Here is a 72,089-nt window from a genome sequence, read left to right on the forward strand (position 1 = left end):
TCCCTCATGGAAGGAGGAGACCTTCAGTGAATGTCATTATGTGTGCGTAAGCAACATGACTTTATTTAAAAACGTTAAGAGGCTGGTGATAAACATACGTGGCCATATAACCAATGTGATCCTGCAACCTGCACACGTGGAAAAATGAGAATTCATACCAGCTACCAGAAGGAACGTGCCAGTGCTGCATCTCACATGGGGACTTATGAGAAGAACTAAGGTGCAGCCGGGCATGCGCTGGACTTCTCAAAACAGAATGGGACCATGCCTAACCAAGACCACGAGGTACAGAGAACCAGAAGCAAATGTCCTCACTCTTCCAGGGCCCTGGAGAACTTGTCACAGCTTAGGGTCAAATTCACTGGGGTTCAGGGTCCTCTCCACGTACTTTCTTCTCCCAGGCCCCAATCTGAGTGGGGATTAGCTCCTGGTATTTAGCCCTCCTGGTTCCATGTACCGCTGACTCATGGGCCAGCCATCATCTCTGATTCTGTGAAGAAAGCAGACATACAATGGAATATCATGCAGCCCTGACAAGGAAGGGCGTCCTGATACACACAGCACCATGGATGAGCCCTGAAGACTCTATGCCAAGTGAACTGGGCCAGTCATTGGATAATGTGGTATGAGTCCACCAGATGAGGTTCCTTAGCAAATTCAGAGACGAGAAGTAGAATGGCAGCTTCCAGGTGAGGGGGCGCAGAGAGTAGTGGTTTAATGGGTGCAGAGATTCAGTTTAGGAACTTGAGAAGTGTTGTGGAGATGCCTGTGAAAGTACTTAATGCAACTAATGTGCGCACCTAGAAATGGTTAGGAGAGTAAATTTTGTTGTGTATATTTTATAAGAAAAAGTTTTGTTTAAATAAAGAAACACAATATCTAACTTGCAAGTTCCTTGAGTGCTCAATAATCGTGAGTAGGCCTGTACCCTCCCCTGGAATATCCTGTACCTGGCTTATCAGAAAGGGCCCAAGAAGTCTTATTTGTAATTACAGATGCTCCTCAACTTACAATGTGGTTGCTACCCAATAAACTCATCATAAGTTGAGATTGCCATAAATAAAAACTGTATTTACTACCTAAGACACTAAACACCATAGCTTAGCCTAAGTTCTCCTCAACTTATTCAGAACACTTCCATTACCCTGCATTTGTGCAAAACCATCAAAAACAAAGCCTATTTCTCATACAGTGTTGAAATCCTATTTCTCATAAAGTATTGAATAGCTCATGTAATTTATTGGATTCTATACCAAAGTGAAAAGCAGAATGTATGGTTGTGCTATACACTGTGAAGTCAAAAATTCCTTAAGTCTGACCACCCTAAGTCAGGGGTCATCTGGACACGTCACCTTCCCTCCCCTTATAAGACTTCACCATGGTGCCTCGGGCACCTTCTTTCCATACTTCCCCACCATCTACCCACCCATGCTTCACTGGGCACGGGCTACATGCCCAGTGCTGTTCTGGGCATAGGAGGGTCATCAGCCAATGACTTTCAGAACTTTTATTTCCATGAGGGAGACAGGGAAGAAAGTAAGTAAATGATGATGACTTGAGCACCAGGAGGGTGTCAGGAATGGATGTCTGAGCTCTAACCTGAAAGATGAGACATGCTCCCCTGTCTATGAGCCCCAAGCCACTCAGCCACTCCTCACAATATATCTTTGTCCCTAAAGCTAGGCGTCTTCATAAGACCTTGGAATACTTTTGTCCATGTTAAATTAAAATAGTAATAACAACTTGTCTCTCTTCCCAACCTGTTATCCACAGATAATTTGCCAAATAACATGGTTCACCCATTAAACATGAAAAAAATGAAAAGAAAAACACTCAAAAGTTCCCCCCATCCTTCCCTGTCCTGCCACACAGGAGCCTCAAACAGATAGGGATCATTTCACAGGCCACTCTTTCTATTTCTACCTTTGTGCTGTTTCACCAGGGTCCTTCCTCTGTTTTCTTACTTTGTCTGACCCAAATTCCTGGGCAGGGATCCTCTCTCAATGCTCAACACAATGAAATATGAACCATGATGAGTCAATAACACACAAGATGCCCAAGTAATGCCTGAAGAAGCCGAAGCATCTGAGTCAACACCACAGCCCCAGACCCACGTCTACCCCAACTCCCATCCTTACCTCAAGAAGAGCACCCTGAAAAGAACACTTCATTACTCAGGACCTTCAGTGGGCAAAGTGAGGGCAGAAGGTGAGGCACTGGCCAACCTGGCCTGTGTCAGACCCAAGGCAAAAATCCAGCCCAGGGCAAACTACAGGAAGCAGAACCTGGTTCAAACGAAAGAGGGAACTAAATCTGCCCGGAACTGCTGCCCTAGTGGGGCGTGGGCAACCAGGGAAGCTGAAGCAAACTTTCTGGCAGGCATTTTGCCAGTCTATGTCCGCCCCCTTTGGCAATATGTACACAACCTTCCATGCAGCCACTCCCCATTATGTGCTCTGTCCTCTGGTTGTCCTAGCCTGCTTCCCACCTGTCCTTGTCATTTCATGGCCCTGCAAAGCTGGATGGAGGAGACGGATGAATCCCCAACACCACACAGGTGTCTAGTGCTCAGCAGGTACCAGACATTTCAAATGAATTGTCATTGAGGATGGCAAGGGTCCTAGAAATTTGAATTGAACAGATGTTTGATTGTTTTTGTTTGTTTGTTTTTGTTTTTGTTTTTTGTAGTTGTAAATGGACAGAATGCCTTTATTTGTTTGTTTGTTTGTTCGTTTGTTAATGTGGTGCTGAGGATAGAACCCAGTGCTTCACACATGCTAGGCAAGTGCTCTGCCACTGAGCTACAGCCCCATTGATTGTTTTTAAAGTACTGAAAAATCAGAACCAATTAAGTTTCTAATAAAGGACTAGATGAGTGAATTAAGCTACAGCCACAGGGTTGAATGCTAGGCAGCCATTCAGAATAACACTGCATGGCTGTAGTTTGGAAGGGGCACATTCAGGAATAGAGCAAAGATGGAGATAACTCCCTACTCTGCCAACTCCCCCAGAGCCAGCCTAGCAAGGAGACAAAATTTTGAATATTTGTATCAAAAACTCCAAATTCAGAGCAAGATCCACTCTTTATCCCAGGTTAGAGTGGAGCTGGGAGAAACACCAGGAGAGGATCCCACTTCTTAAGCACACCCCATGCCTAGACAAGCAGCAGACCAGTTCTGTCTGCTCTGCCCCCAAGTTAAAAAGTCCCACCAGACTACTGCCTCTATAATGTCTCAGATAACAACGCCCAAGATGAGGAGAAACAGCACAGCAACCACACACACAATCAACAGCAAGAGAAAAGAAACACAGGAGGACAAAGGTTGCCAAGATGGAGATACAACCTAGAAGAAAGTGAACACTCCAAGAAAAGGAACTTCTCACATATGCTTTGTGCTCCAAAGCAATAAACTAAGAACATTAATTCAGCAAACAGGAACCCACAGATGAAATGAGAAAATAAAAAAAAAAGGAGATTAAAGGCATAGAGCAATGAACTGAGGATCAAACAACCTGACAAAACTAGTAACTAAGTTAATATTGAGGTACAGAAAACACTGCTGAAACTGTATTGACAACTCAATAAAGTTATGCATGGAATGCACAGTACAGATGAAAAGCACAGATAAAGAAAAACAAAAAATGAAATGCCAACAAAACTATCCAACATAAAATGTCTTTAAAGTGGAGAATAGAACAAACAGAATGCAAAATATAATACATATGCAGAATGACAAAGAAATTTCCCATAAGAAAATAATTACAGAAGTCCATCTGCAGGATGCAAGAGCCCAGTTACAGAAAATGTTAACACATGCATCCAGCGGTAACAGATTCTAATAAAGTTACTAAATAGCAATGACAAAGGAAGAGTTGTATGCACTGAAAGCACATCACCATGAGAAGCAGGCACTCAGGGGAGGGATTCAGACCAGACTGATAATTCTCATGTTGCTGCCTCACATACCGAAAGACCCTAGAGCCACAGCCAGGCAGCTGTAGCGTGTAGCCCATGACTATCATATCCAGTCAAGCTATCACTGGAGTCCAAAAGTTAGGAACACATATTTACTCATGCGGAAACATTCAGAGAACAGAACACTCTTGAGACCACTAGAAGAAAACAACAACAACAAACAATCAGAAAGTCAGCCAGTTAAAAGACAAACCAAAATAAATGATTCTGGAATGGGAGAGCCATACCCAAGTAGAAGCATTAAAGCAATGTAAATGCAAAGCCAAGACAAAGAATAACAGAAAACACAGTCACAGGACAGAATTAGGGTTATGATGTAATGTCAATTACTTTTTAAGATGAGAGGTTGCAGAAGCAGAGAGAGAATAAGAATGCTGTACCCTGGGGTGCAATGGTGCACACCTGTAATCCCATCAGCTTGGTAGGCTGAGGCAGAAGGGTCACAAGTTCCAAGCCAGCCTCAGGAAAAGTAAGGCACTAAGCAAATCCGTGAGACCCTGTCTCTAAATAAAATACAAAATAGGGCTGGGCATGGCTCAGTGGTCGAGTACCTCCAAGTTCAACCCAGGCACCCCTCAAAATAGAATGCTGTACCCTGGTCCTATAGGATGGGTTATCAATGTACATAGTCAGAACTGAAGCAGTGTTTCTCAAATACCATAGTTCTAACTTTACAAAGCTTCCAAAAATCTCTTCCCTTACCCTTATTGAACCTTTTAGAAAAATAATCTTCCTTATGTTAAAAAGATAAACTTCAAATAAGTGTTTATTTTACTTCCATTTCTTTCCTTTCAATGAAATAAATTAAACCTCATACTTTGTTAAAAAAATAGAATTGGCAGACAAGTTACATTAATAACAGTACTTCTACCCATCTTGGTAACTACCTTTGGGGTTACTTTGCATGATTAAAATTTGTGGCAATGGATATTTTCTTATCTATTTTGAGGAGGGGGTTGGGAAGTTACCAGGGATTGAACTCAGGGGTACTGGATCACTAAGCCACATCCCCAGCCCTATTGTGTATTTTACTTAGACACAGGGTCTCTAAGTTGCTTAGTGCCTTATTGTTGCTGAGGCTGACTGTGATCTTGTGATACTCCTGCCTCAAACTCTCAAGCTGCTGGGATTACAGGTGTGCACCACCACACCTGCCTGAATATTTTCTTCTTTGTAGTTTTCAATGTTGACTTCTTCAAATTGAGCATACATGATTTTTTCCATCACTTTATATAAAAATAGAATGATTTGTCTTAATTGCAAACAGGGAGGTACTGGGAAATGAAATTTACCAAAGTATTACGTACATGTATCAATACATCATGATGAATCCCATTATGTATAATTACAATGGAACACAAATGAAAAAATTAAACAGACTGTGAAAGAAACAATGAGATATGAATAGTGATTAGCACAGGATGGTGGAAGTGAATGAGAAATCTCTTCTTTGTACATTCTGTATTTTTCCAGGGGAAATTTTGCTAGTAGACAGGAAGTGATATTAGAAGTTTATGGTACCTAGTAAAGTGTTAAGAAAAAAATCCAAAAAAAACCTAAAACTTTTCTTCATGTATACATACGTGTAAACATAAGATTATCACTGGATAAGAGTTACAGATGATTATTTTCCCTATTTTTTTAATCTCTGAAAGGCTGATCACTTAATTCCTGTGAATAAAGACCTGGTTTGGGGTTTATTTATAATGGAAGGGGCTTCTCGGGTTGTAATAATGCCAAGAACATGAGCAGTTACAGAGCTAACACCCAGGAGGAACAGGACCGGCAGGTGGAGGAGGAGGGTATTTCTAAACTTCTTCAGCACCCAGTAGCCCAGTGATTCAATCTCTTGGTGCAAACATGGAACATGGGGTCAAGACTGAGCAGTCAGATGCATCCCTAGGACTTTGCCCCCAGGTCTTTACCACAGCTGCACACACCTGGAACTCACCTGTTAAGTTAGGAACAAGACTACGAAGGAAATGTCCATATCATATCCAATTATGTGTGAGTCCCTGGACCCCAGCACTCAGAAGCCTGGCATGGCTGTGCTCACAGAGTTGTGTGATTTTGATGGTTAGAGAGACCGACTTGTGGAGGGGGAGAGACAGGGAGCTCCTGGAATGCAGGTGAGGCTCTGGGGGTTACCTTCAGGCTCACCCACATGCAGATGCTCAGCATGCTCAGACCTTAGGGTGTGGAGCATTCCAACAGAATGAGACTCACCAGTGGCTATTGCTCAGGAAACATCCGATCAACTCAGTAACACACCACATGCTATGGGAGAAGGCACTTGAAGCAGAATTCAAAACAGAGTGACACGTTCATTGGAATGCAGCACAGCATGCAGAGCACCAACCCGGTGACCTTCAAGGGCAAAGAGAAGAAAGCACCCCGGTGAGCTCAGAGACTGGCCAGCCCAGCAGCTAGCCCAGCTGCCACTCCTGACGTGTTTGAGGCAGCAAGGTCACTGGTGAGTGCCTCCCTTGAGGCTCTGACACACCCCAAGGGAGTCTGAGCTCCATGGAGCCCAGGGATCCAGCTTCCTTGCACCTGTTTCCCCTGCATCTGGTATTCGAGTCTGACTGCCTGATTTAAACCCTGGCTCCATCACTTTCAAGCTTTGTGGCATTACACAAGTTACCTGACTTTTCTGTTCAATGGTTTCCTCACTTGTAAGATAAAGTAACCACAATATACTTCTAAGGGTAATTATAAAAAGTAAGTTATCATTCTAAATATTAGGCAACTTCCTGGCCCACAAGAAGTTCCAGGTAAGTGTTGCCCATTATTATCATCATCATGATCTATATATTACATGGAAGAACAATTTGCCTACTCCAGAAAGGTACCGTGAGAAATACAAAAACACATCCAAGTCCCTTGCAGACCATAAGGCACAGGTGGCAAATGAAGGACTGGAACTCTGCCATGATGAATGGCATCCTGAATGAATGGCAGGTGACAAGTGCACTTGCTCCTCCTAGAGGAGGTCCAGCCCTTCCCCTGATCTCACTCATGTGCCTTAATTAGCAGGCCCTGAGAAGGGCTTTAACTTGCCTACAGAGTGTGTTTATTTTTGTTGAACAACCTCCAGTGTTCAGAAAGTTGAATCATTAAGAAATAAGCCACTGGCATACACCCCCACCATCCGCAGAGTGTGTGGTGTATGTTTCACACAAACAGGGACATCCTCCTACACAGTAGTACAGCTGACCAATTCAGAAAATGAACCTGGCACACTCCTACCCTCTGAGCCTCAGACCCCTCATGTGTTTCCAAGTGTCCACACACATACGCCAGGACTCATGGTGGGATTATGTCCTTTTGTACCCATCAAAAGGCAAACACACTGCAACTCAGAAATGCATGGGATACACCCACTTGTTCCTCCCAGCTTGGCAGCAGGGCACATACACTGTCACTTGCCTACCCTCTTGATCACAGGCTGCAACTGCCTCACATCAGAGAGGACCAGGCCACATCCCCAGGAAATTCAAAACTGCATGTTCAGTTTCCACTGAGCACAGGCCACTTTTGCACCATTGTAGAGTCACAGAATCTAAGTGCAGCCATCAGGAGTGGAGAACTGCCTGTCCTGTGATTTTGCCACAATGGACCCATTGGAGTCACACACTGCATTTAGCCATCACATCTCTCTGGAGCCATCTTTGACTTTCATGACCTTGACAGTTTCAAAGATGATCGGCCAGTCCCTCGGCAGCAAGTGCCATGGTTTTGGCTTGTCTGATGCTTCATCATCATTAGATTCAGGTGTAGGTCTTTGGTCGGGATCACAGAAGTGATTTTTTTTTTTTTTGTCACATCCTCTCAGGTGGAAACAATTTTAACTTGTTGCATTCATTATGATGTGCAGGAGATCACCTAAGTTAGTGACTGCTAGGTCTATGCACCATGAAGTTGTTATTTTCCCCTGTTATCAACCCTTTTGTTGCTGCCAACGTCCATCCCAGGAGACGCCCTCCTCATGCTGTGCTCCAAGTGCTGAGATGGCCAGCACCTACTCTCCCTTCACATGCCCTTCTTCATGACTTTCCCCAGCAGAATGAAGGAAGGAAATGTGGATTTTATAGCATTCATTCCTTTGGCTACTCCCCTGTCCCCTTTCACATTAGTTACGGGATGTCAGATGACCAAGGGGGCAGGCAGGCTGTCTGCTGGACAGAGGAGCTGACAAGTGATGCAGAACCCACAGGCAGCTTAGGGGGGCTCAGTGCCAACATCACCAGACTGGGGGAAGGGGGCTAAAAGCTCTGTTTTCAAGAGACTGATGAACTGACACATTTGTCTAGCAAAGACTGAGGCATGGAGATGCTGATGAAGATAAGAAAGGAGCTCATTACATGGCGCATCTAAGACATCTGCTTAGAACCCATGTAGAGTTTGTAAGAAGCATCCAGGACTCTAGGTGACACCAAAAGAAGGGAGCAGGGAGTTTGTGCAACAACTCCACAGACATAGAGTGGGTAGGGACTTTTGGCTGCATAGTGCTTCCTCCAGGGAAGAATCACTGAGGGAGTCTTTGGTGGCACTATAGCTGTGTCGGAGGGCTCTCAAGTCTGTGGTGCAGGCCTGCCCTGGTGGAGAATCTCAGAGGTTGGAGGTGTCTTTTGGTATAATCCTTGAATGTCACCTAACAATCTTCCTCACCTCTCTGCAGAAGTAAATGTCCCTGACGATGGAATCATCTATTTTTCCATGTATTAGAAAATGAACCACCAACAAGTGGGCCCAGGTTAAGAAAAAGGATGTAAAACCCTACGTTATTCATGCTTCACTCCTGATGCCATTCCAGAATCACACAAGGAGACAAGAAGCCTCATCACCTGGACATATGTTCTAGAATGCCCATAGAGCAAACTGACAGGCTGGGGTGGCTTTCCATTTCTGGGATTTACTGATGTTTCATCCACAACAGTTCTCAGATTCAACTTCCAATTCCTCGAGGCCACTGTTCAACAAGAAGGTCGGTGAAGCCTGCTTTATGTGCACCTGGTTAGAGAAGCAGACCACAAAGGATGCCAAAACTGCCCTGGTAAGCCCCTGCAAGGGTGTCCTCTGGTTCTTACAATGGGCAGGGAACAAACACTAATCCAATACCATGGACTTCTCATGCTCTCTTCAATTGGAGCTTCTGGTGGGTCAGGAAGGATAGATGGGAATAAAGAAGGAAGAGGTCAGTGTTAAGGTCTTGTTGTGATGAGGGAAAGCAACAGTATGTCCACACCCATGTCTGAAGGAATCTGTGTGTCAGGTGGCAAGTATTGGTGGTAGATGAGAACAGGACAGGATCTTGGCTGCAGGTTCCCCCTCTATGGGATGGAGGATGCTGTTGTACATGGAGGAGGACAGCAGTATGAGGTTCTGCATGTTCCTTGAACAAGGAGCTGACAGGGTCTCTCTGCAGAATTGATATGGATGTAGAGCAAGCACACCAAATGTCCAGGTAGCCTGCAGGACAGGAGCCCTTTCCCGTGACCACCCTTGCCGGATGAGGTGCCCTCCTGTACCACAGTCATCACTGAGCCTCTGGAGGCCAGGAGCTCTCGTGGCTGTCTTTCAGCACTCCTGTGTGTGGTCATGTTCCTGAGTCTGTTTTGGGCCCTGGCAATCAAGACTGAAGCCTCTAGGTTTTGTGACTGGGCCACCCCAAATGCAGCCTGCATCCTTGAGCAGACCTGGGATCTTGGAGGCCACTGTCCCATTCACCTTATCTTGGTGGGACAAAATTCTTTCTATATACAAGTTGTGTGGTTTTTTCACCTTGAGTGGAATGTGGCCCCACAAAGAGCAATGGAAGGTCCAGGCAGTCCTTTGTCCAAGGATTGGGCTATTAGCCCATTGGAAGAGTTCACACGATTACCTGTAGGCCAACCTCAGGTCGTAGGTCATGGATGGTACCCTTATATGTAGAGCTGAGGTGCCTCCTGAGTGTCTCTCTCCACTGTTCTTGAGGAGTCACTGAAAGGCCCCTTTCCAGAAGCCCTGTCTCCATGATTCTCCAGGGAGCCTGCCAGGATAGGGCTCCGGCAGTCAAGCAAGGCCCTTGAGCTACACTTCCTAAATGAGGAAAAGCCAGAAGATTATGAGCAGGGCCACATCATCACCAACCACTAGAGTAGGTAGAACAATCAGATGGCAGGGACCAAGGATGAGGATTTGGACTCAGGTCAACTTATAACCACAAAGAGTCGTCTCTGACCCACAAGAACACCCCAACAGGGTGTGCTGCACTCATGCACAAAGAAAACTTCACTCATGCTGGGGCAAGGTCTCGAAGTTGTATGTTATGCCCCATTGGCTAATGCAACTCCCTACAAAGCGTCCTCCCCTGGACATGAACAGGAATCCAGAGCTGACATCAGTGAGGAGTGAGGAGGAAAGCCTCCTTCCAGGAGCAGTATGGTTTCATGGTCTCTGATAGGAGTGGTTTCAGAGGAACATGGGAATGCATGGGCTCAGGATGGAACTGAGAGTTTTGTGGACTGAAGCAGGGCTATTGAAAGCCTTCTGTGTGACCAGAAAGTCACTGCCTGTGCAGAGACTTGCCAGTATTCTAGAAAGCAATAACAGGATAAAATTGGAAAGAAAATACAGGCTGGGAGACAGCCTGAATCATCTGTGTTTGGACATATACACCATTTTCTGAACTTGAGTCCACTTGCAAAGGAGTGATCACAATAGCCAAGTTATGATCCCTAACTAAAGGAAGATGAGGGCTTCCTGAGCACATCTACCACAAAGCTGTTCTGTCAATAATTCTAGCGCTCTTTTTGTTTTGTTTTGTTTTGTTTTTGTTTTGTGAGCCAATCACCCACAGCAGCCATGATCCCAGCCTATCTACACTGAAAACCATGAACCCTATGAGTTCTAGGATAAATTTTCTCCTATCTTAACCTATGGTTAGGTTAGTAGAGTCTTATGGAACAGGAAGTCTGGGCCTTGGTAGGCTAAGAACTTTATAGCAGAGATCCACACATCCAACCCAGAAGGGATGGAGAAGAGGCTGTAGGTTAGAGGAGGGCTGCAGGAAACAAGTGTCAGAGGAAGGAGAAGCTGAATGTTTGAATCCCACTGGGGGATATGGAATCCTTAGACCATAACACTATGTTGAAGGGGATCAGTCCCTTTGCTGGTCTTTGAAACCATTGTTCTCAGTAGGGCAGCATTTGGGATGTGGCCTCCATTCTAGGAAGCCTGGTCCACAAGGAGGCAGGCACCAACAATGGAAGAAGCATGGCTCCAATGTGGTATCTGTGCTGGTCAGCCTGTCCTCACTGTGGCCATACTTGAGGAAAATAACATAGAAGTATAGTTCTATGTTTGTTTGTTTGTTTCAGGTTTCATAGCTTTCCATTTGGTTGTGCACTGAGTCTGTCAATAAAGCCATAGTGTGTGGAAGTGGAGCTCTCCTCAGCTGTTTCCAAATGGGGGATAGAATGGGAGAGAGAGAAGAGGATGGAGAAAGATCAGTAGGTGTTAGAGGATGAATACTACCAGAAGAATGAGTACTGAGAGGAGCCGACAAGGCCAACATATAGTTGCTAAAGGCAAAACCTAGTTAGGTCTTCCTCCAACCATGCCCAACCTTCTTCCAGTTCCTACCACCTCCTAGAAGTGTATCCATCTTGAATGAGAATTTTATGAGAACCTCAGAGCACTCAACATCAAATGCTTCCCCCCAAACCACCTGTGAACATTGTTGAAGTTGGACAGAATCTTCAGCACATGAGCCTTTTGTGGGAGATTTCAGATGCCAACCCTAGCGATGTGCTTTGGCAGATCCAAGATGAACTGAAATGTACTGCAGTCTAAAGCCTTTGGAAGCAACAGACATCAGTTCAGTTACAGTTCTCTGCATAGGTTTTCCTCAGGGAAGTCTACTGTGGATGTCTTTGTTGGTATTGGAGCTGAACTGGAGAGCTTTCGGGTCTGTGGTTCAGGTCTTTCCTGGCATAGGTCCTCCGATATTGGGCGTTCTTGTGGTGCACCTCTTGAGTGCCACCTTCCATCATTATACCCCTCTCTCCAGAGCTGAAGATTCCTCATGACACAAATGTTTTCTATGTCGTGAACCCTCACATTGAATACAACTTTGTGCTGAGGAAGAGGACCATCCCAAAAAACAAGGATGAGTGGATCCAGGCCAAACCTCCTCCTGATGATGCAACGGAGGCTTGAGCTCTCCACAGGATCCTTCGAAGAACAACTTGCTGCTGTCTAGATGGGCAGTGCTGAAGCATCACATGATCACTGACATCAATTTCTTTACCTATATTCTTCAAAATTTTCAAGCTGCTAATCTATAATTTGACATTAGTTCTTTGTTATTTATCCCCTTTAGTAACACATTCATCACTATGTCATATATTTGTCATTTAAAGCAAGTACTGTTTAAAATATGATCTTTTGTTTTCTGACCTACTTTGGTAGATCTGAGGATTCCCTGATGATGGAAATGTGTATTATGCCATGAATGGCAGAGTGAAATACAATTTTGTCCTGTGGGAAAGAGTCTCCAAAAATCTACTTCAGTGATTTGAGTATATTGATTGTAGCAGCAATTCCTAGAGGAAACATAAAAACCAAAAGAAAGAAATGTTTCATTTGATCAGAAAGAAATTTTGTTTATAGGAATATGGCAGATGGCATTTTCTGAGTCAGATTTGCAATGGGAGCAATGAAATATTGGATATTGTGATACACACACACACACACACACAAAGACACACACACAAGAGCACATGCTCACTGAGAGATAGATAGACACTGTGAGTTGGCCTATGCTAAAGCACTTCTCCAATTTTGGAATATTTTCAATTACATAAGATGTCTTGTGGATGAAACCCAAGTCTAAAGAAGTCATACATGTGTGCTTCACATGCAACTCTATACATAAAGTGAAGGCAATTTTATCTGATATATTTAGAGCCCCTAGTTTTGACAGTAAACCATCCCCTGAGTTCAGATATGGTATTTTCTACTTGTAGCATCAAAATGGGGATCCACTGTTTTGATTTTGGAATATTTCTGATTTTTTATACCATATATATGGTCTCTAAAAATTCTGCATTGAATGATAATGAATGCCATGCATCTAGGAATCTGTAGATCATAGACAATGAATGAATGCCTACTGTTGCCTGGACTGGTCTGAAGAGTCCTGTAGCATCTGAGCATGTGTGAGGGCTGCACAGGGCTTGCAAAAAGTCCAGGTCAGATGGTCCTGCATCAAACTGAGCTCCTAGAAGTCTCCACCACAGCATAAGGGCCAATGAGAAATACACCCCCACACTGGAGATGGTAAGCTACCTTATGAAGGTGATCATAGGCACAGGACCCCTTGCCAGGACACTGTTTCTATCGGGCCAGAAGTGTGCTCTGAATGTGATCGCTGAGAAGAGCTTGGAATTTCAGAACTGAAGCAGTTCATTCAAGGAGCTTCAACTTGCAGGAACAAAGTAAGTGTGTTCTCAGTGGGCACTTTGGGGCAGAACCACTTGTAATGATTGGCATTCACATTGAAGCATCTGTGCCATCTGTAAACCACTGTTTGTTGCATGCATGGCCCTGCATTTCATTTCATTCTGAAAATGTATGAGTTATGAATTTCAAAGAAACTTTTGAGAGTTTATTTTCTTAGCATTCCACTGACTTCCTCAAATTTTATGAGCTAAGGGACAACAACTCCCTTGCTACCACACTTTTTATATTGGGAAGTAATTGAACTCTGAATGTGCTTTCTGAGAACATTTTGGTAATGCAGGAATGAAGCATATTTTGCAAGCACCTTCAACTTGCAGGAACTAATTGTATGTGAGCACATTGTTTTGTTTTGTTTTGTTTTTCTGATTGAACTAGAATTAAGTGAAACTGCTTCTGAGAGGTGATAGAGAAACTTTCACATTGGAGTTTCTGTGTCATTAGTAAACAGCAGTTGGTTCATGCAGGCCCTGGCACTTCAAATGTATCTTCTGAAGAAGTTTGGCAAATGGATTTTAGTGAAAGTTTGTGCCATTCATCTTCTCAGTATACCCACATTCCTCATCAATGTTGATGATCCTAGATAAGATTGCTCTCTTGCAAGGACAGTTTGTACTTTGAGAAGGAAATGTTTTCTGAATATGCATCCTGAGATCAATTTGCAAGGGGTGACCTAAAAATGGACTCACATATAGAATACATAAAAAATTCTTCTAAATGAACAGTAGAAGAAACCAAACCAGGCTGGGAATGTAGTTTAGTGATTACACTCTTGCCTAGCATCTTTGTGGTCCTAAATTCAATCCTCAGTTCTGAGAGAAAAAGAAAAGAAAAGAAAAACCAAAAAATCCAACTAGAAAATGAGCAAAATACATGAACATACATTTCAGCCAAAAAGGATATGTAGATGGTTAAGAAAAACACACACACACACACATGAAAAGGAGGTCAGTGTCATTAACTATACAAATTAAAATCATGATGAGATGTCACTATATACCTATTAGAACAGCTTTGGTGCTTGCTTTGGCAGCACAAATACTAAAATTGGAATGAAACAGAGAAAGTTAGCATGGCCCTTGTGCAAGGATGACACACAAATTCGTGAAGCTTTCCATATTTTTATATCAAAATCTCTGGGACACTATGAAAGCAGTACTAAGAGGAAAATCCATTTCATAGAGTTCATTCCTTAAAAGAAGAAAAGGTCAACAAATAAATGACCTCACACTACATCTCAAAGCCCTAAAAAAGAAAAACAAGCCAGCAGCAAAAGCAGTAGAAGGCAAGAAACAATTAAAATTAGAGATGAAATAAAATAAAATTGAAACAAAATAAATAATTGAAAAAAACTGACAAAACAAAAGTTTGTTCTTTGAAAAAAAATAAATAAATTTGATAGACCCTTACCCATGCTAACAAAGAGAAGGAGAGAGAGAACTCAAATTACCAGCATATGTGATGAAAAAGGTAATATCACAACAGACACTACAGAAATCCAGAGGATAATTAGAAATTATTTTGAAATCTTATACTCCAAAAAAATAGAAGATATTGAAGGCATCAATAAATTTCTTAAGTCATACAATTTGCCCAGATTGAGTCAAGAAGATATACACAATTTAAACAGACCAATATCAAGTGAGGAAATAGAAGAAGCCATCAAAAGCTTACCAACCAAGAAAAGCCTAGGACCGGATGAATACACAGCCAAGTCCTACAAGATCTTTAAAGAAGAATTAATACCAATACTCTTTGATTTATTTCAGGAAATAGAAACAGAGGCAGTAATTCCAAACTCATTCTATGAGGCCAATATCACCCTGATCCCCAAACCAGGCAAAGACACATCCAAGAAAGAAAACTTCAGGCTGATATCTCTAATGAACATAGATGCAAAAGTTGTCAATAAAATTCTGGCAAATGGAATACAAAAACATATCAAAAAGATTGTGCACCATGATCAAATGGGATTCATTCCAGGGATGCAAGTTTGTTTCAACATACGGAAATCAATAAATGTAACTCATCACATCAATAGACTTATAAGAATCATATGATCATCTCAATAGATGCAGAAAAAGCATTTGGCAAAATACAGCACCCTTTATGTTCAAAATACTAGAAAAACTAGGAATAACAGGAACATATCTAAACATCGTAAAGGCTATCTATGCTAAGCCTCAGGTCAACATCATGCTAAATGAAGAAAAATTGAAAGCATTCCCTCTAAAAACTGGAAAAAGACAGTAATGCCCTCTTTTACCACATCTATTCAACATAATTCTTGAAACACTGGCCAGAGCAATTAGACGAAAGAAATCAAAGGGATATATATATATATAGGAAAAGAAGAACTTAAATTAGCACTATTTGCTGAAGATATGATTCTATACCCAGAAGACCCAAAGAACTCCACCAGTAAACTTCTAGGAATAGTAAATGAATTCAACAAAGTAGCAGGATATAAAATCAACACCCATAAATCAAAGGCATTTGTGTATATCAGTGACAAAGCCTCTGAGAAGGAAATAACCTCAAAAAAATAAGATACCTGGGAATCAACTTAAGAAAAGTGGTGAAATATCTACACAATAAAAACTACACAACCCTAAAGAGAGAAATCAAAGAAGACCTTAGAAGATGCAAAGATCTACCTTGCTCTTGGATAGGCAGACTTAATATTATCAAAATGACTACTACCAAGAGTACTATACAGATTTAATGCAAGTCTAATCAAAATCCCAATGGCAATCCTCATAGAAATAGAGAAAGTAATCATGAAATTCATCTGTAAAAATAAGAGACCCAGAATAGCTAAAGCAATCCTTAGCAGGAAGAGTGAAGCAGATGGCATCACTATACCAGACCTTAAACTATACTGCAGAGCAATAGTAACAAAAACAGCATGGTATTGGCACCAACACAGACTGGTAGGCCAATGGTACAGAATAGAGGACACAGAAAGTAACCCCAAAAATTACAATTGTAATTGTCTTATATTAGACAAATGTGCCAAAAACATGCACTAGAGAAAATATAGCATTTTCAACAAATGGTGCTGGGGAAACTGGAAATCCATAGGCAGCAAAATGAAATTAAACCCCTATCTCTCACATGCACACAACTCAAAGTGGACATAGGAATGAAACCAGAGACTCTGCATTTAATAGAAAAAAAAGGCCCTAATGTTCCTAATGTGGGATTAGGCTTCAACTTCCTTAATAAGACTCCTAAGTGCAAGAATTAAAACCAATAATCATTAAATGGGATGGAATCAAACTAAAAAGTTTTTTCTCAACAAAAGAAACAATCTTTGAGGTGAACAGAGAGCCTACATCCTGGGAGAAAATCTTTACCCCTCACACATCAGATAGAGCAATAATCTCTAGGGTATATAAAGAACTCAAAACGCTAAACACCAAAAAAACAAATAACTCAATCAACAAATGGGCCAAGGGCCTGAACAGACACTTCTCAGGAGAGGATATACAATCAATCAACGAACCTATGAAAAAATGCTCATCGTCTCTATCAATCAGAGAAGTGCAAATCAAAACTAGTCTAAGATATTATCTCAGGGACCTTCAGGAGTCCGGGGGGGGGGGGGGGGGGAGGCTCTCCCATCCAGCCAGTGGCTGCTGGGTAACCCTGCCAGTGTTCCTTGCCTCTCTGGGAATTGGGGCACTTGGCTGTAAAATGAACATGAGCTTCACAGTTTACCTAATGGCTGGTGCTTGCTCAGTGATGGGGAGGGAACTGGCAAGCATAGCTTTCCTGGTGGGCAGGCAGGACCCCCTGGGTCACATGGTGATGCCCACCAGGTAGGAGGCTGAGAAGCTCCCGTGAAGCTCTGAAGGGCATGGTTGTCTCCAGGTGGAGTTTAAGTCTGGCTGAGAGGTGGCCTTGGTGCAGAGAGGCTCAGTACAGAGATGACTCCTATGTCAGCACACGGTGTCGCCTTTCCTTTACCTGGGCCCTGGTGGGTTTCCTGGGCTCCAGGAAGGCACCCTGCTGCTCTGCCTCATAAGGTTGCCTCCAGGGCCACTGCGTGGCTGCCATCTGCCTTCTCCACCCTATTTTGTTGTTGAGTCCACAGTCCTGCTTTTCTAATTCTGAAACCTAAAGCCTGCAGAGTTCCTTAAAAAAATGTGACCAGGGGGGCTGGGCTTGTGGCTAAGCTGTAGAGCGCTCACCTAGCGTGTATGAGGCCCTGAGTTCAATCCTCAGCACCACATAAAGATAAATAAATAAAGGTATTGTTTCCAACTACAACTAAAAAATAAATATTAAAAGAATCTTTAAAAAAAAATGTGACCTGGGATCTTTGGCAGAATTTCTGGCCTTAATATGCTTCTTTTGTCCTTGTGATGATCTCCTCCTATCCCCCCACAACTTTTTCCTTCCTCCTTCTCCTTCTATTTCAAGGCCCCTTTTTAAATAGCTGTCTTCTTTCATGAGCCCTAAACTGTGCCAGCGACTATCTTCATGTGTTCATGCATTTTCCCTGTATTCCCAATCTCTACATGGAGTAAATTCTCTTATTACACTCTTTTATATGATGGTGGAGGGAGACACACAAATTGAGGAAGGAACATAGGGTTTTTTTCACCCAAAATGCATGGCATCAAAATCTGTTTTTTTCCCTCTTCGTATCTTCTTGTGTATAACCATTTGTTGTTGTTGTATCAGCCATATTGAACTACAACTCACATACCATACAGTTCATCCATTTGAAGCTCACAATTGACTGGTTTGTAGTATTTTCACAAACCTGTGCACTCACCATTGTAATCTAATTAGAACATTTTCATCACTCCAAGAAGACAACTTTTTAGCCCTTGCCCCCAGCTGCCCAAGTGGCGCCCAGGCCCAAGCCACCACTGATCTCTTTCCTACCTCTTACCTTTAGGTCATTAGTGCACTTTGAGTTAAGTTGTACATATAGTGTGAGGTGGGGCTCCAGCTTCATTTGCCTGTGGGTTTGAACCCTGTTGTTCCAACACCATTTATTAAACACATTTTTCCCCATTGAATGGTCATGGCCCCTTTGCCAACAGTCAGTGACCCATAAGTGCTGTCCCGGCCTGTTCTGGAGGACGACGCTGTGTGAAGTTTGCACAGGGCAGTGCAGTCAGAGCCTGGTGCGTGGGGGCTCCAGAGGGCAGAGGGTCAGGGAGGTTTTGTAAGAGCTGCTGTGCTGCAAACCAGGAGGACCTGGTAGAGACACAAAAGTGTATCAGAGTGAGCTCAAGACTAACTGCAGGTCTGGATGGCTGTGGGGAGGGTGGGGCAAGGGCAGCAGGAGGCTGGTGTGGAAGGCTGGGGCCACGTGGCAGTCCTGCAGGCTGTGCCCAGAATTCCTAACTGGCAGCAGGGATCCAGGAAAGGACATGTCAGGGCTGTGAATTGATGAAGCCACCTACTGTAGAAAGGTGGTAATTTCCAGGGGAGAGGTGAGAGACCCACTAGGAGACCCTTACCCTATGGCCCAGGGATGCGGAGGCCTGAACAAAGAAGTGGCAGCAGGATGAGAGCAGAGGTGTGGCCGCCAGGCAGAGGAATTTTTAAGGGGACAGCCAGGCATGGTGCCTGGTTGGATGGGAGGGTGAAGAGAAGGTGAAACCTGGGGGCATCTGCTTGGCCAGTGGCCACCGAGCCTGGAAATCACTCATCCACTTCTCTCAGTTCTTTAATTCTGTGCATGGTATAATCTGTGGGTGTTTATTGTTTTATTTATTTTGGGGGGTACTGGGGAATTGCACCCAGGGGTGCTTTACCACCAAGCCACATTCCCAGCCCTATTATCTTTGAGAGCTGAACTTGTGCCCCCCGCCCACCTAAGCCTCCTTGGTGTCTGGGATTGTGAGTGTGTGCCACAGTAGCTGGCTCAGGTTATTATTTTAATGTTCCTTTTTATGTAGGAATGCATCTTTAAAAATGTTGTTTTGCCTGGGGGCCTAGAGATGTAGCTCAGTGGAAGAGTACCTGCCCAGCATTCCTGAGGCTCTGGGTTCTATCCCCAGCACCAGAAAACAAAACCACTTTTTGCTGAGTGCAGCAGTCCTTGCCTGTAATCCCAGAAAACTGGGAGGTTGAGGCAGGAGAATTAGAAGTTGGAGACTAGTTTGGGCAATTTGGGGAGACCCTGTCTCAAAAAACTTAGGGGAGGGGGATGTGGCTCAATTGTGAAGCACGGGACTCCAGTTTCAAGGCCCTGGGTTCAACCCCAGCACTGGAATAAAAAAAATAAATTTATTTATTTGTTTGTTTATATATTTATATATTTATTTTTAATTGACAGGTCATTTCTGGTGCAGGCAGCTTTCCTGAACACCTTTCCACAGTTTCGGTTTTGGCACTGAAGACCACTCTCAGCAATGGTGAGATTCATTTGGGAACTACCTGTTCCCATAAGATTTAATAATAGTTTCTGTAGATTTTAAAATCTAAATGGACAAGGCATGTCCCTGATGACGGTACTGTACAGTATTGAGTATTTTTCAAACTTTTCATGAGTGCAGTTGTAGTTCAAGGCTTTAAAGCACAATGGTCTCCCTGGTTGAGCAGGTGCTGTGCACTGGGCTGAACACATGTCACCTCGGTCAGCGCTCACACTGGCTTTCATGACATTATTTCCATTGTAGAGATGATGAGGTGAGTCTCTGAGGGCCCACCCAAGTGACATGTTCCAAGTCACACAGCCAGGCCAGGCACAGGGGTGCACACTTATAATCCCAGTGGCTCAGGAGGCTGAGACAGGAGGATTGCAAGTTCAAGAACAGCCTCAGCAACTTAGCAAGACCCTGTCTTAAAATAAAAAATAAAAAGGAGTATGGATATGACTCTGTGGTTAAGCACCTCTGAATTTAATCCCCGGTACCAAAAATAATAAAAATAATAAAATAAATAAATAAATAAATAAATAAATAAATAATTTGCACAGCCAGTGGTGGCAGGGCTGGTCCAGGAGCTGTCTGGCTGCTGTGATGTCCCCTCCTGTGGACACAGACTTCCCTTGACATAGTGCAGGGCCTCTCTTCTGCCACCTCTGGGGAGTGGAGGCAGGCCAACCTTGCTGTGCACGGAAGCCTGGCCCTTTCACCTGGGCTGTGTGAGGCAGAGCTGAAGTCCTGCTGTGTCCTGAGCTTCTGGGACTCCTGAGTGCTGAGCTTCCCTGTGGGTCTCCTGCCTTTTCCTCTTGGAGACCCTCCTGTGAGATGCCTTGGAGATCCTGGGAGAAGTCCAGCTGACAGAGCTTTCTCCATAGTGGCAGATTTCCTATGACCTGTCACACCCACTGTGAATCAACCAGTTTGATTTGTGGCTTGGTTGATTCACTCACTGATGTATCAACAACTCATTTGCCCCTTAACATGTGCCAGGCACTGCCCTGACCTGGGCTGGCAGGGGCCTGGGAAAGGCTTCTGGGAGGAAGAGCAGCAAAGACCACTCTTGGCTGAGGGGTGGCCCAGGATGGGCTTTGGGTAGGAGCACTGATTTGGAGCAACACTTCCCACCTCTGCTTCCAGGTGTGCACCGACACCTGGGTTTCCTCATCTGTAAATAGGGATAGCTGTCCCCACTGCAGGTTGCTATGCTATTCCTTAAAATATTACCTTCCAGGCTGGGGGAGAGGCTCAGAGGTTGAGCCTTGCCTAGGATGCCCAAGGCCCACATTTCAATCTCCAGCACCACACAGGAAGTAAAAAAAAAATGAGCTTCCATAAAGTAGTGAAAGACTCAGAACTTTCACTCCTAGTCCTTTCCTGCTCCTTCCCGTCATCTAGGGACACTTTCAATTCTTTCACCTTCCTCTGTATGTTGTGTCTGCTGTTCTTTGGTCAACATGGTTATGCTAATTGGAGATGTAACAGTCTATCCTTACCCTTACTTTCTTCCAATATCGGTAGAAGCCCAGTTTGGACTGAATCTCTGGGCATTGTTTTTGCTATTAAATTATGTGTATGTACCTTCAGAGCTGAGCTAGGTAGTATTCTACTGTTACAGTTTCTTTTTCCTGGAATTAATAATTGTCTGACTTTTAAGAAGTTGATTGCCTTCCTTAGTACTTGTCACTGTATTTTTTTAAACACTGCAACAGATCAGTCAGAAGCATAGTAGTCATTGTTCTAAAATCTCTCACCAACCAGTTTGCTTTCATAGAAGAGACCCAAGTGAGAAGGAAGGAGTTCTTGGTGTGGAAAGTGATGTGTGCTGGGGTAGAACCCTGTGGGCCCTTGTGTCCCCACCTGAGTGAGGGGCTTCTGACCTCTCCCAATTTAGCCTGCAGGTTATTGCTTCCTGAGTCTGGGGTCTCATGGCCTGAAATTAATAAGAACTGAAAGGGTCAGAGCAGAGTTGATAAGTGAGGAGATAGTGACCTGTAACTGAGCTTCAGAATCTGACTCACATGAACTACTGGGATTTCTTCTTTAAAATATTATGATACAGTTTTAGCACAGCCGGTTGTAGACTGTGGTTTTGGTGGTATTGAGGACTGAACTCAGGGGCACCCTATCACTGTGCCCTATCAACAGCCCTGTCTATGTTTTATTTTGAAACAGGATCTCACTAAGTTGCTGAGGCTGGCTCAAACTTGTGATCCTCCTGCCTCAGCCTCTTGAGTCACTGGAATTACGGTCATGTGCCACCACACCCAGCAAACATGACTATTTCTAATGTACACAAGGCCCTGGGTTCAATCCCCAATTCTTCCCTGCCCCCCATTAAAAAATAGTGGCTATTTCTAAATTCTGAAGTTGATTTCTTTCTATATTTGACAATTGAGCTCTTTTAGGCTGGATACATTATTAGCTATGAACGATATTTCTTTTTTTTTCTTTTTTTATTATTAGTTGTTCAAAACATTACAAAGCTCTTGACATGTCATATTTCATACATTTGATTCAAGCAGATTATGAATGATATTTCTGTCTTTCAAAAAATCTGATAGTGATCTTTACTCTTCTTGAAATATATCAGAGATCATAATGCTGCACAGGGTAAGATGAAATGTCTTAATATTACATATTATTATTAATTAAGATATTGTGTTGAAGATGAAAGGGTTCACAAGAACACTAAAATGTGTGCAGCAGAATGAGACTTGGAATGACAAAGTTCTGAATTCTCATAGGCCTACATTTTTTATTTTTTGAAACAAAAGAGATGTTATTAAATGCTCTCTGGTAATTAAAGATTATCCCTTTGTGTTTCAGTGTCTGTATGCAGTGGAGATATTGTGATGGCTTCCTACCACCCTTTAATGTTATTTTCCCCGTCCTTACCCATCCTTTCTAGTGGTCGTGTAAGTGAGTGTAAGTGATTGTTGGTGCCTGCTGATGAAGCCGCAGTTACTGTCTTCTACATAACTTCAATAGACTTGAAAACAGCTGTTGTCGGGGTTTTGTTTTCTGTTTATCAAGCCAATACCCTTAAGGCCACTTTCCTCCAGGGCTGTTTTAATCCTCTCACTTCTCTAGTGAAGCACAGAGCTCAAGAATCTGTGCATACTCTGATCTTGCTAGCACTGTTCCTCTCCTTCATCGCCACCCGTGCCTGTCACCTCTGCCTTCTTCCTCAACTGACACTGCCATTCCTGGGACTGGTCAGATGGCTTCCTCTCAGACATGGCTATTCTCAAACAGTTTTTTCAAGTAATAGATGCATGTGGTTAAAAAAAATCCCCCAAAATACAAAAAGGCAGGTCTTTCATATCCAGCCTTAAATGACCCTGTTTTCTGAAGGCAGCGCTCTTGAGTTTCTTGCATGATCTTCTGGAGTTGTCTGTAACATGCATTCCCTGCCTCCCTCTACACATTGCTTTACACCTTGTTCTTCTGAACAGTTTCACTTGAAGGTCTTTCTTCATCTGTTCACTGCCCAGCTGCATACAACAGAGGGCGCCATTTGCCCAGAGCATCCCAAGAGCTTGGGCTGGATAATGCAGGGCAGAAACCCTGGTTTACAGAAATTTCTTGAGACCGTAACATCCACTGAGTGAAGGAACTGTAACCTCTTTAATGATTTAATGAGGATGGGCATTTAGATGACTATCAGCCAAAAGTTTGGTTTAAAGAATAATTGTCCTCAAATATGATTCTCAAAAGGTTAGAATTTTTAGTGACTTTTTTACACTTGTTTATTTTTATCAGAGGTAATGCATCTGCATGAATGAATCAGATAGTAAAGAGAAGCAGCTGCTGCCCACCCATCGTCCGTCCTCTTCCCCTCTCTCCCCATCCCGGTTCTTCTCCCAGGAGGCAATTGGGTCTGAGCATTTCCTCTTGGTTTTCCTGTGTTCAGGTTGGCTGGTGGTCACTTCCAAGTTAGCACACCTGCACCAGTATCTTTACACCTTCTTTCCTTCACTACTTGTCTTTGTAACTGAAACCAAGCCCAAAAGCCTAGGTCCCAGCACCACATTGTGCTGTGCAGAAGCATCTCCCACTGGCAGGTCTGCTTGGCATGACCAGGATGCCAGCCTGCTGCTTGGCGTCTCCTCCTTTGCCACTTCAGATGGGCTGGAGCTCTGTGGTGCATATTCCAGAACACTCTTCCTTCCTCAAGGCTGTCATTTAGAATCTGAAGTTCTAAGTTAATCATGGTCTGAGATTAAAAGAATTTTCAGAAGAAAATAGTGTTAGGCTCTGCCATTTCATTTGTATAAACAAATTTATACAAATTAGGGCCAGTCATGGTGGTGTATGCCTGTAATCCTACTGCTTTAGAGGCTGAGGCAGGAGGATTGCAAGTTTGAGGTCAGCCTCAGCAACTTATCAAGGTCCTAAGTGACTCAGCAAGATCCTGCCTCTAAATACAATTTTAAAAGGGGTGGGGATGTGGCTCAGTAGTTAAGCACCCCTGGGTTTAATCCCTGGTACCAAAAAAAAAAGGTAAAATGTCATTGGTAACTTCCATGAGAGAAACCAGTTGTCTGGGAGGAGCTGTCATTGGGTAGGATTCTGAGAAGTGAGAGAATGGCCCACAGATGCTCTTTGATATTTGATGGGGTCATATCCTGATCAGCCCACTATGAGTTGAAGATGACATAAGTTGAAAATACACTTAATACCTAGTACCCAGGGCATCCTAGCTTGGCAGCACAACACATGGTAGAGTGTCAGTTGTTTCCTCTGGTGACGGGGAGCTGTCTCTCTGCCACTCCCAGCATCGAGAAAGGATTGTACCAGGTAGCAAAGATCTAGATTCAGAATTCCAAGCAGGGTTTCTGCAGAACGTGTGCTGCTCTCACACCTTCATAGAGTGGGGACATCACAAGTTGGAAGACTGTAAGTCAGAGACCTACTGTGCATACTTAATCAGCTTGTTGGGAGTCAGGTCCTGAGCCCTGTGCCCAAAGCCCAAGGTACATTCTCTGTTCCATCCCCAGACAGTACCATGAGGTGGATTCTTCTGGATATTTCCTTTAGCCTTCAAATGGCAAAATCAAGATTTAAGTCTTATAGTCATGGAGCAGGGAGTAGTGGCGCATGCTTGTAATCCCAGCGCCTCAGGAGGCTGAGCCAGGAGGGTCATGAGTTCAAAGCCCATCTTAGCATCTTAGGAAGGCGCTAAGCAACTCAGTGAGATATTGTCTCTAAACAAAAATGCAAAAGAAGATCTGGGGAGGTGGCTCTGTGGTTAAGAAACCCCCCTAGGTTCAATCCCAGGTACCAAAAAATATATCATATAGTTATTGGACTCCAGAGCTAATGCCATGTCTCCTGGCACAGTGGATTTTGTCAGCCAGATGAGGATAAGGGCTGCCTCCCCTTTTATCTTCCTTCTCTGTTCCTCTCCTGGCGTTGCTCTTGCCAAGAGCTCCTCGGCCCACTCATCTGCCTGGTTCACTTTTCCTCAACTAAAAGTCACTTATGTCCAATGTCCTCTGCCCTTTTGAAATGTCTGAGTATGTCTTGGCTTGAGATCTCCATTGGGGTCTGCCCATCTTCTCTCCTGCATGTGTGCACACACTAAGGGGACTCCCTGCTTCCCACGTGCTCTTACACCATTGTTGTGACCACAGTGTCTGATTGGAGCGCTGACCAGGCTCTCCATGTGTCAGGTGAAGGCTGGAGCCCCTTGATCCCATGTGCACTGTCATTGTAGGCACCTTGAGCACAGCAGCTTGGTGGAAGTTATGAGGGTGAAATGTATGGCCTCATGACCCTGCACCAGCTACACCTCAGCAACAACTCCATCTCTCGCATCCACCATGACCCCTGGAGGTTCTGTCCAAAGCTGCACATGTTGTAAGTGTCCTTGGCTTTTGTCTTTGACAGCACCTGGAGGCAGATCCTCCAGAGCCCAGATCACAGTGGACTAGGAAGGGGTGCAGGCCTCAGGTGCAAAGGCAGGTCAGAGGCAGGCCAGCAGATGGTCCTGTTGTGGAAGAAAGACAGATGCCCAGGCCAGCCAGGCCCAAAGAAGTACTGTCAGGGCCATTCCTGCCTCTTTTTTTTTGGAATAGCAGAGGTGTAGCATGTAGGTCCCCCTGGGGAAGATCTGTCCCCAGGGATTTCTTGGGTTTGGAAAAAGCTCCTGAAGTAGAGGGCTCTGTTGAGGAAGAGCAACCCAGAAACTTTCCCCATGTAGCTCCTTGGAGAGTGATGGCACCCTAGGCCTCTGGGCCATGATGTTGCACACCTGTAATCCCAGTGACCTGGGTGGCAAGGCAGGAGGATTACAAAGTGGAGGCCAGCCTCAGCAAATTAGTGAGATCTGCCTCAAAAAAATAAAAGAAGCTGGAAATGTGGCTCAGTGGTAGAGTACCCCTGGGTTCAAGGACCAGTACAAAAAAAAAAAAAGAAAAAAAGAGAAACAGTGCATCTGCACCACACTAGGAGCTTGAATGGAGCAATGGCGACCTGCTGACTATGGAGCAATGTCTATGTCCTCAGCATTTCCACCTCAGTCAGCTTCCCAGGGACCTGGCTCCTTCCTTTTTGTTTTGTGCTTGGTGGAGGAGGTGGATGTGTGCAGAGGAGTACAGCGCCCTCATCCCTTTGGAAGATCCCCAGGCAGGACGCCAGGCTCGGCCTGAGGACACCTGAGCTCACTCCTTCCCATGCGGAGAGCATCCAGTGGTGGTGACACCCCTCCATCCTGCGTGCACAGCCAGAGCTGCATAGACATGGGGTCTGAAAATTTGGGCATGTTTCTGTGTCTGCATTCCATTTCTAGAGTTCCACTTGTGTTGGGTTCCTCCCCAGGTGAACATTTTCAGTTTAATAATGCTCTAGTTTAGTCCAGTTGTGTTTCCTTATTTTTCAAGAGAGTTTGGGAGGGTTGTCTCCTCATTCCCACTTTTCATAGGCTTTGCCTAGAAAAATCACTTAACGTGAGTGAGAGTAAGGGTGCTGCACACACTCTCGCAGGGGCTTGCTGGGGCCTTGGATCTTAATGCTGCGCTCGCATTCAATCTCCCGTTGTGTGTCTCTCCTGTCACGTACCCATGCACATCCCTCTGCTAACCTGGCATTTCGGTCTCACTGGGTCTGTGGTCATAGCGAGTGCCAAGCAGCACCCTGCCTCTCCCTCCTGCTCACTGCCCTTGGCGTTGGGGTGTCAGATTAGTCTTCCTGATGCTTCAGGGTGCTGCATTGTCTTTTTTGGGAGTCGGATGTCAAGCTCTTTGCTCAGGCTGGGACTGCACCAGGGGACTCCAGGGACACATGGTTCTTTGTTTTCCTGGGCTGGGAGCCCTGGGGAAGAAGGGCAGGTGTTGAGTCCCACAGTCCTAAGCCTGTCTAGTTCCTAAGGCGAAGAACAGTCCTGTGACTCGGCAGAGGGTGTGTGAGCTCCTGGAGAAGCTGTGTTCCGGAGCTTTGGCGGGGTTTGGAGTTTGCTGTTCCCCTTTCTGGCTGTCTGCTGTGCCTTTTAGAGGGGGTCAGAGGTCACTGCTGTGTGGCTTAACTAGTCCTAGAAGTTTGCCCTATTCTCATGTCACCTCGGAGCCAGGCTGAGGGTTGCTTTCCCGCCCCTTCCCTAAGCAAAATTCCATAATTGCAGATGAGGATATAATTTTGGTCTCCTGCCAGGGTCTAAGACTGACACACATCATGACTTATTTCTCCAGGAGGGAAAGAATGCTGGTCTCTGCCCCCTTTAAAAACCCATTAATCTTCACTGATACTATTTTTCTTCTTCCTGACCCAGCCTAAACTTCCCATTTTTCAACCAGAGGTGTCTAATATGCCAAGTTACAGCACCCGTGTTGTGTCAGGAATGCAGGAGTGTCTGGGAGGAGGCTTGAGTCTTATATGCAGGCTGAGTGGATGGTTTGGGGTGTGTCCTTTCCTGCTCACAAGAAGAGTAGGCGTGACACTCAGGCCAGAGCCTCCAGGCTGAAGCAGAGGCCCTGGAGTGGTTGTCCCAGGCAGGGATGTGTGGCACCTTCTGCTGTCCAGTGTGTGGAGTGGCAGCGTCCAACCCATAAGGGGCATGTCCTGGGTATCAATCCTCTGCCGAGAAAGGGTTTTTCATAGCCTGAATCAGGACCAGCATGGACACCAGCAGGAAGGTTTTGTATTGCATGACATTGTGCCATCCCCAAAGTTCAACCACACCAGGACCTGCACAACCATCCTCATTGTTAGACCAGGTGGATGACCTAGCTGCACGTCCACTGTGAGATACTCCCTGCCCACTGAGATTCCACTGGCTGTTGTAAGCAACTCTGTGAGGCCCGATAATGACATGTGCCCCTCCACCTCCCCACGATCCTGTCCTTCAACAACCTCAGGTGGCTGGATGAGGAGAGCCTGCCTGAGCTGGACAGCTTGAGGATTTTGCGCCTCAGCCACACTCCATCAGCCACATCACCAAGGGCACATTCAAGGGACTCAAAAACCTGCACATCTTGTATGGCATTTGCTGTGGGGGTGATAGAGCCCTGGGGTCCTGGGCGGAGGAGCAGAACAGGGCAGAGCTGGCCACTGAAGGCCTCTCTGGGAATTCTCCAGACTCCACTCTCACTGGCTTTGGATGTGAATTGGACCCCAAGATGATGTGTTATGTGTGCAGAGCTGATGTAGAATGTCTTGTTACCCTGGGATGATGCCTGAGGGGAATGACAACCCCAAAGCATGGTGTTACCAAGCCGAAGCTGCACATTGTGCCAGTGAGGATGCTGAGTCCTGCTGTTGAGGTAAGCATCCCCAGGTTGGCATCCATTGCCAGACTGTCCCTGAAATCATCTTTCTTTTTATTTGGGGGATACCAGGGATTAAACCCAGGGGCACTCAACCACTGATCCATGTCCCCAGTCCTGTTTATATTTTATTTAGAGACAGGGTCTCACTGAGTTGCTTAGGGCCTCACTTTTTGCTGAAGTTAATTTTGAACTCTCAATCCTCCTGCCTCAGCCTCCCAAGCTGCTGGGATTACAGGCGTACACCACTGCACCTGGCTTCACTTTTTAAACCCTCTATGTCTTTTTCTCCAAGCCAATGGAGAAACTAGATCAAAAACTAGCTAGTTCAAAACTCCGTTGTCACACCTGGTGTCTGGTGTGCCTCATTTCCAAAAGAGGTGGAGTTGAGGACTCCATGTCTTTATTTGACCTCATTAGGGACTCATTCAACCAGGTGGAGGTGACAATGCCATGTCCCTCTAAGTGTCCCGTTAGGTGAGTTGCCAGAATTTGCCACAGGATGCTTTTCTGGGATTTTTATAAAACTTTTTGATGGTTGGCCTCAGATAGTTTCCAAACCATTAGCAGAAATTCCCCAGAGAGGGATGAGAGGGATGTGTGATTCTTAGCAGACAGTGGTGGAGCTCCTTTCTTACGCACGATTTCCCAGTGGAGAGGGGCTTGCTGCAGGCACCTGGGGCAGGAAGTCCCTCTGCACTTACTTGCACCTGGTGGAACTGGCTTTAATGTAGAGTCACTGCTTGGGGGAGCCAAAGCGCCCCAGGCCAAGTTATTCAAGCTGAGGTCCTGCAAGATAACTAGACCAGGCTTTGAGACTTAGGAGGCCAGAGGAAGAGGAAAAGGTTGGCAGCAGGAGTGAGGACATAGGCACACAGAGCCACAGCCCGGGCCTGGGTTCATGCAGTCTGAAGATAACAGGCATGAACTGTGGGAAGGAGAGGCCCCTTCCAGCAGCAGACTCCACTCTTGGAGCTTCCTGCTATAAAAGCAAGGTCACAGGGAGTGTTTCACCTTCAGTCAGAGCTCCCTTCCCACTGGCACTGTCCATTCCAGGTCCTCCTTGGAGCCAAGAGCATTCCTTTCTGCTCCTGTCCATTCTGCAAGGGCTCAGGAGAGGGAAGGACAGGCACGAGGGCTGGTGGAAAGTTGAAGATGGCAGAGTGCATACAGAACAGGGCCTGGCCACCAGGAGTGATGTCTCGCCTGGGTCCTGTGACCTGCCCTTGGAAGCTGGGAAGGGGGCTGAGTCACTGGCCTTGGGGTTTGCTCTGCTGGAGGAGCCTGGCCTGGAGAGTCGGCCCCATCCCTCGTACCCAAGCGAGTGGGTCACAAGTCTGACTCAGCACCCAGATGTCCTCCCTGGCTCAATGTCTAACTCTGTGCAGGCCTCATGAGGAGATGGGCTCTGGGCCCCAGACTCACCGGCCAGCATGCCGGGGCACAGGGCCAGCGTCCCTTTCTTTGCTGGCTGATTTACTTTTTATTCTACATGCCTTGCTCCAGATTATTGGTCATGTCCAGAAAAGGGATCTGGTTGATTTAGAGAAGAAAGAACCTCAAGGAACTTCTCAATTGATCCTCCATGCCAGGGAAAGATGTCCACCCTGTGCAGGCAGAATACAAACTGGGCTTTCTGTCATGTGGTCTGTACTGCTTTCTGCCCCCAGGCCTGGTGGGGAAGCTGCTAATTTGGGGTGTGCATCAGCTGTGTTGGAAGGCTGTGGGACCCCGGCCATGCTGCAGGCTGTACAGAGTGGGGCCTGCTCCTCAAAGCCACAGTCCTCATGACCATACATGACACTGGGCCCCTAGGGTGCACCTGGGTGCCTTAGGCTGTGTTGAAACCAATCTGAAGCTGTTATCCTGTCCCCACAGAGAGTGGCAGGGGGGAATACTGGGGACTGAATTAGAATGAATTATATTCCATGTTTTAAAGATTATGCCGTATTATATTCTGTTGTCATGTAAAACTAATGAAAACAAAGTGGTGCGAGGGTTGTGACTAAGAGTTTCATGCTCTGTCTTCTCCCCAGGAACCTGGACCATAATGAGATCTCAAGCACAATATAGGACACCAGGGGCAGCTTCACTGGCCTTGACAGCCTCAGCAAGCTGTGAGTATTTCTGAGTACCTGGCTCTCTGACTGCTGGCATGCACTGGATCCCCCTTTGACAACTCCCTTGTCCTGTGTCTGAGTCCTGCAGCAGAAAGTGGGCTGTAGCCTGGTGTGGTCATGCACACCTGTAATCCCAGTGGCTCACGCTAAGGCAGGAGGATCACGAGTTCAAAGCCAGCCTCAGCAATTTAGCAAGGCCCTAAGCAACTCAGTGACACCCTATGTCTAAATAAAATATTAAATAGGGCTGGGGATGTGACTCAGTGCTTAAGCACACTTGGGTTCAACCCGTGATACCAAAATAATAATAATAATAAAATGATTTGATGCCTGTGATTTAGATTTGAAATAATCCAGTTGGATTAGAAAATGACAAAAGGGGAGAGACAGAGGTGATCATGAGATTGTCACAATCTGATGACAGCTGTAGGTGTGTGACAGCCATCTGGGGTTCAGCCTTGTCTGCTATCATGGTGTGTGAAGGTTTATGCATTAGAAGGGGAAGAGAAAAGCAGGTCTTAGTGTGCAGCTCCAGTCTGACCACTTTGCTTGGGGTTGAGTGACTGTTTAAGGAGGAAACTCTGCTGCTTGGATCCCGTCCCCTGCTGGGTTTCCTCAGCATGTCACTGGGAGTTCTGTGGCCTGGCCGTGCTGGAAGATGTGGCCACCATGCTACATCGCCCCATCTGAATGGGCTGGCCTCAGTCTGCAGGGCTCCCCTGAGAAGCACACAGGAGCCCTGAGGAGCCCCTGCAAGGTGGCCTGGGCTGGCCTTTGGAGAGCTTAAGAAGCTCGTCTTGCCGGATGTGCCTCTGATTGTGAGGGAGGCAGAGCTTCCCCTGGGGTCCTCCCTACCTCACCACAGGCCTAAATGGAGGTATTTTCCTATGAAGAGTGTGGGAGCAGCAGAGCCCTCTGTGACAACTGGGAGGACGTTGCCTTTCCCATCCTTGTTCCAAGTTTTGAGCTCAGATAGTTCTTCAAACTGGAGTGTTTCTTTCTCCCACGTTTGCCTGGGATTGTCATACTCTCCAGAGATCCTGTTCCAAAATGGCTCTGGAGTCACCTGCTGGGGACCTGCACAGGCAGCATGTGAGGAGAGAAGGGAGGATTTATGGACCCCAGGAGAGGCAGTTCTCTGGAACTGTTAATGACATGGGGAGGACAGGCGATGCAGGGGTCTGCCCTGGGGCAACGCCCATGTCTGGGGCATTCTTTGGGAGGCTGGGAGCAGAGGGCCATGTAAAGGGGTGTCTAGGGAGATACAGAGCTTCTGGGCTCCCACTAGGTAGGAAGTCCTGTAGCTGGTGGGCAGGGCCTTCAGAATGGATTCAAGGGGAAAGGAGGTTGTGCCTGTCATTATTGTCCCAGGGACATGAGCACCACTGCACTGCCCCCCTGTGCCTTGCCACTGTGGCTTGGGCAAGCACTGATTCAGCCTTTGGGAGCCCATGACTGACTAGGCAGGAGACTCATGAGGGGCTAGCCATCCCTTCCTTGGTATCCCTGGCTGTGGGACCGAACATCCACCCAGCAGAGAGCCTCAGCTTCCTTTGCCACCCAGCAGCTGTCTGTTAGAACCCCTGCCTTGTCTAGCTGGAGCGCCACCCACCCCGCACACGCCAGCAGGGAGAAGACAAATGCCTGTTTTAATCCACCCACAGCCCAACTGGCCCTGCAACATCAAGAATTCATTTTATTGCTATTGTCACCATTAGAAATAATAGCCTGGCCTCCCTGTGAAAGGGGTCAACGTGACTAATATTTAGTTGAAATAGAGCCTGGCTTTTTCCTGGATCTGGTTTGCAGATTTAGCTAATTAGCTGCATTCACTTTTACTAGGACCTGGGGGGATCCGAGAAAATGGAGAAGTTGGCAGTGCTCTCAGGCTTGCTTGGGGTTTGGTGCCCCCTGAGCTCTTATTTGCTGCTAGTTCCGTGGTTACAGAGCCTAAGCTAAGCCACCAGGTTTTCTGTGTTTGGTTTATTTGTTTTACCATAGAAATTTTGATTGTGAGGCTGTACAAATGCTTTTTGGGGTGAGACTGCTGTCATGTCCATGCACACCACCTCAGAGAGATGGGCATTCACAGCAGTCTCTGCCCTGTTTGCTCTCTGCCCTCCAAAGGAGACAGGAAACAGAGCTGGCTTGGTCTGAGGCTGAATGTGGAGTGACTGCTGGGGCCCTGGGAATGGAGGCCCCCAGGGGAGGAGTTTATTTCTGATGAAATGGGGGACAGGGAGCCCTGTGGCATGGCTGCCCCAGACGTTTACCTGTGGGCTGGTGGTGTCTGCAGAGCGGGTGTAGCAGTCTCCCCCCTCCAAGCTCCTGAGGACACCTGCGGCTTCTGCCTTGTTGCAGTTAGGTTGAAGCTCAGACAGTTGGCGATGGCCTGGCCCTGCCATCTTTGATTTTGAGGGCTCACCTTCCCTTTCTTGGCATCCCTGCAGGAGGACTTGGTGCTCACTGCCTTCTCTAGTGGGAGGTAGAACTGGCCTTTTTATGGCAGATTTCTTACCTGGTTCTTGGTGGGACCTGTGTCTGATGGGTTGACATCATATAAAATCTGGAGTTTTGCTCAAAAACCACAGCACAAGTCATCTCCTGCAGGCTGAGGGCAAGGACCCAGCTCACCACAGCCACACCCTGGCTGCCAGGGTGCATCTCAGGTGCAAAGAGCTGTGGAGCCACCTTGACAGACACCCATTTCCTGACCCCTTCTTACCTTTTTGGGAACCATTATCCCTGGAACATAGTTCTCAGAAGTGGGCAGCAGTTTTCAGATCCACAGTCTTCGTTAGCCCCTCGGCTTCTTCTCACTGAGACAGTGCCCAGCCTGTCTCCTGTAATGATATTGCCCGCCTCACCCCACCCACCTCAGGAGGCCCTTGGAGACAGAGGGCCAGACCAGACAAGTGGTTTCCACTTGTTGCTACAAGAGGTTTTTTTTCCAATGGCTTTTATTTGTTCTTTTTATTTATACAGGACAATAGAGTGTATTTTGACATATTACACATACATGGAGTCTAACTTCCCATTCTTGTGGTTGTACATGATATGGAGTTTCACTGGTTGTGTATTCACATATGAATATAGGAAAGTTATGTCCCATTCATTCCACTGCCTTTCCTGTTCCCATCTCCCTCCCTTCCTTTCATTTCCCTTTGTCTAATCCAATGGATTTATTTTATTCCCCCAACCACCCTTGTTTTGGGCTAGCATTCACAGATCAGAGTGAATATCCGGCCTTTGTTTTGGGGGATTGCCTCATTTCGCTTAACATGATAGTCACTGGTTCCATCTTTTTACCTACAAATGCCATAACTTCATTCTTTGAGGCTGAGTAATAATAATACCATTGTATATATACCATATTTTCTTTATCCATTCATCTATTGAAGAGCACCTAGGTTGACTCCATAGCTTAGCTATTGTGAATTGAGCTGCTATAAGTGCTGATGTGGCTACGTCACTGTAGTGTGCTTATTTTTAGTCCTTTGGGTATAAACCATGGAATGGGATAACTGGGTCAAATGGTGGCTCCATTCCAAGTTTTCTGAGAAATCTCCAGACTGCTTTCCAGAGTAGTTGCACAAATTGCCATCCCACCAGCAATGCCTGAGTGTGCCTTTTCCCCACATCCTCACCAACATTTATTATTGCTTGTATTCTTGATGAGTGCCATTCTGATTGGAGTGAGATGGAATCTGCAGGGGGCCTTTGTCGGCCCTAAAGTGTGTACACCTTCAGCCTGTCCTTGCTACTGAATTGTAATAGAGAAAAGTGCTTCCTCTCAGAAGGGGTAGGGCTGTGTATGTTCCCTGGGATCTCAGCACAGGTCAGCTTCCCCTGCCTCTCACCAGACAGGCTGACCAGGGAGCATCGCGCTGATCATGTGTTCTTTCTCCCCACTTTCCCCCCACCCTCTCTCTTCCTGGATGTTTGGTAACTGCAGGACTCTCATTGGGAACAAGATCAAGTCCATGGCAAAGAGCGCGTTCATGGGGCTGGAATGCCTGGGGCACCTGTGAGTATCTCGCCAGACCTTGCCTGTCCCGCAGGCCTGCCAAAGGTGGCCACAGCAAAGTCTGCTGGTGATTTAGTCAGCATCTTTGTAAACTGAGAAACAGGCTATTTAGAAGCCACAGCTGCTTTAACTCTGGCCCTTATCTTGCCCATGCCAGAGCAGTCACAGAACATATGGCCAGTTGGTGTGCTCCCAATTAATGCAACTGGTGTGTAGACAATACCTTTCTCCCTGCTGCTGCCTGTGTCGCCACTGCCCCCACTCCTTCCCAGGCCCTGGTCTCCTCGCCATCCCCATTAGGCCAGCCAGCAGAGTGACGCATACACCACCCCACTGGGAACTTCTCTATGGCTGTGGTTGCCTTCCCAGCCCTGGGAGGAAGGGGACCAGCCAGCCTTGAGACCTTCACAGTGCTTCTGGGATAGCTGCCTTGAGTGTGTGTGCTTTAGTTTGTTTTCTCTTTGAACCAATTTGATCCCATGTTCTGCTGGGAGAGCCTTGACTTGCTGAGCAGGCCTGCACCAGACTCTGTGCTGCCCCTCAGACTGGCTGGGTCCCCGTGTCACTGCACGTGCTGTGTCAACATGTGTGAGAGCCACCTCCTGTGAAGTTATCACCTGTGGGTCACCTAAAGCCAAGGCTGTCCTGGAAAACCTCTGAGTTTCCTGGCTCAGACACGTGGCTAGATGGAAGGGCACGTGGTGTTTCTTTTTTTAATATTTTATTATTTTTTTTTAGTTGTAGATAGACACAATATCTTTGTTTTATTTTTATGTGGTGCTGAGGATCAAACTCAGGGACTTGCACATGCTAGGTGAGTGCTCTACCACTGAGCCACAACCCCAGCCCAGCACCCAGGGTTTCTTTGCACAAGTCCTTGTGTTGTGTTTCAGGGACCTGGACGAGAATGCCATCAGGTCTGTGCAGCTGGACACCTTTATCAAGATGGGGAATCTTAAGAAGCTGTATGTACCTGGGCTTCCTGGGGCCTTTGTGAGCATGAGGAAGAACTTCCAGAGTAATAAACCCTTGTAATTGATTTATGCTCACTTTTTCTAATAGCTATGATCATTTATGGGTGAATTTAATTAAATCGTTTTTTTAAAAAAAAATACATGGGGAAATTGGCTTGGTGGTGCATGCCTGTCATCCCAGCAGCTCAAGAGGTTGAGGAAGGAGGATCACAAGTTCAAAGACAACCTCAGTAACATAGCAAGCCCCTAAGCAACTCAGCAAGACCCTGGCTTTAAATAAAAAGGGGCTGAGGATGTTGCTCAATGGTTAAGTGCCTCTGGGTTCAGTCCCTGGCACTCCCCCAAACTCTGCCAAAAAAAAAAGAAGAAGAAGAAGAAGAAGGCACACAGCTTGGCCAGTCAAAAAGCAGAAGCCGTAAAAGAAGAAAAGAAGACTTCTTAGAACTTGTTGCAGAGTTTAGATCAAAGTCCCAGGGCTGCGGACTGAGTTTGGAAGTTCCAAGTAGCTTATCAGGAAAGTATTCTTGCCACTGTAAGGTGTATCCAAGGTCAGGAAAAGGAGAGAAGGTGTCCCCATGGTAACAGGAGCAGAGTCTGAGAACAAGGGCCAAGTTCAGGCCATCACTCTTCCAAGCGCAGCCTCTGGACCAGGGATCTCAGCACCACTCTGGAGCTTGGTAGGAGGGCAGAGTTGGGCTCCACCCTGAAGGACTCATCAAGCTGCACTTGGTGAGACTCTCCAGGTAGGTTCTAGGTGTTGTTCCTCTAGAGAAAGGGGAACAACACCTAGGGGAAGGGCATCTCCCAGGTCAGCTTGCTGGTACTGGCGTCACGTGCTGTGGGTGGCAATGAATGTCCCCGTCTGTTAAAACTGCACTGTTCCCATGCAGTCCCACCCTCAGTGTCCTTTTCTTTGTTTCAGCCACATCAGCAGTGACAGCTTTCTGTGTGACTGCCAGCTCAAGTGGCTGCCTCCATGGCTCAAGAGCAAGACACTGCAGGCCTTCATGATAGCCCCCAGTGCCCACCCAGGGTCACTGAAGGATCAGAGCATTTTCTCAGTACCACCAGACAGTTTTGTGTGTGGTAAGACCACGTGGAAGATTTTTTTTTTCCATGAAGGGCGAGGAGGCCAGGAGGGACTCCTGCTTGTGGGAGTAATTGTTGTGATCCCGGGAAATCCCAGCCCATGGCTGCAGATCAGCCCCTGGATGCAATTTATTTTCTGCTGAAATCACACATGGTATTTACCATGAGGTGCCTTCCGTGACATTAGAAGTATATGCGTTCAATCAGAGGGCAGCATGCAGGGGCTCAGTGACACTCAGAATTATTAGCCACAGGAAGATGTTTCCAGTGTTTCAGGAGAGATCTGGTGCCCTGGTGTCGCTGGGAGTTTACGCAGCATATGATGCTGGAGGTTTCACGCATGTTTCTTCCCAGACCCAAGAATGAGAGGTCCACTGCAGGAAAGATAGGTCTCAGGAGAACATTCACTCTAGTAAAAACAATCCTTCTGTGTTGACCTGCATTCTTGCTGTGTCTCCAAACCCCTGAAATCTGCATGGGTAGCTAGAGATGCCTCCTTCATTCTGGTTGTTGGAATGCCATCTTTTTTTTTTTCTTTTTTGACCAGGAGTTCTCAGGATCCAAGTTTGGTTGCAAAGAGTACAGAAAATGCTGAACAGCTGAATACACACACACACACACACACACACACACACATACAGGCTAGCCCAGACAGGAATGATGCAGCTTCTCAGCCACTAAGATTGAGATGAATTTTGAGTTGTTCTGGTGTTTGCTTGGAGCAAGAGAGAGGATAGGATTCCACACCTGTCAGGCCTTGCTGGGCAGGTGCACATCTCTCCTGCTGCCAGATCCTGGCTAGGACATTCCTAACTGGAAGCCCACCTAGCAGTGTAGGGGTTCTGCTGGGACATGTCTGTGACCTAATTTTGGCTCTTGCACTAGTCATTTCTCTTCTGAGGGTGAAAGAGGACTGCCTTCTGTCCATGCCTTCACCCTTCACCCCATTAGGACAAACCCCTTCTTAGTGTGGGCCTGCTGGCCACCCTCCCGCCTGGTTCAGACCAGGGAGAAGTAAGCATGGAGAATATGGTTGCAGACCTCCGGACTGTGCCAGTACTCCTTAGGGGCTTTCTGCATGGGATCTGAGGCTGTGCCTAGTTCAGGCTCCCTGGGCACAGCTGGTCTATGGTTCATCGCCCATTGCTCATTGAGCCCTGGACCATTAATCTCTTTCCATAGCTCCCTGGAGTGAAGTTATGTGCCACTTCCTCCCATTCCTGCTACAGGGCAGCCTTTCCCTTGGACAATCCAGGGATGACTTCCAGTCTGCTGTGACAGCCTCTGACCTGGGGCGCTGGCATTCTCTGGATTGCAATGGTTATTTATTTCACATCTCTCAGGCTGACCCCCGCATTTTAGCTCAGGCTTCCACCCACCCCACCCCGCCCCACCTCCAAAAAACAACCATCTATTGTTAATGGGAATCACAAAAACACTTGTCAGAAGATCAGAGTTTCCAGCTCTGTGGGCTCTCCCACATCTTAAAAAATATTCAAAGCACAATCACCTCTCACCCTCCAAGAGGGCAAGTAGAGCCAGGTAGGAGCCAGCGCTGGTAAGCAAGGGGACACCCCCAATCCCCCACCCACACTGCTGGGGGAGTACAAGATGCGCAGTTCCTTTGGAAGGCAGCCTTAGCAATTCCTCATTTAAACAGTTATGATACAAATGCATGTCTGGTACAAATGCATATCTCATGAAAACCACTCTACTTATGTGTTCACAGCAGCATTGTTTATAACAGTCAAAAATGGGAACCCAAAGGCCCACCACTTGATGGATGAACAGAGGAAGGTGGCATAGCCAGACTCTGGAGTATTATTAGGCCATAAAATGCAACCCATCTCTCCCACAGCCTGGATGATCTTTGAAAATGATAAGCTAACAGCTTTGTGCAGTGGCAGTATCATAGCCAATGAGGTTTATCTGAGGTGCAATTATTGCTAATTGAAAATGCTAAGCTAAGGGCAAGGCATCAGTGACAAAGCACCACAGTCTACAACCCAGTCAGAGGGAACATCCAGGAAAGGGAGATCTATAGAGATAGGAAGTGCTCCAGCCTGGAGAAAGATGGAGGGGGAAAGCAAGTAGCTACAAAGTGCTTCTCCATGAGGTGACAAAGATATTAAAATTGACTATAGCCATGCCGACACCCACACATGAATACACTATACACTATTCAGTTGTGAACTTGTAAGGGGCAAGTTGCAGTGTAGGTGAATTGTTATTCAGTAAAACTTTGTGTGTGTGTGTGTGTGTGTGTGTGTGTGATAAATATAATTTACATGTCATAAAAATTCACCTCTTTAAAATGTGAACTTTGGTTTTAGAATATCCTAAGTGTGTGTCATCATTACTACTCTCTGATTCACAACATTTTCATCACCTCTGAAAGAAACCACAACCCCACACCTTAGCAGGTGCTCCCTCTTCTCCTGGCACCCGGCCAACCCTGGCGGTCACTAATCCACATGTGTATCTGACATGCCTATTCTGGACAGGTAACATGAATGCTGTTGGACGGTATGTGGCCTGTGGAACTCTTCCTTTCTTACTTTGCCTGGTCTTCTCCCCCACTGAGGGGATTGAATCTGGGGTCTGAGCTGCCCCCTTCCCTGAGCATAATTTTTATTTTATTTTATCTTTAATATTGTTTTAGTTACAATTGGGTACAATACCTTTATTTTATTTGTTTATTTTTATGTGGTGCTGAGGATTGAACCTAGCACCTCACACATGCTAGGCAAGTGCTGTACCGATGAGCCCCAGCCCCAGCCCCTGAGCAAATTTTAAGGCATCAGTTCCTTTTCTGTTACTGAATGACATCCTGCTGTATGGATATAGGTTTCGTTTCATCCCTTCATCAGATGGAGAATATTAGATGGTGCTTACTTTGGGGATTTTATGATTAATTGGTGTGAACATTCATTCACTGGTTAGTTATGTGAATTCTCTTGGGATTGCACCTGGGAATAAAATCTCTGGGTCATATGGTAGCTCTAGGTTTGAACGAAGAACTGTCAAAATGTTTCTTTCAAAGCGGCTTCAGGATTGTACACACCAACTGGCAATGTGTGGGGTTCTGATTTCTTTCTTGCTGACATGTGCTATCTTTTTTTTTTAATTTTAGATTTGCTAATGAGAACAAAGTGGAATCTCATGGTAGTCTTAATATTTCCACAGTGACTCATGATGTTGAACAACTTTTTAGATGCTTATTGGATCATGCATAGCTTCTTTGGAAAAGTAGCTACTCAAGTCATTTGTCCATATTCATTTCACTATTTATTTTGTTATGAGATATCAATTCTGAATATGAGACCCTCATCAGTTCTATGATTTGTAAATATCATTTCCTACTCTGTGAATTGTGGTGGTTGTTTTTCAGTTTCTTGACAGTTGTGCAAAAATTTCTTAAAAAATATTTTTAGGGCTAGGCTCAGTGTTGCATCCCTTTAATCCCAGAAGCTTGGGAGGCTGAGCCAGGAGAATTGCAAGTTCAAAGCCGCCCTCAGCAATTGTGAGGTGCTAAATAACAACAAAAAATCCATTTACAATAGTTTTTTGTGGGGGAGTGGGTACCAGGGATTGAACTCAGGGACACTCAACCCCTGAGCCACATCCCCAGCCCACTTTTGTATTTTATTTCGAGACAGGGTCTCACTGAGTTGCTTAGTGCCTCATCATTGCTGAGGCTGGCTTTACTCCTGACTTAGCCTCCCAAGCTGCTGGGATTACAGGTGCACACCACCGAGCCCAGCTAAGTGTAATATTAACTGTGGGTTTTCAAAGATGAACTCTATGTAGTTGAGTAAGTTCCCTTCTTATCTCTAATTTTTGAGTATTTTTAATATGAAAAGGTATTGGATTCTGTCTGGTATATGTTATATGTTATATGTGTGTGTGTGTGAAATGAATGTGTGGGTTTATTTTCCGTCTTTATTTTATTGACAATGGTCTATTGCATTGATTTTTGGATGTTAAACCTTGCTTTCCTGGGTTCAGCCTAAATTGATTATAGTATGAAATTCTTTTTAGGTGCTATACATTTCAGTTTGCTAAGATTTTTGCTGAAGTTTTTGCATCTATACTCAGACATTGTTCTCTAGGTTGTTGTTGGTGTGTGTGTGATGTTTTTCTTAGGTTTTGCTGTTAGAGTAATAGTTGTATAAAATGAGTTGGAAGATATTCTCTTCACATTTACTTGTCCAAAAAAAAAAAAGAAGAAAAAATGCTTTGGATGCTTTGGATTGGCTCTCTCTCTAAATGTTTGGTAGAATTCATTTTAGTCTGAGATTTTCTTTGTACATTTAAAAATTCTTAAACTCTAAAGTGTCTCCTTAATGTTGATCTAAAATTTCTGTTTCTTCTTGAGTCAGTTTTAGGAGATTGAGCATTTCAACCAGGTGGTCTGATTAGCTGGTATACTGTAGCTAGAGTGTTCCCTGTATTCCTTTGGCTTGACAGAAAGTTAGTAATAGGATGCCCAATTTTGTGTCTTCTGTGTTTTCTCACCTGCCCACTAGTCAAGCTAAGGTTTTTCAATTTCAAAGGACCAATTTTTGCTTTGCAGTGATTTTCTCATTTTCCGGTCCTCATACTTTCATTTTTGCTCAAACTCTTATTAATTTCTTCTTACTGCTTGCTGTGAGCAGAGTTTATTCTTCTTTTTCTCAGTTAAAAAACTGGATTATTAATCCTAAACTTCTTTAATACAGGTATTTCCAGCAATAATTACATGAGCATCATTTTAGGCGCAGCTTCCGAGACTTAACATGATGTGTTCAGTTTTCATTCAACTCAAAGCATCTTCCAGGGTCCCTGTGATTTCTTTACTGTGTAGAAGTGCACTGCTTAATTTCCACAAGTTGAATTCCAAATATTCTCTTCACTATTGATTTAAAAGTCATTCTACTGTCATCAAAAAAAAAGATATTTTGTGTGATTTCCATTTTTTAAATTTTATTGGACCTATGTTTTGACCTAAAATACAGTCTTAGAGATCATTCCATGTACATTTCAAAAGAATATTATGCTGTTGTTAGGTGGAGGGTGTTCCATTGGTATATGTTAGATGTAGTTGGTCTATACTATAGTTCAAGTCTTCTTTCTCCTTGTCATTCTGCCTAGTTTTTCTTGCCATCTTTGGAAATAGACTATTATTGTTATATTGTCTGTTCTTCTCTTCATTTCTGAGAGGTTTTGCTCTACATTTTGTAAATCTCAGTTAGATGCACATATTATAATTTGTATGTCTTCCTGATGGATTGATTTCCTCATTTACATGATAAAATATTTCGTCTCATATTGGGTGACTGTTTAATTATCTTGGATCTAAACTACCATACTGGGTCACAGTTTTTTTTTAATCCATTATGGTTCTCCTTGCCTTTTGATCAGAGTGATTAATCATTTACTCTTTTGTTTTGTTGGGAGGGGGTACTGGGGGTTGAACCCAGGACCACTCAACCACTGAGGCCCTTTAGGGCCTCTCCTAGATTAGTGTTGTGGAGCCTGGTCTGTACTGTCCCTTGAGTTCCTGGTTGGTTTGCTAGTGAGTAGCCACATCCCAGCCCTATTTTGTATTTTATTTAGAGACAGGGTCTCACTGAGTTGGTTAGCAGCTCACTTTTGCTGAGGCTGGATTTGAACTCATGATCCTCCTGCCTCAGCCTCATGAGCCACTGGGATTACAGGCGTGCGCCATGATGCCCAGTTCCTGTTAGTATTTCTTGTAGGACAGGTCTGGTAGCAATAAATTCTCTCAATTTGGAAATTTCTTTTTATAATCTGGGAATGTTTTAATTTCATCTTTATTTTTGAAAGATAGTTTTGCTGGATCTGTGATTCACAGACTTTTTATGTACTTTGAATATGACTCCCACTGCCTTTTGACCTTCCTGGTTTCTAATAAGAAACCAGCTATGAGTGGTTTCAAGGACCCCCTGCATGTGATAAGTTGTCTTCCTTGTGCTGTTTTCAAGATTCTTTGATTTTGGCATTTGATGCTTGACTCTGATGAACCTAGGCCTTTTGAATGGATTTTGCTTAAGAGTTCATTAAACTTTTCAGATATGTGGGTGCATGTTTTCCACCCAGTTTCATATGTTTGGGTCCATCAGAGCTTCAAACATACTCTCCCTCTTTCTTGGGTCCTCTTCTTGGACTCTCATTATCTGGTGTTGTCATGCTTGATGCTCTTGAACAGATCTCTGTAGTTCTGTGTATTTCTTCACGTGTTTTTGTTTCCCACACTGGATATCTCTGCTGTCTCAATTTCACTGACTCATCTACAAGCCCCGTACTGCTCCTGAGCCCTCTAGGGTAGAGTTTTTTTTAATATTTTTATTTGTAGATGGACACAATACCTTTATTTTAGTTAGATTTTTTAAATGTAGTACTGGGGATTGAACCCAGGGCCTTACACATGTAGGCAAGTGTTCTACCACTGACCTTCGACCCCAGCCCTAGGGTGGATTTATAATTTCATTTACTATACTTCTAAATGCCATGGTTTGTATTTGGTTCATTTTTAGATTTTCTGTTCATTGTTCGTTTCTCTTGAGTAAGAAAGTGTTGTCATGCTTTAATTTTCTTAGACATAGATTCTTTTAATTTTTCTAGTATCTTTATAATAGCTGATGTTATTTAATAAGTCCAAGATCTCAGTTTTCTCAGGGACAGGTTGTACTAACTTTTTTCTCCTGTTTCAAAATCGATTGTTGAAAATTGGGTGTTTAAGATAAAATAATATGCCAGACGCGGTAGCACAGGCCCCATCCCAGTGGCTCAGGAGGCCGATGCAGGAGGATCTTGAGTTCAAAGTCAGCCTCAGCAAGTTTGTGAGTCCCTAAGCCACCCAGTGAGACTCTGTCTATAAATAAAGTACAAAATAGGGCTGGAGATGTGGCTCAGTGGTGAAGCACCACTGGGCTCAATACCTAGCTCAAAAAAATTAAAAAAAAGATGAAATGATGTGGCAAGTCCAGAAGTCAGATCTTCCTGTCCTCCCCCAGCGCTTGCTGTCCCATCCCCATTCCTTTAGGGCCTCTCCTAGACGATTGTTGTGGAGACTGCTCTGTACAGCCCCTTGAGTTCTTGCTTGGTTTGCTAGTGAGTAGCCAATAATTGGACACAGAAGTCCTTAAGTCACCCCCATCAGCAATCCTGAGTCCTTCATCCAGGCCGTGTGTGTGCACGGTGGGCCACACCCTCACTTCCTCCTTGTGCCTGTCTGCCAGCCCAGCCCAGGCAAGAAACGAGGCTCCCCCTGGGTCTTTGCAGGGTGCGTGTATAGCCCTGTACGTGGGTGTGGCCTTTCTGATTCCCAGGACTCTGGTGGACCTCACAGGGCCTGCTGCTGGCATCTCATTCGCCTGACTCTCCTTCAGTTTCTTGACCACTGTCCTATTCACCCTGACTGGTGCAGTCACCTGGCACAGTGGCTCTGTTACACAGTGGCCACTATTTTCATCAGATGCCTGGCGACAGGGATTCTTGTGGTGGGCCTTCTTCATGAGTGGGGCTTTCCAGGTCTTGGCCTGACAGGTCACACAGTGACACTGCTCTGATGGGCTTTGGGGGAGCTCCACCTGCCGCCTAATGGTTGCTAACTGAGTTTCAAGGCTGTCACAGAGCCCTTGAGTGGGTGGCAGAGCTGTGGAGGCACAGGCCATCCTGGGCAGGGGCAGGTCCCCACCTCTCAAGACAGCAGAGAGCAGGACCAGTGTCTTGGAGGGTGGCACGAGGTCCTGTACTCAGAGCGGCTCTCTTCAGGGCTGCTGTTTGTGGAGGGGACGGAGGAGCATGAGTGGGCACTTGCCCTCACCATGGAACCTGGGGAGATTTTTCTGATCATTAAAGTGCCAGTGACAGAGTTGACTCGCGGGTCTTCAGAAGTGGTGGTGCCCTGTGCTCAGTCAGCCCCACAGACCACAGAACAAACTTGACCTCACTCTGGCAGGGTTGTCTGGGTGTATTCTGAGAGAGACCCCACTGCCACCTCAAGACTCAGACCACTAAGTGACTCTCTGCCAGGGAAGTTGTTATTTGTACCAGGTAAAAGAGGTCCCAGGGGGCTTACCCGCAGAGCCACATCCCCAACCCTTTTCTATACTTTAGAGACAGGGTCTCACTGAGTTGCTTAGGGCCTTGCTGAGTTGTTGGGGCTGGCTTTGAACATGATCCTCCTGCTTCAGCCTCCTGAGCCACTGGGATGACAGGCATGTGCCACAGCGCCTGGCTGACCAGAGCAGCTTTGTCAGGAATTGTGGTGATGCCTGCGGTGCAGCTGGACACTGACTCTGACATCCCAGTGCTTGCTGAGGCTGAGCCAGTGAGCCACGTGCTTCTGCCCGGGTGGCCCTCAGACTGTGTGGCCCTCAAGCTGCCCCAGGGGAGGCATGGACCTTCTCTCTGTGATTCCAGCTTGGTGAGCAGGTATTTCTGTTTCTGGCCTCTCTCCTGGTGGCTTGTGAATGCAGGAAAGCCTTAGGCCACAACTCCACCTGCATGACCCATTACCCTATGAGGTGCAGTAGGCAGAATGTCAGCAACAGCCTGAGGCTCTATCACTAGCTGGAGTGGAGAGGTTGAGGAAGTGCTGTGCCCTGGTGGGGAGAGGCTGGCACTTTCTCTGGGATGCTCATTGCTCTTTGTTGGCTGTAGCAGAGTCCTGGGCTGGTGAAGGCAGAGGGCGGGGAGGGAGCAAGCTGTGGCCCTCGCACACGGGGAGTCTCTTCCCCAGAGACATTCCCTGCATTTGCAGCTAGCTATCCCCTAACCTCCCCCTTTGTGTATGTTTTCCAGTGCTGCCATCATTTACCAAAAGGCCCCAAGACATCACCATCTGGACAGGCACCTTGGCTCCCCTTGAGTGTGCTGCCACTGGCCATCCCAAACCCCAGATTGCCTGGCAGAAGGACAGAGGCTGAGACTTCCCTGCAGCTTGGGAACATCGCATGTATGTCATGCCAGAAGACAACGTGTGTTTTCATCACTGATGTGAAAATGGGCATTTACAGCTGCACTGCCCAGAACTCAGCAGGCTTTGTGTCAGGGAATGTCACCCTGACTGTCTTAGGTTCAACCCCTGATGTATTCCGAGTGTGTGTGTGTGTGTGTGTGTGTAGGGGTCTTAAACAGCACCTAGGGCAAACGCTGTGGAGTTGCTCTTTGGAGCCTAGGAGTTATTGGAAGGTGTTTCTACTGTTTGAAATTTGGGGCTGATTTTAGGATTTTTCCTCTTTTTAAAGAAAAATATTTTTGGTACTGGGGATAGAACCAAGAGGCACTCAGCCACTGAACCACACCCCCAGCCATGTTTTGTATTTTATTTAGAGACCAGGTCTCACTGAATTGCTTAGTGCCTCGGTTTCGCTGAGGCTGGCTTTGAACACATGATCCTCCTTGCCTCGGCCTCCCAACCTGTAGGGATTACTGGCGTGTGCCACCATATCTGGCCCTATCTCTTTAAAAATACTAAAGGCCAGTGCAATGCCAGAGCCTTGAGCAACTGGAGACCAGACAGCATGCAGGAGGGGTGTGGTCTTAGTCAAGAACAGGGACACAAGCCAGTTTGGGAACAGGAGCATCTTTGTGACCTGAGATCAGCCATCTTCTGAAAAATTTGCTGCTCTAACAGAAGCTCTCTGGTGGGATTGTGCCATGTCTAGAGAACCAAGCAGACCCACAGCACTGAGGCCCCAGAGTGAGTGTGAGGTCTCTTGACCTCTTGCAGAGACCCCATCCTTGGTGGTACCCTTGGAAGACTGTGTGGTGTCTGTTGAGGAGATGGTAGCCCTCCAGTGAAAAGTGGCCAGCAGCCCCTCACCCCACATCACCTGGCTCAAGGGTAACCACCCACTGAGCCTCACCCACAGGTGCCACTTCACCCCTGGCAACCAGCTGCTGGTGGTCTAGAACATGGTGGTGGAGGATGCAGGTAACATCCTGGGCACAGAGCACACTCACAGCCAGCTGAGCATCTTGCCCACACCTGGCTGCAGGAAGGACAAGACTACCATGAGCATCTTCACCATCGCCGTGGGGTGCAGCATTGTTCTGACGTCTCTGGTGTGGGTGTGCATCATCTACCAAATCAGGAAGAAGAGCGAGTAGCACAGCGTCACCAACACAGGTGAGCATGGTGGCATTTATTTTCAGGTCAGGAGAAGCCATGACAGTTGACACTAAAAAATATTAATAGGGCTGGGGATGTAGCTCAAGCGGTAGCGCACTTGCCTGGCATGCGTGCGGCCTAGGTTCGATCCTCAGCACCACAACCAAAGATGTTGTGTCCACCGAAAACTAAAAAATAAATATTAAAAAAAAAATTCTCTCTCTCTCTCTCTCTCTCTCTCTCTCTCTCTCTCTCTCTCTCTCTCTCTAAAAAAATATTAACAAACTGCCTGCTGATATCCTCCTCATAAGTGGAGGCATCCTGTGCTGCTTGCCACATGGTGGATTGTCCCTGAAACTCACAGTGCTCTGGTTTTGTTAGTTCGGTCTCCCTTCCTGTCACTCTTCTCCATATTTTGTGGTCTTCACATTGGTTTCCCTGCTTTCGACCTGGGCTCAGGTAAGTCTCAGGTCTGGGAGGGCCTTTTTCCTGCACCGACTCCACCTGGTCTCTGAGCAGCGTCGATGGCTGTTTCCAGGGGATGCTGTTTGAGGCCTCACATTGAATGCGCATATGCATCTGTTGTCACTGCAACCCTGATATTTCATTGTCTTATCTCCTTTCAGATGAAACCTTTGTGCACCAGGTGTTCCAAGCTACCTCTCTTCTCAGGGGACCCTTTCTGACCAGCAAGAAACTGTGGTCAGGACTGATGGTGGCCATCGGGCCAATGAGGACATCGAGGGTGATGGTAAGGCCTCTGATACAGTGAGGTGGAGCTCTAGGTGACTGTCCCCCATAGGTAGAGATGGCCTCCCAAGATAGGCATTTGGCATTAGATGGGCAGCATCAGGTGAAAAAGGTGGCTGCCCTGCCAAGGCCTCTGCTCTTTGGCTCCGTCCTGGTCTGTCAAATTCTGCAGAGGTTTTAACATCCTGTGTCTCAGGAAAGTCACCCCCTGGGATTAGTAGTGAGTGTCCCAGTCGGGATAAGGTAGGACTGCTGTAAGAACAGCTGCAAGGGACAACCCAGGCCCCGAATCCAAGCCCTGCTTGCACAGTCAGCTGTTTGTGTCTGTGGGTTCGAGTACCTGCACACTAGAAATATTCAGGGCAGAGAAGCTGCATGAACATGCAGCCTTCTTTTCCTTATCATTATTCCCTAAAAATACAGTCCAACAGCTATGTATATAGTTACATTTTACTAGTCATGATGATTAATCTAGAGGTAACTCATATGGGAGGATATATGTAGGTCATGTGCAAATGGTGTGTCATTGTACACAAGGGACTTGAGCATCCCTGGATTTTGGTATCTGCATGGGGCTCTGGCACCGGCCCCTCATGGATACCAAGGGATGAGAGTGCAGGGGCAGTACCCAGATATGCTCTGTATTCCAGTGTCAGAGGGAGAGCACTCTACAGGGCCGCTGTTTAGTTGGTGGAAGATTATGAGCACTTGCTGGGCTGAAGCCCGAGCCTGTGAGAGCTGCTCCTCTAACATGGTTGTGGATGCTGCAGGACTGCTTGCTTGGAAAATGTTACTAGAAAACAGGCCCATTGCCAGCTTCACCCACCATTGATAGAAAGATTGCAGCAGCAGCTCTGCCCATTCTGTTCCTAAGGCTTATTGAGACATCCTAAGCAGTTTCTAAACCAGGGAGTCTGTTGCAATTGTGTATCTCAGAGATTGAGGCCTCTTCCCAGAGGTTGATGTTCACAGCATCACGTGCAGGCAGCCCAAGCTCGGTGTTAGGTACAGTAAAGAACCCTGGAACATTGACAGAGAAAGCTACTGGACACCTGGTCCACCTGAGATGGGTAGGTGATGCTTTCATCAGGAAAAGCAGTGCCTTTTTGAAATCAAAATCTGGGTTGACCTACTCACTAAATGAAGAGGGGAGATGCCTACATTTCCATCTAGTACTCTCTCTCCGAATTTAGTATATAAACAGGAAGGTCTGGCGTGGTGCCCTTTTAATTCTAGAAGTGTCTCCTAGATACTATTTATGATACAGTAAATCTGAGCAAAAATTTTCCAGAATCCTAAGCAACATAGGGAGATTTAGTATCTGTTCACCAGGGCTGTTTTGAGATGAAACTTCTAGTTGTTCAGAAAACTCTTAACCCTGCATGGTACCTAATTCAACTGTTGGGGTTTGCTTTTGTTTTCTTCTTCATTTTTTTGGCTGTGATCAAAGTAGTGTGACTACATTCTCTAAGTACGAGATTAGCTTGATCTTGGGCATGTGAGCATGAAAGACCCGTCTCCACTAACAGTGTGGCATGTTCCCAGACTTTTCCGTGAAGGTGTTTGGTGGGGGAGCAGGACCTCACTTGGATGTGAGTGAGTGGCCTGTTCTGTGTGCGGGGATGGAGATGAGCTGGCATTGGTTCTGATCTGGCTCGCTCTCTCCTTCAGAGCCCAGCAGGTCTCTTGTGTGCTGTGACTGCAATGCTGACGTGGACAGTTTCTCCAAGGAGCAGGCCCTCCACTCTCAGCCCACAGCCAGAGACAGCACACAGCCAAGTGCACTGCATGGCCAGAAGCCCAGCCAGGGTGACCGAGGAGACTCTCCACATCACCCTTGCAGTGGGTCCTGGGGACAGGTGGCATGAATGTTGCTAATCCACCACACACCGTGGGTCAGAACATTTAGGCTTTCTTCCTTCTCTGAACCTCATTTTTTTGTTAAAAGCAAATGTGGTCTTATCCATGTTGCCGGATTGTTAGCTGAGGCTTTTTATTAAGGCAAAGGCTGCTGGTGTTGGTAGCTGTGCATTTTTCAATAATGATGTTTTAATTCTGCCAATATAATATTACATTGGGGGATAAAAAAGATTAAGTTCTCACCCTTCAGGGCTATTTCTACTGAGGAGCCAGAGCAGGCCTGTCCACACCCTTCGCACACACAGACGGGACTGGGCGTAGACTACATAAGATTTAGCCCTAGACCTGGGTGAGTTTTCAATTTTGAGCCCTGTAGCTAACCATCTTATGAGTGCCAATTCACTGAAAAATTACATTGAAACAAATAAGGTCCTTAAAAAATCTCAAAGTACATTTCTTTAGCCAAAAGGCTGAAGGGGAGATATTAGCCAAATGGCTACCTGTGTAAGATGTTCCTATCAGAGGTTAAAATTTTTCCAGAAGATAAGCACATTTAGAGTTTTGTCCTCAACAGTTAACTTATTAATGTGACTTTCACAAAATATGTGAATCTGCTGCTTCTGAGAGGCAATGTGAAACAGGAAGCATTACTTTTATGTACAGAGTTATTTATTTATAGAAATTTTGGTACAATGTATATTGAAAACCATGTAAAATATTGAAGTGTCTAACAAATGGCATTGAAGGGTCTTTAAGAAAGGTTGGTTTATAAGTGTTGAGCATATGGCTGGGCTCGTTCCTTCTTTCCCAGAGATCACCTTATCAATGCAGTCATTCTGCTTTTAATATTTTCCCCAACAGGGGAAATTTGGGCAAGGCAGGATCATGCACTATGGCTCCAGGGTAGACACGACACTGTTAGATTCCTATGATTTCTCTCTGAACTTTTCTACACGTGCACTTCATTGGTAAAGCCACAGAATCCAAAGTATAGCAACTTTTCCATCTTGCCTTCTCTCCTTCCAGGGATGACTCCACTAAGGAAGAGGAAGCATTGCTCTATCCAGCACTGGTCCAGGCCGCGTCTGAGCCTGGAGGCAGAGCAGTGGAGTAGGGATTGATCAGCCTTCCTGGGGACTGCATGCCCCTGTTTAGCCTCTGGAGCTGCAGATGCCCACTTCCTCTCACACACCACATGGGTCACTGGACCATGTGTTGTTAGGTGCCACCTGAGGGTCATTGAACATAGCACCTGGTTAACAGGAAGAATGCCTGTCTGCACCTGCCGGAGGCGCTTTTTAAACAGAGCTCTAACCTTACACCACAGGAACTGACCCCAGGGAGAAATGCCCACATGCACAGCTGTTGTGCCCCCGCCCCACTTCCCCCTTCCCCTCTTCATTCTTTTCAAATTGTAACCATCTCTCCACAGCATCCACCATCAGGTGGTAGGAAATGACAGATCATATACAGATCAAATGCAAGCTTTGCCAGGCTGGCTGTGGCACTGCCAGGCACATTTATTAAGGGGTTCTGAGGGGCTGTTCAGAGTCCCACCGTGACACACTTTCTTTTTGTGGCACCCTGATGACAACTCCAGCCAGTCTGACCCTGGGTACCATGGTCACAGTCACAGCAGCTTTGGGCTTCAGCACAGGTTCTCCTGCTGCCCAGAAGGCAGGGCTCTCACGGGGGCCCCCTTTCTTCATGAAAGTGCACGAGTGGCATCCACTCAGGAACTCTCTCTGCCCATGTCTGACAGCCGGCAGCGGGTCTGGTCGTAGGCACCCAGAAAGATGAACCCTCCCAGGCTAACAGATGCCATTCGATGGGAGACACCCACAAATAATCTAGAGGAAAGAAGAAGAGATCCACAATGAATCTGTGTCAAACTGGTTAAACTCCAATGCCCACAGTGTGCTAAGGGTGGCCAATTTGGAGCCAGTGAAAACCTGTGACCATGAGAAGACTGCTACTCTGAGCCTCAGTTCTCTAGTACCTGTGCTGGCATGAAGACTTACACGGACCCACTGAGTGCAGACCCCAGCAGAGGTATCAGTAAATGAGAAATGAAGTCTAGAGAGATGAAAAGGACTCAGGCGTTCTGGTCCAATAAGCACCCCACAGCTGGATGTAGAAATAGGCTCTTCCAAAATTTGACATGGGCCCCAAGGGTAGAGGACACCATTCTCTGCAATGGTCAGGATGCAGCCTGAGCCTGGACCTACTAGAAGCCTGAAGCTGGAAATAAATGTGACTACCAGATGCAAAGAGAGATTTCTGGGCTTTGGGGAGCTGGCATCCCCCATTGAGCCAGGTGCTTTGGATTCTTTCCTGGCTTTGCCACTAGCTGCCCCCAAGACCCTGAACAAATCACTTCCCAGGGATCTTCCTCTGCATGGTGGAAAACCAACCGTTGTCTGAGGGGCCTGGACACACTCAGCATGGGCCAAAGGACATGGGCTTACTTATCTTTATCAGACTTCTTCTTCTTGCTTTTGCTTCTTGGGGCATTTGGATCTCCAACCTTGACCTTCACCATCCCCAGCTCCCCTCTGGCTTGTTTTGGGCCCCTTGGGGGTCACAAGATTCCTTCCCCTTCTTTTCCTTTTGGATGCCACTTGCTTTGTCTCCCTTTGATGTCCCTTTGGAAGGCATGGAGGGCTTTTCTGATAAAATAGCTCCCTCTAAGCCTTCCCTGATCTCTGGCTGCTGCTGCTTCTTGATCTTGGGGGTTGACTGGTCTTCTGACGACTTCCGTTTCAAGCCTTTCTTGCTGCTTCCTTGGTGGCATCTGCTGAGAGAGGACTTGGGGTCACAGACCATTGGGAGCTGGGACAAATATCATATGGTGAGAGCGGAGAGGATGCAAGGGAAAATGCTCACCCTTTTACAATCCTATAGACAGGAGGGCAAGGTCCAGGGGTCACTCTGCCCCAAACATGCTCCAAGTTCATGCCTTCCTCACACATGGACCTTACATTCAACTTAGACCTCTTTTGTCTTCTTACTCAAATCCTCCACTCAAATAAGGGTGGGGAAAAGACTATGAACCCAGAATGTTTAAGTGAGGCCCTCTCTACCTATGAGATGAAAGGGAAACCAGGAGGGAGAAGGAATCTTTTAGCAGGCTGACCAGAGCAGGGTCAGAAGATCTGGTCTGTGAGTCTGACTTTACCACCGACGTACGTAATTCCATCCAGGACCTAGCTCCTCTCAAAAACTCAGTTTCCCTGCTTGTAAAATTAGTAAATGGATGAACAACAAGGTCCCTCCGTAACAAACTGCAGATTTAAAATAAAAGTGAAGGGCTTGTAGACACTCGACTCCCAATCCATCGACATAGAAGCCCCTTGGCCTTCCAGTCCTGGGCTCTAGGCTTCTTGGGGTGGGTGGCATTGGATACACAGTGGTGACTGACTAAGCAGATTTACTGCCTGGCAGAGTGACTTCTGGTGCCGCCGTTGTTTACAATTTTCCACACCTCTGTTTAGCATTTCATAATTGTGTGGTGACTACACAGGCAAAGAAATCCTTCTACATCCCCTTCTAAACTGCCTCTTTGTCACACCCACATCTAACACAAAGAACACTAGGGAGGAAAGTCAGCAAACAATCTGCTGCTGTCCCAGCTGGTGAAGCTGTATCTTGAAGATCAAAGCCTGGGTCTCGACACTGCCTCAGACCACAGCCTCTGACCTCGTCAGAGATCTACACCATTCTGGGCTGAACATGCATAAAGTCTTATATGCTGGGCTCTTCAAGAAAGCTCAGTGGACTGGCTCTGGAGGTGCTCACATTAGGAGTGACACAGGTAAGCATCCACGTCACACCTGGCTGAGGGCAGTGAGCCTGGCTGTGCCCACAGAACCTTCTCTCCAAAGGCCATGTGATTATTTTCTGTGTGCCGTACCTTGCCATGTGCTGGATTTGTCACCCTCTGCAGAGCTTGCTTGAGACATATTTAGAAGCCCAGGGTGGCCAGGGGATGGTCAATGCTTTACAGTGTGTCAGAGTTGCTTGGGGCTGGTCCATTGCCAGCTCAGTCTTTGTTTGAGTCACCTTTAGTGCCTATAATCCACAGCATGATTGTGTGTGTTGGGAAGAAAATTCAGAAGGGCTGAAGGGAGAGAGAAATGTGTACTTCACAAGTCAGGGTGCTGCTTCCGTTAGGCAGATGTTCTCCTATAGCTGCAACCAGCTTCCCCTCCTGGATACACATGGCTCCTGGGCTGCCAGAGCGTGGGAGCTGACACCTCAGGATAGGCCCTACCTTTACTTTGAGGAGTGTTGCTCTGTCTCACTGGAGACCAAAACCCCTCATTTGGAGAGACCATGGCAGTAGACTGGACCACATTGGTGGCATTATTTCTACAGGAGGACAAAAGAGGCTCACTGCCTTTTCCTTCCATGGCTTACTGTCCCTGACTTACCTGTTTTAAGGGGAACGTGGCTCCTTCATGCTGAGATTCCAGTCTACCATCTGGGTCATCTTTGTTCTCCAGAATATGGGAAGCAAAGAGTCTGCGTGCCTTTATAGTGAACTTTGAGGCCTGGGAATTGGCTCGGAGAAGCTCCTGGTTCACATAACCTTGGAGGAGAAACTGAAAATGCCAAGTGTGAAAGAGGCTGCAAGACCACCCACCCTGCTCAGAGGAGGAAACCAGCCCAGAGTGCTCAGACTCAGGCCTTCCCTGTTTATGCAGATTGAGTGGGCACTGAGGCCCCAAGGGTGACTCAGCCTTCAGGGTGCACCCCCTGATCTTTTTAGTCAATGCACATTTTAGACCTAGGGGACTGTTCCTACAGGGCACTTCAATTCCCACAGGCATGGCATGCAGAGTGGTCCCACTCACCTTGGCCTTTTCTTTCATGCTTTATGGCAAATCTGGCTCAACTGCTGAGGCACTGGTAGATGCAAGTTTAGGGTCTACAAGAGACAAACACCACTGGATGAGCCACATGGGCCTTCTGCTCTAAGAACAGCAGGCAGGTTTCATTTCAACAAACAGCTCTTGGATATGGATTAGAGGAGAACTCATTACTGGCGTGACCCCGAGCTAGTGGACAGATGCCCCCCTCATAGGACCCCCCACCCATGAATTTAAGCTTCATGGAGCCTGTGACAGTTTAAAAAATGGCTGGTCTCAAACACAGTCCAGAAGGTGAGAAATTCCACGTTGTTCCATGTGCGGAACCCTGCCGGCAGAACAGCAGTGCGCTCTGGAGTTCTGGCCGCATAGAGATGCACAGTCTCAGATTCTGTGGAGACAGAATGCACCAGACAGACTTGGTCCAGTGCCCGCGTCTCCACAGGGCACCGGATCAAGGACTGATGTTTGGACTTAGTGGAGAAACAGCCCCATTCCCTCCTCCTCACTGGACACGGACACTCCAGCATGGAAACGGGCGGTCGGCATTTTGGAAAATCTACCTCATCAGCTTTGGGCAGATCTAACAGGCAGCGAGACTGGCGACGGAACAGGTGTGTGACCCCCAGCCCCCACTTCCACCCAGATGTGATAACTCAAGAACTTTTCTCGCCAGCTCTCGGTGGGCGTGAATGTCAGTCCAGTGAAACTGAGAAGGTGCCAGATCTCCAACTCCACATCCCCAGTTGTGATAACCCCAAACCATTCTCACCAGCTCTCAGTGGGCGTGGCTATCAGAGGGAGTAAGTCAGAACAGGTTGCTGGTTTCCAACTCCCTCTCTCCACAGCCGTGATGATTTGGTGACTACCCAACAAAGAGAGCGCTCAGTTGACCACAAGAACGGAGCAGCCAGGCACCACACACCCAGAGTGAACCCAGAGCTGTGGAGAAGAGTCCCAGTAATTGGGGCCTGGTGAGCAGGAGAAGTGAGGGGGATAGAGACCAGGAGCAACCCAAAGAGGCCTGGATTGGAGAGGCACCTGGCAGGGGAGGAGAGCCGCCCCACACGAATTGCTTCCTACACCCTGAGGGCAGAGACTCAACCTGTAATGCACAACACCACCTACTAGAAGAGAAGAAAACAGAATTCTAAGAGTGCATTTTTTCTTTCTTCTTCTTTTCTTTCTATTTTTCTTCCTCCTTCTCTTCCCCTCCCAACATCCCAAGCATTACTATTTCTACTACATGTAATTTACTAAATGCAAATAGGTGAATGTTTCTATGCTTCTTATAATCCTCCCAAGTACTTAGCTACCCCAAAATACTCCTGTCTATTCTCCTGTTAATAACTCCCTTCATTAGAGTTCTCCTCCAAAGTAGCTAAGATATATTAACCCCCATATCCTCACATCTTTCCCCATAAACATAAAGTCCTACATCCAACCCTCAGTTCTCTATACTCCACCAGAATCTGTATGCCTTTTATGAAGCTAATGAATTTATTTTAAATTGCAATTGAACCCAACGTCTCTAAACATTGTCTCCCATCACAAAGGAGAGATCTCGGAGCTAGACAAAAGCAACACAAATTTATAGGAGAAAAGAATAACACGGCAGTCACACAGAGTTGGAAAGAAATGTGAACAACATGAAAAAACAAGGAAAAAAAGGAACACAAACAATGCAGGACAACTCAACAATAGAGGAGTTGGTAGCTACAGCAGAAAAAATGTCAGATAAAGATTTCAAGACATACATGCTACAGATGATCTGGAGTCTCAAGGAAGACCTTAGACAGCAAATGCAGACAATGGAAGATCACTTTGACAATGAATTACTGAAACAAATCCAAGAAGCAAAAGATCAACTCCACAGGGAGATAGAGGTTATACAAAAAAAAAAAAAAAAAAAAAAGGAAATCCTGGAAATGAAGGAAATTATAAACCAAATTAAAACTCAAATGAGAGTATCACCAGCAGAGTAGACCAATTAGAAGTCAGAACATCAGACAATGAAGACAAAATATATCATCTTGAAAAGAGTCTAGACAACTCAGAAAGGTTGATAAGAACCCAAAAGCAGAACACACAAGAAATCTGGAATAACATTAAAAGACCAAATTTAAGAATTATTGGGATAGAGGAAGGTATAGAGGTACAAACTAAAGGAATGAGCAATCTGTTCAATGAAATAATTTTAGAAAACTTTCCATACATGAAGAATGAAATGGAAATCCAAATCCTAGAAGCCTACAGGATGCCAAATATACAAAACTACAAGAGATCCACACCAAGACACATTATAATGAAAATGTCCAACATACAGAACTAGGAGAGAATTTTAAAAGCCACAAGAGAAAGGAGGCAGATTACATTTAGGGGTAAACTAATTAGGTTAATGGCTGATTTTTCAACACAGACTCTGAAAGCAAGAAGATCCTGAGACAACATATTTCAAACACTGTAAGATAATGGGTTCCAACCAAGAAGCTCGTATCCAACAAAATGAAGCTTCAGGTTTGATGATGAAATAAAAACCTTCCATGATAAACAAAAGTTAAAATAATTTGCACCTAGAAAACCAGCACTGCAAAGCATCCTGGGCAAAACAATCAATGAAGAGGAAATGAAAAACAACAATGAAAATCAACAGTGGGAGGTAGTACAGTAAAGGGAAAAACTAATCAAAGAGGAAAAACAAATCAAGTTAAATAACAAAAATAAACAAACATGGCCAGAAGTACAAACCATATCTCAATAGTAACCCTGAATGATAATGGCTTAAACTCACCAATCAAAAGACATAGGCTAGTAGTCTGGATTAAAAAAATAATCCAACAATATGCTGCCTATAGGAGACTCATCTATTAGGAAAATACATGCACAGACTGAAGGTGAAAGGTTGGGAAGAATCATACCACTCACATGGACCTCGGAAGCAAGCAGGGGTGTCCATCCTCATATCAAATAAAATAGACTTCAAGCCAAAGTTAATCAAAATGGATAAAGACGGACATTACATACTGCTAAAGGGAACCATTCACCACCAATGAATCAAAGGCATTCCTGTAAAATCATTAATATATATGCCCCAAACAATGGTGCAGCTATGTTCATCAAACAAAATCTTCTCAAGTTCAAGAAACAAATAGACCACAACACAATAATCAAGGGTGACTTTGACACATCTCTCTCACCACTGGACAGATCTTCCAAACAAAAGTTGAATAAAGAAACTATAGAACTCAATAACACAATAACTTAGATGTAATTGACATATATAGAATATATAAACCAACATCAAGCGGATACAGTTTTTTCTCAGCTGCACATGGATCCTTCTCAAAAATAGACTGTATATTATGCCATAGGGCAACTCTTAGCAAATATAAAGGAGTAGAGATATTACCATGCATTTTATCTGATCATAATGGAATGAATTTTGGAAATCAAAGATAAAATAAGGAAGAAAAATTCATACGTCACCTGGAGAATGAACAATATGCTACTGAATGAATAATGGGTTACAGAAGACATCAAGGAGGAAATTAAAAAATTCTTAGAGATAAATGAAAACACGGACACAACATATCGAAATCTATGGGACACTATGAAAGCAGTATTAAAAGGAAAATTCATTGCATGTAGTTCATTCCTCAAAAAAAGAAAAAGCCAACAAATAAATGGTCTCACACTACATCTCAAAGTCCTAAAAAAAGAAGAGCAAATCAGTAGCAAATGCAGTAGAAGGCAAGAAATAATTAAAATCAGAGCTGAAATCAATGAAATCGAAATAAAAGAAACAATTGAAAAAATTGACAAAACGAAAAGTTGGTTCCTTGAAAAAATAAATAAGATTGACAGACTCTTAGCCATGCTAACAAATAGAAAAAGAGATACAACCCAAATTACTAGCACATGGGATGAAAAAGGCAATATCACAACAGACACTACAGAAATACTGTGATAATTAGAAATTATTTTGATACCTTATACTCCAATAAAACAGAAGATACTGAAGACATTGATAAATTCCTTGAGTCATATGATCTCCCCAGATTGAGTAAGGAAGGTATACACAACTTAAACAGACCAATATCAAATGAGGAAATAGAATCCATCAAAAGATTATCAACCAAGAAAAGCCCAGGACCAAATGGATATACAGCAGAGTTTTGCAAGACCTTTAAAGAAGAACTAATACTAATACTCTTCAATCTATTTCAGGAAATAGAAAAAGAGGGAGAACTCCCAAATTCATTCTACAAGGCCAACATCACCCTGATTCCAAAAGCAGACAAAGACATAAAAGTAAGAAATTTTCAGACCAATATCTCTAATAAATATAGATGCAAAAATCCTCAATAAAATTCTGGAAAATCAGATGCAAAACATATCAAAAAGTTTGTGCTCCATGATCAAGTGGGATTTATCCCCGAGATGCAAGGCTGGTTTAACATATGGAAATCAATAAATGTAATTCACCACATCAAAAGAGTTAAATATAAGAACCATATGAGCATCTTGATAGATGCAGAAAAAAGCATTCAACAAAGTACAGCATCCCTTTATGTTCAAAACACTAGAAAAACTAGGGATAACAGGAACCCACCTCAACATTATAAAAGCTATCTACACTAAGCCTCAGGCCAGCATCATTCTAAACAGAGAAAAATTGAAGGCATTCCCTCTAAAATATGGGACAGGGATGCCCTCTCTCACCGCTTCTATTCAACATAGTAGTGGAAGCACTAGCCAGAGCAATCAGACAGATGAAATAAATTAAAGGTATAACTATAGGAAAAGAAGAATTTAAACTAGCACTATTTGCTGATAATATGATCCTATACATAGCAGACCCAAAAGGTTCTACCAAGAAACGTCTAGAACTAGTAAATGAATTCAGCAAAGTGGCAGGATATAAAATCAACACCCATAAATCAAAGGCATCCTGTATATCAGTGACGAATCCCCTGAAATGGAAATGAGGAAAACTACCCCACTCACAATATTCTCAAAAAAAATTAAAATACTTGGGAATCAAATTAACAAAAGAGGTGAAAGATCTATACAATGAAAACTATAGAACCTTAAAGAGAGAAATAGAAGAAGACCTTAGAAGATGGAAAGATATACCTTGTTCATGGATAGGCAGAACTAACATCATCAAAATGGCGATATTACCAAAAGCACTTTACAGATTCAATGTGATTCCGATCAAAATCCCAATGGCATTCCTCACAGAAATAGATAAAGCAATTGTGAAATTCATCTGTAAAAATAAGAGACCCAGAATAGCTAAAGCAATTCTAAGCAGGAAGAGTGAAACAGGTTGTATCACTATACCAGACCTTAAACTATACTACAGAGCAATAGTAAAAAAAAAAAAAAAAAAAACAGCATGGTACTGGCACCAAAACAGGTGGGTAGACCAATGGTAGAGAACAGAGGACACAGAGACTAACCCACAAAATTACAACTACCTTATATAGACAAAGGTGCTAAAAGCATGCAATGGAGGAAGGATAGCATCTTCAACAAATGGTGCTGGGAGAACTGGAAATTCATATGCAACAAAATGAAACTGAATCCCTTTCTCTCACCATGCACAAAAGTTAACTCAAAATGGATCAAGGATCTAGGAATCAAACCAGAGACTCTGTGTCTAATAGAAGAAAAATTTGGCCCTCATCTCCATCATGTGGGGTTAGGCCCCAAGTTCCTTAATAAGACACCTATAGCACAAGAATTAAAACCAAGAATCAACAAATGGGACAAATTCAAACTTAGAAGCTTTTTCTCAGCAAGAGAAATAATATGTGAGGTGAATATGGAGCCTACATCCTGGGAACAAATTTTTACCCCTTATACATCAGATAGAGCTCTAATCTCTAGGATACACAAATAACTCAAAAAGTTAAACACCAAAAACAAAAAAACAAATAACCCAATCAACAAATGGGCCAAGGACCTGAACAATCAATCAATGAATACACAAAAAAATGCTCACCATCTCTAGCAATCAGAGAAATGCAAATTAAAACTACTTTAAGATACCATCTCATTCCAGTAAGAATGGCAGCCATTATGAAGTCAAACAACAACAAGTGCTGGTGAGGATGCGGTGGGGAAAATGTACACTCATACATTGCTGGTGGGACTGCAAATTGGTGCAGCCAATTTGGAAAGCAGTATGGAGATTCCTTCGAAAGCTTGGAATGGAACCACCATTTGACACAACTATTCCCCTTCTCAGACTATACCCAAAAGACCTAAAAACAGCATACTACAGGGACACAGCCACATCAATGTTTAGAGCAGCACAATTCATAATAGCTAGACTGTGGAAGCAACCTAGATGCCCTTGAATTGATGAATGGATAAAAAAAGATGTGGCATTTATACACAATGGAATATTATTCAGCACTAAAAAAATAATAAGATCATGGCATTTGCAGGGAAATGGATGGCATTAGAGCAGATTATGCAAAGTGAAGTTAGCCAATCCCTAAAAAATAAGTACCAAATGTCTTCTCTGATATAAAGTGAGAGACTCAAAATGGGGGAGAGAGGAAGAGCATGAGAAAAATATTACCTCTAGATAGGGAAGAGAGGTGGGAGGGAAAGGGAGGGAGAAGGGGAATTGCATGGAAGATGGAAGGAGACCCTATTCATTATACAGAATACATGTATGACGATGTGAGGAGAAAAAAAAAGAAGTGTGTCACATTAGATTGGGTAGAGAAAAGTGATAGGAGGGGAGGGGAGGGGAAGGGGGGAAAGGAAGGACAGCAGAATAAAATAGACATTATTATTGCTGTGTGTATATAGGTGACTGCATGAGCAATGTGATTCTGAACCTGTACACTCAGAAAAATGAGAAATTAAATCCCATCTAATTCAAATGTAAAAAAAATAAATTAAAAATAAGTTGTTCAGTGAGAAAAAACAAACCAACAACTCTTTTGCTCCTGAAAGCCTGGGGCTGCTGGGAGAAGCAAAGGCTAATGTCCAATTTGGGAAAGAACTGCCATCTCTTAGCCATGGCTGTCAGGGAACACGGAAGCTCTGTGTCCATATCCTGAGGGTCTCTGCTCCCCTGTGGCATGAAACATCATGGCCCCAGAAAGAAAGAACTGGGTCACATCCCTGCCACCAACTATCACAAACACTGCACAACACTGGTGGGTTCCCTTCACAAAGGACACCACACCATAGCCCTGAAAGTCGAGTGCAAGTAAGGACAGTGGAGGCGGGGTATAAAGTTCTGTCATGGGGCATTCACCTAGCATTCTTGAGGCCTGGGGCTTCCATGTGATCTTCCCTCAACCCCCCACCCTCATAGCAGACACAAGAAAAGAAAAAGACTTGGTCGTCAGGCAGTCAGCCTGGGTCTATAGGGAAAGCTACCTGGAATTCAAATGGCTTTCAATGGAGAAGTCGCTGAACCATGATTCATGCAACAAAATAGCTGTTGATTTTATAGATTCGATCTCAGATAGAAAGAAAATGATTACTAATTTGCTAAAAAGAATGTTACTGAGAGGAATACATAATCTTTTTTTTTTCCTGGAACTTGTCTCCATGTCTATTTCTTTCTATACTGATGGAATATTTTAAAGAAATTCATAAGTAGAGGGGAGGAATACTGAACCACCCAGCTCAGTCCATTATCACCTTGTAGCCAATTTTATTTCATCTTTGTCTCATTTACTCTTCTCGAAATCCTGTCATTTTGCCCACACATACTTCAACATATTTTCCTCAATGTGGCCTCTTTCAAAAAGTATATTTAAAATTCCATTATCAGAGCTTTAAAAAATTGCATAGCCAAGCCCAGCCATTGGCACAGTCCTGTAATCCCAGCAAGTCCAGCAGCTGAGGCAGGAAGATTGCAAGTTCATCACCAGCCTCAGCAACTTCGTGAGACCCTTTCTCAAAAGAAAATATAAAAATTGGCTGGGGATGTGACTCAGTGGCTCACCACCTCTGGGTTCAATCCCCAACATGAAAAAGTAAAGTAAGAATTTGCTTAGGCAGTCATTAAGAAATTTGACCATTTCTGTTTAATGCATAAGTTTGTACTCATGCTTTCAATAGTGAACACTCATTTTAGCCTATACAGAAGAGAGGAAGTTTTACAGGGCACCCACCAATAGACACATGCAATGAACAAAAGGAAGCAGAAGAGGAGAAAAATAAGTCTTCCAGGTTCCTTGCATATGCTTTTTCTAGTTCAAAGTGTACTTGTTTTGCATTTATAAATTAAGAAGTTAAAGTGATATATATATATATATATATATATATAGAGAGAGAGAGAGAGAGAGAGAGAGAGAGAGAGAGATTCAGTGTGATCTCAAACACATTTCAAAGCAGTCTGAGAATAAATAAGTAAAATAATAATTTACTTAATTATAGATGGAGAGAGTATGGGTGATCTTTTTCTTTTTCAAAGCAATTTTCCAACATTCTAAATTCAGTTAAACTCCTCCTCCTTTGTTGTGAGGGTTGCCACACATGTGCTCTACAACTGAGCAACAGCCTTTTTTAAAATTTTGAAACATGGCCCCACTATGTTAGCAAGCTAGCCTCCAACTTCTGATCCTGCTGCCTCATATACCTCTGAATCGTATAATGTATACTTTATAATGAATCCTGCCTTTCTTTTGAAATCAAAAATTGTATTAAAGAATTAAAGAAGGTGAAAAAATTAGGAAACTGTCTTTTATGTAAGCAAAAAAAAAAAAAATGGTAACACCATGCCCAGGAGACATAGCCATTGCTCTGGAGAGGCATGGGTGCTGCTGAGAAAGCTCAGGGAGACTTGAAGTCAGGAGAAGGGGAAACGGTGGCATGTATAGAATCACTGTGCTAATGCTCAGGAGTCAATGCCTTGCACAGCCCTCCAAACCAGTGTGCAAACTCCATAATGAGGGTGGAGATCAGTACTCCTGAGAAATCCCCCAGGTCCACACAGAAGACAGGTCTGAGAGAAGCCTTTATAGTGTTTCCAACAGCACTTCTGAAAATGTGGTCTTCTTTCCACCCCATCAAGATTTGTAAAAAAATGCAGCTTCTGGGTACTTCTGAAGGGCAGACGATATGCTACATGGACCCACCTGGTTTTGGGGGTTTACCCCTGCAACCCTAGTTATTTGCCACAGCTAAAAGGCTCATCAGATCTGTTATGGCTTTTAAATCTCTCCCATTAAAAGGTTTGGTCTTCCCAGGACTCCCACTAGGGGAGAACCTAGGAGGGTTTCCCACCCAAAAAATCCACTATCCCACTGGCCTGCCCAATGGTGCAGAATATAATTTTGTATTCTGCATTTTCAATCCTTTATTAAAGTGCTTTTATAGTTCTCATTTGGTCTTGAACATAACCATGAGTGATCAGTAACATTAAGGAACAGCAGCAGTGAACTGTCTCTGACAGGTGCTGGTTCATGCAGGCACTTCTTAGAACCAGCTGGATCCCCACTAGCACCAAGGATGGGGGCCAAACTGGGTGGCCTAAGTCCCCTAGCAACAACCCATATGCAGGGCTCTTACTGGCTTTGACATTCTCCTCCTCCTCCTCCTCCTTCTCCTCCTCCTCCTCCTCCTCCTCCTCTTCCCTCTCTGAACCAATGGTGATGTAAAACCCTTAGCCTTTCTTGGCGTTCAGGGCTGGAGCCTTCTCTGACTTCAGCTTCTGGCTGAGCTCTGTGGTTCTGTAGGACAAGAAGAAATGCCTATACCAAATGGATGGCATGACATTTCTAGAAGATGAGAGTTAAATCAGTGATGAGAACACAGTGTAGATGAAATTTTGTATTAAGGATTCTCACTGCTTTTATAAAGTGCTTTTACAGTTCTCGGTTGGTCTTTAACAAGCTTGTGAGACATTTTTATTCTTCAATGATTGAACCCCTTAATGTCCCCCCCCACTACCAGGCACCCACACATGTGATGTGACATGGCTTCCTGGAGGAAACAAGAGTCTCCAGTGAGCTGTTTCACACCAGACTAGTAATCTAGTTTATTCCATGAAGATTGCTCTGAGGTATCCCTATTAAAACCCTTCAGCCCAACCAGACTTACTGTTCCCAGTGCTTATAGATGTCCAAAACTGTGAAAGGCTGAGGAAGAATTTGTTTCTGCAAAGAAGAAACACAAAGAACCACAATTGTCACCTGACACTGTAAGGACTCTTCTTGAGGCAAACTATCCTCTCCTTGACCTTAGAGCTTGCATAGATAGGTGGTTCAGAGAAGACGCCTTTGCTCTAGTACAAATGTCTGCTTGGTCTTGCCAATCTTCTAGAGATGGGAAGTGCAAGCAATTCTACTGGTAAACCCTTTTAACACAATGTGTCAGTAAGAGGCATCTTTGTGAGGCTGGAGCTAAAATATTCCAAGCTAGCATTTATCCAGCCTCCCTGGCACTAGTCAATCTTAGAGCTCACAAGACATTTTTTCCACCCCTCATCTTTTAGAAGGCCTTCAAAGGACTAAAGAGTCAACTCTCAGAGCACAAAGTGGAGCCCAGATACTCACGCATCCAGAGGGCATGAATGGAGCCCACTGGACTGTGGGGAAGAGGCTGAGCCCATGTGGTACTGGGTTCTGGTAGAAGACAGGGAACCAGGTGGAAATGAAACCCTTGGAAGAGATGCCAAAATGTTGTCTGCTGTCTCGCCCCAGGGAGGCAGTTCCCCTTCTGCCCTGGTGAGCCCCAAGAAGTGAGAGCACCTGCCTCTGGAGTGACTGGCATCCATGCAAAACAAAAGCACGTGGACACAGACAAGGGCCATGGGCAGTGGTGGAGGCAGCTGGGAATGGAGGCAGATGAGGTACCGTGGCCTACTGAACCCAGGCAGCAGACCAAGGCATGTTCGAGGTGCTCTGCAGCCCACCAGAGAGCCCTCCATCCTTACCAAGAACCTGCCCTGCCTCCAGGGTTTTCCTGTCCCAGGAATTGACCCCCTCCCTACAAGGAGCCATAAGGTTGTTAATTAAGACTTTGGCTCCACCCCACAGCCCTGTTGGCTTTGAATTAGAATGAATTCTCATTTTTGTTTTTCAATTTGTTTAGGACCTTTTTTGTCTGAATGTGATCTACCCCCAATTAAACGCCAGTCTTGTCGAGTTGAAAAAATGTCCATGGGATATATCAAAGTGCATAAATGCATTCTATTGTCATGTATAGCTAATTAAAGCAAAAAGAAATTTAAATGTCCATGGGTATGCAGAAGACCAGCCTCCTTGAAAAGATGCAACTGACTTCATCAAGCCTCAGCTGCAGCCAAACCTACAGTTACACAGTGTTTATGTTCTACCAAGTACTCCACGAAAAGCGCGTTCACTGCGCGGCTCTCCAGCCAGGAGAAGTGGCTCAGCCTGGGTCCACCTTGAGCCCACTGCTAGCCTCCCCACCCCCCTGGGTCTGGCTCCAGAAGCCTCCTTGCTGCCCTTTCCACAGGGCTTCCTGCCACCGCCCAGAGCCTGACCAGGTCCTAAGGTCTCTCTCCACGTGTCTGCTGGTGGGTGGGTGCACCTGCACAGGCCTCAGCCAAAGCACTGCTTCCTGCAGCCAGGCTTCTGCCCCGCCCAGAGACACCGCCCCCTCCGAGGCCCCGCCCTTCAGCTCCTGCTCACCTGGCCCCTTCCGCCGCTGCCCTCTCCGAAGGAGGCCCCATCCCCTCACTTGGCCATGCCTTCCAGCTCCAGACAGGCATGCTGCACCAGGAGTGGCAGCACACGGGGAGGCAGAGGATTTGGAGAGTGGCCTCCCCTGACCCCGTTCTTTTGCACCTGGACACCAGCAGTGGGCAGGGTCCTGGGAGACTCACCCGGCTCAGGGGCACCCGAGGAACTGAGTACTGCAGGACCTGAGTCCTGCTATCCAAGGTCCCTTCGCAGACTCCTGCCGGCTGGAAAGATGCACAGGCCCTTCCCAAAACCCAGCAAAGGAATCCGCAGTGACAAGAGGGTGGCACAAGACTGTGCCCCTCTCCGGGAAAGAAAAGCAATATTCAGTGTTTTAATTATTTAATACCAACATTTTCCCTGTCTTTCACATACTTTCTAAATTAATGCAGTAATGAACCTTAAACAGACTTCTCTAATGTATTTCTTCTTTGGTCCAGAAAATTTTCAGGTTTAGAATAGTTATAGATATTTACATAAATCCTAACAATTTAAAAACTAAAAGTTCTCTTTAACATGCCTTTTTCAGAGTAATAAAAAATTAGGGAGAGGAGGGGAATTCTAGGATGACTGACAACAAGCAGATTTTCCTTATAGTTTAAATCATTATTCATTATAACCTATATTAAGGGATAATCCTTGCTCTTTAAAAATTAACATTTCACAGCTTGTGACTAATCACTTAAAGCAATTATAGTTCTTAGCAGTTTCAAATCAAGTTCAGAATAAATTATAGAAATCATGTATTTCTTTGGAACTGGAGGACAGTGTAGAGACTAGAGCAGGTAGTTCAGTAAAGGATCACCGGGTTCCTTAAAAATGTCGATGATTTATTCTGATTTACAAATCATCTGAGGATGGAAAAACCCAACATTCCTTTTTCACTTTTAACTTGAAAAGTAAAAAAAAATTAAGATTCAATTGTAGTATGTAATATAGATATGACTCAATCATCCAAAATCATATTTTCAAGGTCATATAGATGTCTGACCTAGTGTTCATGATAGTAAATGAAAACTTTTAAAAGCTGTAATACCAAACAGGCATGATGGTGCATGTCTATAATGCCACCTCTGCAGGAGTCTGAGGCAAGTAGATAACAAGTTTGAGGCCAGTCTAGGCAACTTAGCAAGGCCATCTCAAAATATGTAGAAAAAAAAAGACTGGGGACTTAGCCCAGTAATATAGTACTCACCTAGCATATTCATGGCCCTAGTAACACACACACACACATACACACACGCACACACACGCACAAATATAATACTCAATTGTTATCAAAATAATCACAATGAAAACATCATCACCATCACTATCATTTTTTGGTAGCCTGGCAGGAATTCTCTCAATTTTTACTCCTAATCATATGATGAGGACATCAGTACTATCATCCCACTGTACAGAGGAAGAAACACCTGGCTAATTTTGAAAAGAAAAAAAAATTATACATCCATAATATACATAAAAATCTTAAGAGAAAATATATTAACACAATGTTGAATGGATTGCATGTTTAAAATATTGAGCCAAGGAAAATATAATACTAAAATCATCAACACTTGTTTGATTTAACATTTTTTAACTTTATATTAATGTTGAGCAATATTTATTTAGGAAATTCAATAAATATTTTAAATGTAAATAGGTTTATCATAGAAAATCACTTAGTATTTAGATAATAAATGCTCTCCTGAATATTTTTGAAGCTTTGGAACTAGGAGAGTCCACTTATATGAAAACAGCATTTTACATTTTGGGGGGGTACAAGGGTTTGAACTCAAGGGCACTCAACCAGTGAGCTACATCCCCAGTCCTATTTTATAGTTTCTTTACAGACAGGATCTCACTGAGTTGCTTAGCACCTCACTTTTGCTAAAATTTCAAAATGTTAATTTAAAAATACCTATGAAAAATATGGCTAATTTGAAATGTTTGAATATATTGTTATTGATTTTTTTAAATCAAAGTGTTAGGAAGAATTTTATAATACATGACGTGTATGAAAAGAAACTTGAGGAAAGGACACAGTATTTGGCACCAAATATGAGCAAGGTGCTTTGGAAAATCATGTGTGGGATGCAAAAATGAAAAATATATAGTTTTTTTCACTCTGAAGTATTTAAGTTCTAGTATCACACATGAAGTTTTACCCGAGAGAGATGGAAGCATGTGCCTGTCAAATAATTTGTACATAATCTCAGTCATCAGTCATATGTGTTAAATATGATAATCTTTTATATTGTTCCCTTATAAAAGTTGTCTATAAAATTGACAATCTTGAATCCATCTTCAATGGAGACAGGGAAAAACTAACCCTATCTTCAAATTATGTCGAATATACGGTAAGAAACTAGATTTACCTTGTCACTTAAAATGAGAGTATGTAGAGATAGAGGAAACAATAATTTTCAAGTCAGTGGGTAGCAGGAAACAAAAGATCAATTCCCGAGACATGGTACAGCAAAGAAGCAAGCCTTATGATCTACTCAACTTAGTTCATTCCGAGTTCCCAGGCCATCAATTTGGACAATGAACATTGAGGGACCAGGCTGACTCCTGGATTGAGGACCTGGGGCTTAGATTGCAGGGGAAGAAAATGACTAGAATTTGTAGCACATAGGTTAAGAAGTGTGGGGACTTATGCATAGAGACATGCTGGAACCCTATTGGGGATCTCCCTCAATTTTGTATTTGATCAGTAGATATGTATAAATAATTTGGGAAAAGAAAACAATCAGAATGATGAGAGATCACAGTGTCCAGCACTCACACAGCTCTAGTAATTGTACCCTGATTCACCTAGTGCACAGGAAAATGTCATGATTTATTGTACCTTAAATAGAGTGCACAAAGTTCTTTCACTCAGTGGTGAGAAATAAATCTCATTAATATTAGCATTACCCCATTCTCAAATAAGAAAACTGAAAAGGATAAATACCTTTCTGAGTAATCTTTTCATCCTGGAATAAAGATCTCCACAGCTAATGATGGCGCTCTGTGCTCAGGAAGGACTTGCAGCCAGACTCTACCCCAAAGTGGATGGGGAGCCTGGGCTAAGGCCAGTGAGCAGAACCAGCAGGACTGGGCCCTAGGGGGCTCACAGCAATGAAGAGCATTCCCTTGCTGTCTCCTGGGTGCAGGCTGGTGATCCTGTGTGTGTGTGTGTGCGTGTGTGTGCGCGTGTGTGTGTGTGTGTGTGCGTGTGTGTGTGCGTGTGGAGGAGGGGGGCACAAGTACTGAGAAGAACTGAAGACCTTCGTGCAGCTGCTGTGGAAGGACGAGGAGTCTCAGCTCCATGCTCTGATCTCCAGCTTGGCTGAGCTCTACTCCATCCCAGACTAAGATCTGATCTGGGACACAACTGTCCCTTTCACAGACCAGGTTACCCAGCCTCAGGAGGTATTTCAGCCAACAGCAGCTGTGGTTCATGTCCAGCCTTCCTGACCCTCAGGTAAGCCACAGCCCCCCCATGTCACTCCCCCACCAACCCTCCAAACATGCATGCTCACATGGCCCTGGGTGACTGGGAGAAAGGCTGGCTGGGGAGGCTGTCACACAAATCCAGGTCAGCTGAATTTGCTAGAACGTGAGCAGGAAATCAGTGACCAGTAATAGCAACAGCACACAAAGGCAGACACACAACATGTTCATGGAGGCCTTCATGGGCTCTCCAGCCTCACACGGGGAAAATACGGCACAGCCTCACATTGTTCTTGGGTTCCCAAATATGTTTTTTTTCTTAATTTATTCACAAAAAGTTAAGTTTCAGAGTTTATAGGGGCTGTACATGGGCAGAAGTCTGGGAAGCTCTGTACACAGGGCTGGGTGAAAAGGGAGCCTCCAGATGGAAGGTACATTTTAGAAAAAAATAAATAAAAATGGGAACTACATCCACTCCACCCTGCTCCCCAAATAAAAATACAGAAAAAAAACAGATAGCTCAGGTCAATGGGGACCCTGGGACTTAAGGGTGTTTTAAGGGTTTCACAGATGGTAGGGCTTACGGGGGCTGTCCCAAGCACTGGGATGGCCCCTACATTAGTTGGTAGAACAGCACATAGCCTTCACTGGATGCCACTTGATTTTCACTTATAGGCGAGACACAAGAGTCATCATAGACATGCCAATCAGTCTGGCTTCGGCACAGGGCTGTGTAGTGGCCAGAGTGGACACTGCCTGAGTGGTTGCACAGGGCATAAAGCTCATAAACAGGGCTCACAGTTCTGTCACTGGTAAAGTCCTCGAGGCTCATCTGCTGCAGTGGGAAGTCTACATCCACTGAAATCTTCGTGATGGTGCCTTGGGAGGTGGAGAATCGATTCAGATGGAGAACGAGGATTGAGGGGAATCTTTGTATTGTCAACTTTTTGGTACTCTGTGTTTTCTGGCAACATCGGTCACACACTGGGGCATTCTCCAACTCTATCTCTTCTTCCTTGGTGAAAAGGTTGAAACAATCCCACAGAGAGACCTTCTCCCCAGAAAATCCTTCCTTGGGGATGGGCAGGGACAGATCAAAAAAAACCTCAAAGGTCATGGAGTGATACCCACAGGCCTGGCACATGCGACAACTTTTCAACTGGCCGGCAAACAGGTCCACAATCTTGCTATCCTCTCGTTCCAGGTAATGCTTCCACATTAGGTTGGCTCGATCATCATCAGTTAACTCAGGTTCTTTGAGCAGAGTCTCTCCTCTGAGAGACGGACAGGGAGCTGGATCATGGGCCAAGATTGGTGGAGCCTGGCAACCTTGTCTGTTGAGTTCAAGGTGTAGTCGCTCCATGAGGAGTTTCAGGAACTCTTGGGCATCCTGCTGGTTATTTCCAGAGAAGGAGGGAATGTATTTCTGGAAGACAGCTTGGAATTCAGCAGGATCCACAGCTTCACAGGAGTTAGGGTGCCAGAGGGCACCAATCACATCTGCAAAGGCTTCAGTAAGTTCTTGGTCCTGGCCCCTTCCAGGCACCTCTCGATGGAAGTCTCTTCGTAGACAGAAGTCTCGAAGAGGCCGAGTGCTGCTCAAGCACTGTAGCACAGCATTCAAGAAGCACGTATTCCCTAGATTTTGGAGGCCAACATGACCAGAGCCCGGAAGTAGTGTATGATGAGCAGATGTGGAATGGGCTAAGTTGGTCCAGAATGGGATGGGCAGAATCACAGTTGGGGCTGGTGAGCCAGGCAGGGGAACCCCATGATCTGCCTGAAGGGGATGAGGCCCCAAGGTCTGTCCCCACCCAAGTTCCAGTTGCTTGAGCCATTCATCAGTGGGACCTGGCAGGGGAGGAAAATGTCATAACATTGAGTTTGGCCCAGGGGCTGGGTTCCAGTGCTCCTTGCTGCAGGCCCAGGGTACAATTTGTAGCTTAGACCCTACGTGGGATTGGACATTGACAGGGCATTCTCAGGTCCTGCTCGGGCAGTGCTGAGAATCCAGGGGCATTGTGCAAACCACAGGCTGGACCTGTCCCACCATGAGGTGGTGTGAAGGCCAAACAGGGCCAGGCTCTGGCTCAGGGTCACCCCCACCCCTTACTTTACACAAACCCCTGCCAGCCAGACAGCAGCTATGGCCAGAGACGTTGCCCAGATAACTCCTTCTGCAAGGAGCACTGCCATCTTTGTTGGTCCCAACCACTTCACTGTCTCTCACCAAATATGTTTTTCTTACTTTCTGTGGTACCCACATGTCCAGATCCAAAATGAGACACATGGTTTAACCACAGGTTTTCTCTTCCCAGGCTTATGATTTTATAAAAGGAATCAAGAGGCTGCACCTGAAGTGGCGCTGGTCACGGGTACCACACCCCACCCTCCCGGGCAGGCTGCTAACCAACTCTGGAGGAAGGTGGCTCCACAGGCCCTGCAGCTTGAGCACCACACACTGGGACTAAGTGGCTGCTGGCCAGACTCATGGCTCTTTCTGCTGGTTTTCTTGCTCCTGTTTCTCC

General features: G+C 45.2%; 1 protein-coding gene, 1 non-coding gene and 2 pseudogenes across 2 annotated transcripts in view; 3 read left to right on the plus strand and 1 right to left on the minus strand.

Moving 5' to 3' along the window:
- The first annotated feature begins 2,063 nt into the window (after positions 1 to 2,063).
- LOC124109251 (leucine-rich repeats and immunoglobulin-like domains protein 1) lies at positions 2,064 to 49,588 on the plus strand (annotated as a pseudogene).
- LOC124109263 (U6 spliceosomal RNA) lies at positions 14,498 to 14,604 on the plus strand. Its single transcript, XR_006856899.1, has one exon. It is a non-coding gene; the product is annotated as a U6 spliceosomal RNA (small nuclear RNA).
- Positions 38,737 to 38,810, plus strand: LOC124109262 (U4 spliceosomal RNA; annotated as a pseudogene).
- Positions 49,589 to 70,174: 20,586 nt separating the features above from the next.
- The window catches only part of LOC124109253 (ubiquitin carboxyl-terminal hydrolase 21-like), a 5,038-nt gene continuing 3,123 nt past the window's right edge, over positions 70,175 to 72,089 (minus strand). Inside the window, exon 5 of the mRNA XM_046467772.1 lies at positions 70,175 to 71,412. Coding sequence (XP_046323728.1) covers positions 70,175 to 71,412 — 1,238 coding nt within the window. The remainder of the gene's footprint in view (positions 71,413 to 72,089) is intronic.

The sequence above is a fragment of the Marmota monax genome, unplaced genomic scaffold (genome assembly GCF_021218885.2).
Source record: "Marmota monax isolate L192 unplaced genomic scaffold, Marmota_monax_Labrador192_F-V1.1 WCK01_AAM20220418_F8-fsc00299, whole genome shotgun sequence".
NCBI classification, from domain to species: domain Eukaryota; kingdom Metazoa; phylum Chordata; class Mammalia; order Rodentia; family Sciuridae; genus Marmota; species Marmota monax.